The sequence below is a fragment of the Peromyscus maniculatus genome, chromosome 4 (assembly GCF_049852395.1).
Source record: "Peromyscus maniculatus bairdii isolate BWxNUB_F1_BW_parent chromosome 4, HU_Pman_BW_mat_3.1, whole genome shotgun sequence".
NCBI lineage: Eukaryota > Metazoa > Chordata > Mammalia > Rodentia > Cricetidae > Peromyscus > Peromyscus maniculatus.
In genome coordinates, this window is record NC_134855.1 from 89216066 (window position 1) to 89288154 (window position 72089).

The following is a 72089-nucleotide window of genomic DNA, read 5'->3' on the forward strand; positions in this document are numbered from 1 at the left end:
CTACAACAAAATGTCTGGCCCTAGAATAAAAAGGATGAACCCCGTTTGTCTCTCTATATTATATTTATGTTTGTATTTTTCATTTACTTATCCTTTTGCTATCTGACTCAGAGTTTTTTCTCTTGATTTAAAATTCAGAGAATAAAGGAGCCCCATAAGTGGAAAATATGCAATTGTAGCATTGGCTGCAATTTTTCATCATTTCCTAACATCTAGTGATTTGAAAGTGCTCACACCAATGGATCGACTAAATGACTCCATGGTTTCTGAATTTGTGCTTCTAGGACTCTCTAGTTCTTGGGAAACTAAAGTTTTTCTCATGCTGACATTCTCTATGCTCTACTTAGGAATCATTCTTGGAAATCTCTTCATTGTCATTTTAGTAATTGCTGACTCTCACTTACATTCTCCTATGTACTTCCTATTGGCCAACCTGTCTTTGAATGATGTGTGGGTTTCCTCCACCACTGTTCCCAAGATGATCTCAGATCTTCTGACAGAACGCAAAGTAATTTCTTTCCACAGTTGCATGACTCAGATCTGTTTTATTCACATTATGGGAGGAGTGGAGATGGTGCTGCTCATAGCCATGGCATTTGACAGGTACACAGCCATCTGTAAGCCTCTGCACTACTTGAGTATCATGAACCCTAAAATATGCATTTCATTTGTAATTACTGGCTGGGTCACTGGTGTGATCCATGCTATGTCCCAGTTCTCTTTTGTGATAAACCTGCCTTTTTGTGGACCTAACAAAGTAGACAGCTTTTACTGTGACTTCCCTCGGATCATACAACTTGCATGCACTGATGGAGACAAGTTTGAGTTTGTTGTTGCAGCCAACAGTGGCTTCATGAGCATGGGAACCTTCTTCCTGCTTCTCCTCTCCTATGTCTTCATTTTAGTCACAGTCTGGAAGAGGTCTTCAGGGGACTTGTCAAAGGCACTTGTCACTCTGTCTGCACACATCACTGTGGTTGTACTTTTTTTCACTCCGTGCATGTTTCTCTATGTGTGGCCCTTCCCCACATCCTCTGTTGACAAATACCTCTTTATTGCTGACTTTGCTATCACCCCTGCCCTGAATCCTGTCATCTATACATTGAGGAATAAAGATATAAGGGTAGCAATCAAAAGATTGTGCAAAAGAGTTAGTTTTGATAGATATTGTTGACTAAATCTGGTGTGGGAGCTCTAAAAGTGTACATCCAACTGTATATTGAAAGGTCCCCCTGAGGAACATGCTACTTAACCTTGCCAACTGCACATGTTACCTACCTCACAACATATATCTATTCCCACACACCATTAATGCCTTGCTTCGAATACATCACTATGTACTACTTTTTTTTTTTTAAAAAAAAAAGCACTATGGATAAATAAATGTGGTTTTTACCTGACTTTGTGATAATCTAACACAACAAAGACACAATGGCAGTCTATAATGTTAAAAAATGGGTAAATAAATGAATCATCACAATGAGTGCTTCTATATTTGAGACTAGTGTCTCTAGTTATTTGGGTTGTGATCTCTCAAAAAGGACACAGAGTTTAGATTAGAATGGTAATAACTTATTCAGAAGAGTTTTCAGAGTCATCATTGGGGATGTAACACATTAGTAGATTCTGCTGTTCTGCACTAAAGGTTGCCATATAAATGATGTAATAGATAATTGTTTCAGTTGTAAGATAAGGTGTCCAGAGTGGTTCTTCAGTTTGTAAATGCACATTATTTCTTTGACATGTCCAATTTGTCTCCTAGAAAATTTTCTATGGGCACTTTAGAAATCTGGATAAGTGGTCAAGCAGAGTTAGTGGTAAATACACTAAAGTAAGCTAAGCATCAAGTAATTTGAAGGTAGTCATCTAAAGGCTATATAACTTACAGAATTACATGTTAAGTTTTTCCACTGTAATCTTGTGGCACTAACTGATATACAGGCATGGAAAATTCTATCCTCTAAAAAATGGCTGTTTCTATACTTTGTATGAGTCCCTAAAAACTACTACTGACTGATGGTGGCCTTTCATTCATGAGCATGGCCCAGATAGGAAAAAGCCAATAAGGACCAGAGTTAGATACCATCCCCTATAAACTAAAATCATCTGACTCCTACTGGGTCAATAATTGACATCTGAGTTTGAATTAAAGTTCTAGATACAGCCCAAAATAATGTCTTTATACACATATGCACCAATAAAATGATCCACAGAGTAAAAAGAGGAACAAGGGAGAAGAGGCGTATTTCAGAAAAGGGCACCAAGATTAATGTCTTCATTTGAAAGAATGATATATGCTATTAACACTGCGAACAATTCAGCAGGAGTCTGAAAGAAGAGGTTTCTTCTTACTGGGGAAAACAGGATATCTGGTTTGGGGGTGTTCTGTTGTTGTTTTGGGTTTTTTTTTATTTTATTGAAAATAGATTTTTTTTTCTTACAATATACTCAATTATAGTTTCCCTTCCTTCTACTTCTCCAAGTTCCTCTCCACCTCCCCTCCCATCAGGCTCCACTCCCTTTCTGTTTCACATTAGAAAATGAACAGGCACCTAAGGGATAATAATAAAATAAAATAAGATAAAACAAACACATACAAATTGGAATAGGGCAAAACCAACAGAAGGAAAAGACCCCAAGAAAAGACACAAGAAACAGTTATAGATGCAGAGAACACTGATCAGGATTCCCATAAAAGCACAACCCTGGAAGTCATATATATATATATAAAACCTACAGGATAAAAATAAATGAATGGATAAAAAAAATATGCCAGAGATGACATTGTGAGACAAAAGACATCCAGTGGTTCAGATGAGTTTATTTTCTGTTGTCCATTGACTGATGGGCATTTGGCATACCCTTAAGAATAGTGCGTTTCCCCAGTGAGACACCCTTGGAAAAAGCTAATTTTTCACTTACAAGAGTGAAGGTCTCTTTAGGGTTAAGGATGGTGGCTGTATCTACTTGGACGCCCTGTGTAGGCTGCAGATTTCTGAGGGGGAGAGACGGTCTGAACCACAAAACAAGTCTTGGTAAATATGTGCTCTATGCTTTGTGCCTACAGCCTGTATCTTCCAACATCTTAAATGGTCTTTCTTCATTTTCAGGTTTCAAACACACCACCTGCCAGCTCTGCTGTGTTTGAAATGCTACTATTCTGTACTAAAGTGCCCAGAAAAAGAAAAAAAAAACATGCACATTAAAGACTCTTTAAGACTATGAGGCACAGAGATGACATTGTGGTTAAGAAAACCTCAGCACCAAGAATCCACATTGAGTTCCTCACAGAACTCTTTAACTCCAGAACTTGGACACCTGCATGCACACACACACACACACACACACACACACACACACACACACACACACACACATTAAAATCAAATGAATCTGAAAATCATATTCTTCAAAGATGATTGATTGACTAGAACTCCCATGAGTCTGGAGAGCTTGAATGTTACCAGTCCAGAGACTACTGTGCTATCATTAATCCACTTAGGAGCTTTTCATTGACTACCTCAGTTATTGACCTAAAATTCAGCCATGTGACTATTATGCAAATATTTTTTGAAATGTACAAAAAGTCCTTTAACATTCTCTAACACAAAATTAAAAGACACATCATCAGACAAAGTATTAGATACTTAGAAGAAATATTACTTAGACCCAGGTTGCTCCTTGGTTACAGACCCAGATGGCCCAGACATTGCCCTGTGCAGCAGCCTGGGCCCAGACAACACCATAGACTTGTGGGGCAGCACAGGCCACCCAAATAAGCATGGTCCCAGTGGCAAAATGGACCTCAGACACCAACAGGTTGTGGTCTAGACCCCAGGCATCTGTGTGGCCTTTGTGTTACCATGAGCCATAGACATCAACACAGGCCTCACCTCTGTTAGGCCCAAGGTCTCAGACATAGTTCCTGGTAACAGCCTGTGCCTGGATGTCACCACAGCCCCAGGCAGCAGCACAGGCCACTCAGATTGTCATGGCCTCCATGGCAACATTGCCCTTGGACACTTACATGGTTCCAGGTGGCAGCCCAGACCCCTGGTATCAGCATGGCCTTTGATGGTGTCAGGAGCCATGTACATCAGCAAAGACCATGGTTACAGCAGGGTCACAGACCCAAACATGTCCCTCAGCAGTAGCCCTTGTCTAGACAACACTCTGGCTCCAGGTAACAGTGCAGGCTGCCCAGATTTAACATGGTCCCAACAGCAGCATAGCCTTTGAACACCAACATTGCCAGAGGATGTGGCCTAGATCCCAATCATCCATGGAGCCTTTGGTGGCATCATAGGCCACAGACATCAAATCAGACCCTGGCTGTGGTAAGGCCATAGACACAGACATGACTCTCAGAAGCATCCCTGGCCCTAAAATCACCATAGCACCTTGAGACAGTGCAGGCTACTTATATCTTTATGGCCCCAGCTGCAGCATGTCCTTGAGATACTCACATGGTCTCATGTGATAGCCCAGAACCTGGGCATTTACATGGCTTTCCATGGTATCAGGAACCATGGATATCAGCCCAGATCCTAGCTACAGCAGGTCCACAGACCCAGATATGGCCCCAGACCAGGACATCACCATAGCCCTGGGTGGCAGCACAGGCCATTCAGATTACCATGGCCCCAGGGGCAGAGTAGACTTCAAATACCAACATGGACTCAGGTGTTTGTCCAGACCCCAGGCATCAGCGTGGCCTTAAATGATTACTGAAAACATGGATATCAACACAGACCCTGACTGCTATAGCCATGTACCTAGACATGGCCACTGGCAACAGCTCTGGCAGGATGTCATCATGCCCCCTAGTGGCAGCACAGGCCACTCAAATCAGCATGTCCCCAGTGGTGGCAAGGGTCTGGACAGCATAGTGACCACAGGTAGGTGGCAGCCCAAACCCAGGGCACCCCCATGGTTTTGGTGACAACACAGGTCATGAACATCAACTGCAGTAGGACCACACACCCAGACATGGCCCCAGGCAATGGCTCAGTACCAGATATCACCCTGGTCCTGGGTGACAAGCAGGCCACCCACATCAACCCATTCCTTAACACCCTCACTTCTTCAGATCTGCCTCTTACCACAATGGACAAACTATTCTGCCTCTATTTCTCTCCCATTTCTCCACCATATACTTGTTTATCATAAGGCTGCCCCATGGGTGTCTCTCAACAGCCTGAGATGTTTGGTATCAGGCAGGCCTCTGTCTCTAAACATAATCTTAAAAAAGGACTAATAACATTAAGTACATAATAAGTCATTTTACACAGCAAGCTCATTACCTGAATAAAATAAAGCTGTGCATATGACAAGCACAAGAGCATTTATAATGTTGTATTCCTAATAGCTATAGATTGGGTATAACTCTAATGTACTAAAGTAGGGAGCAGATAAATAGAAATGCATACAATAGAATAAAAGCAGTAAAATAAAATTACTAATACAATAGCATGGTTTAATAACAAGTGCAGAGAGAAGAAACCTTGAATCAAAAGGGAACATACTATGTCATCATAAAAAACAAAACCATGATTGCATAATACTTTATAACTTCTCAGGTATTTATAACTTCTCAGATATGTATCAAAAATGATACACCATTTCATGGTAAATATTCAGAGAAAGGAATTCTAAAATTGTTGATACAAATACAAACTTGTTTTATTTTATTAAGAATTTTTTTTCATTCATTTTACACACCAATCAAAGACCCCCCTCTTCCCTCCTCCTGCCTCCACAGCCTCTTCTCCCATCCCTCCCCCACAAGAAGGCAAGGTCTCTCATGAGGAGGCATATTCAGTAGAGGCAAGTCTAAGCCCTTTCCCCTGCCTCAAGGCTGCTCAAGTTGTCCCATCATAGGTAGTGGGCTCCAAAAAGCCTGCTCATGCACCAGGGATGTATTCTGATCCTACTGCCAGGGGGGCCTCCCAAGCAGATCAAGCTATACAACTGTCTTGCCATGGAGAGGGCCCAGCCCAGTCCCATGCAGACTCCACAGCCATTGATCCAGCTTTCATGAGTTCCCACTAGTTTGATTTGATCATCTCTGCAGGTTTCCAAATCATGATGTTAATGCACTTGCTCATAGAATCCTTCTTTTCTCTCCTCAACTGGACTCCTGGAGATCTGCCTGGTGTTTGGCTGTGGATCTCTGCATCTGCTTCCATCAGTCACTGGAGAAAAGCTCTGTGACAACAGTTAGGGTATTCACCGATGTGATCAGTGGGGTAAGCTAGTTCAATTCAGGCACCCTCTCCACTATTTTTACTAGTCAAAGATGGGGTCATCCTTGGGGATTCCTGGCAACTTCCCTAGAACTGGGTTTCTCTCTATCCCCATGATGTCTTCTATCATGGTATCTCTTTCATTGCTTTCTCACTCCATCCCTGTTCCAGCTCAACCATCTAATTCCCTTCATGTTCTCATTCCCCGTCCCCTACCCTCCATTGCCCACCCCACATCCCCAGTTTACTCATGGAGATCACATCTATTTTCCATTGCCAGGGTGATCCATATATCCCTCTTTGGGTCTCCTTTGTTGGCTAGCTTCTATAGAGTTGTGAGTTGTTGTCTGGTTATCTGTTGCTTTATATCTAGTATCCACTTATGAGTAGGTACATACCATGTTTGTCCTTCTGAGTCTGAGTTATCTCACTCAGGATGATATTTTCTAGTTCCATCCATTTGGCTGCAAAGTTCATGATGTCATTGGTTTTCTCTGCTGAGTAGTACTCCATTTTGTATATGTACCACACAAATACAAACTTGTAAAGCCACTGTTGATAGTAATATGGAATATTTAAGAAAGAAGACCATGTATTTCAAGAAACCTTGTGCTAGATAGCTTTATTAACTTTGAGTGACATGCAATGGAAATTTCTGTGTCAATATTTTTTAAATGTTTACTAGGTAAAAGCAATATATGTAATACACATGTTATGGATGAAATACTACCATTACATATAAAACAAACATGTGGAGCACATTGTGTATATGGAATAAGTTCTATGCCATGCTGTGAAGGCTTTTAAAAGAGGGATATAATGCCATTGGTGAATGTGGAGGGCATTATGCTAAATGAAATGCCAGGCACAAAGAAAAATATAAGGTGTGCTCTTACTTATATGCAAAGATTTAAAAAGTTGAATAAACAAAAAATAGTAGAACTGTGGTCATCAATAGTAGATCAGAAAGAATAGAAGATATATAAGTTCATAGTTGTATGTGGCTAACAATTGTAGGAAATTAATGTACAGAATAAAACTACAGCTAGTAGATTGGTATGTAATGATGGTAAGTCAAAGAGATTTTTAGATGTTTTCAGTGCACATGTAGTGTCTACATAAAGTACAGGTATGCAAATTTACAATATGTATGTATATCAAAATGTAATAGGGCTCACCTTAAGCATATACAATAAATGGATTTAAAAATAAAAGCAAAATTATACAAACTAAAATAAGATTGTTTTCCCTAGTCATAGGTGTGGTATGGTTGATCATACAGTACCAAAAGAGAGTTGGAAGAAAATAAATGGCTACATTGGCATTTTCAGATGTCATGACAGTTGTCTAAATGTGTATATACAGCTATAAAACTACAGACAAAATGGATTTTTTATTTTTCAAAAATTATTACATTTATGTGTGTGTGCAGATGCACATGAATGTAGGTATGTGTCTATGTTTACATGCATTCATGCAACAACACATGTGTGGAGATTAGAAGACAACTAGATAGAGACATTTTTCTCCCTTTCATATTTGGGACCCAGTTACCCTAGTAACTTACCTTATGTTATCTGGTTTGGCAACAAGTGATGTTACCTGCTTAGACAATTCACTGGCCCATATTATTCAGCATATATAATATATGTTGTCATAAAACATACAGAAATGATAACCCAATTACTATATGTGTGTGTGTGTAATGAAAAGAATTATTTTTCTGTAGTATTTTCTTTGTTGTATTCATCTGTATTAATAAGTTATTTATATAATGAACTGTAGATGTAACCAACTGTCTTATTAAATAAGAAACACAGAACCAATGTAAAGAAGAAAGCCAAGAGGTCAGAGCTCAGAGCTAAAACCATACCCTTCCTCCTGTGGTAGTCCTACCTCTCTGAAAGAGACCTCCTTCCTGTGTGTTTGTCTTTATATAGTCTTTCTGTTCTGCCTTCTCATTGGTTGTAAACCCAAACACTTGACTGCCTCGTCACTGCCTGTAAGTACAGCCCTCCAGGTCTTAAAGGCATGTGTCTCCAATGCTGGCTGTATCCCTGAACACACAGAGACTTAACTAGCTCTGCCTAACAAATGCTGGAATTATAAGCATACGCCACCACTGCCCTGCTTTCCTATGGCTTGCTAATAGCTCGGTCCCCCAAGCAACTTTATATTAACATACAATTAAAATCACATTTCAGTACAAATAAAATACCACCATAATTGTACATTAGAAAGTGCTCTCTGATCACTTAGAGAAAGAACAAGAGTATGCTTTTCCATCAAACTTGAATTTCTGAATGTGAGAAACCAGCTTCCACATTTACAACAGGGTAATCTTGAGGAGATAAAAGACATTAGGTAGAAGGATAGAAGGGAAAGAAACAGAAACACAGGATAGCCTCAGAAGGGCCTGGATAAATATCCACTGGCTACTCCTCTATCTTTTAAAGGGTTTTTTATAGGAATGTCAAGGGGTGAAGCAAAAGACCCTCCCATACCTCAGCCAAGTGCAGACCTTTCCAATCACCTGGTAACTACACATGTGGTCAAGTAATACTCGACTGCAGCCCTGCTGGGTAAGCAAGCCCAGGTCTCACTAGGAAACTTTTGCGGGCCTCCACAACTCCCACTTCTTGATACAATAAAGGGCTCCCCAGCCCCCTCAGATAGATTGTACCTGTCTTAGGTTGTCCTTCTTGAATAATCTTCCTTACCCATCATAGATACATTTTTCATTAAGCATATTCTGACTTAGGTAGGAAGCTATTAAGAAAAAGTTGCCCACCTTTGGCTACCAGCCTCTGGCAGGTAGAGTTTAACTGAGTTTAACTCTGAGCTTAACTCAGAGTTTAACTGAGCTCTGACCTAGGTCCCTACTAAGAGCTTCCAAATATCTATAGTGATCTCCAAAGCTGCCACACATCTCAGTAAAGAAGTAGAGAAAAATAAAGATGGAATAGCCTTTGTGGAATGAATCTAAGGTGACTAAAGCAGTCTTAGCTTCACCAAGCCCTTTTCTAAATCAAAACTCTCTCCTAACATATATTCAATAGAATTTTCAAGAGACTATTTTGATTCCCAGGAGAAAATAGTCATTTCAAAAGACTTCAAAGTATCCACTCAAGTAAACAAAAACCCATGCTAATTATAAAGATACTTTTAGCTGTTTAAGTAGCTCATATATACATGTGTTCCTACCACAGCAGTAGAATTTCTGTACAAACTAGATTGTGGGAGGCCTACCCATTTGTGAACAGAAACAGATGATGAGTGGAAACTTTTAGGATGAAGACAGAAAAGCACCCCTAATTATGGCACCTTCGCTTAAGTTTTCCAGGGGGCAGTGAGACCATAAAATTTTATTTTATGCTAACATAAAAAGTGTTCAAATATATCTGAAGGGAAAGATTAATAAAAACAATTCTAGTATGAACATCACTATATACTTTTTATAAACTTATATTCAACATTTATGCTTTCTACACACCTACAGTCAACATTTACACATTTTACATTCAACATATTTACAAGTACCATGACTATCACTATACATATTTACAATTTTTACAAACTTACATTCAAAAGGAAACTCTATAGAACTATTTTACAAACTCTAGCATACATCTAGGGAAAAAAAATCTCTAAATAGAACTAACTTGCATTCAAAAGCAAACTCTACAGGACTACTTTAGCAAACATCTAGAAGAGATTTCTTAACTGAACTATTACATTTTCTTCTCACAAGACAAAGCATGCAAATAATTTCTAAAGATCAGAGTTTATATCATTCTAAGCTTTATTTGGCAACTGAGGGTAAAATTCACTCTTCTTAATTTTTTAAAGCTGCTTTTAAAGATTGCTATGGACTCTTTCCACTATGCTTTGTCCTTGAGGATTATAAGGAATATCTGTTTATGCTCAATCTGCCATCTCACTTTTCCATAGCAAATAACCCCCACCTGACAGGCAGGCTGTTTGCTTGTCCCCCTTTCCTGCAAGGCAAGATAAAAAAGCACATGGAAAAAATGGCATTTGGGGCTTTTTGGGGGTGTTATACTGGAAGCATTTCCCTTGAATATTTTGCTGCTGTATTATGGGAAACATTTGAAAGCTTTTATCCAGGTCTATCTTCATTTTCTCCAGGCCTACTTGCCTATGCCTCCTTGCTTTTATGAACTACATTTCCCAAGCTGTCTTTCTCTATTCTGTCACACTGTTACAAGCTACATTTCCCAAGATGCCTTTCTGGGTTCAAGAGAAAACTTCAATTCACAAGGTCTGTATTCAAGCTGAAGTCAAAATCAAGCTTCTGCTTTTACCATGGGAGGTTTTTGTCTTCCGTAAACTTGCATTAGGATGCCTGCATTATTGTTTAACAGGTGTACCTCTCTAGTCAGATTCTTCACCTGACACTGTCCCCAGAGTGGGTTACATCCATCAGCAAGTGCTCAGACAGACACTTGTTGCCAGAAGCAACTTTGCTCCCCCACCTCACTGGGTCAGTAAAATTAAATGAGAATACTTGAAAAAGGAGCTTTTTCAGAAAGATATTTTCCCCTGATATTAAAAAAAGAGCTTTTTCAAATAGCTTCTTTCATGGCTGCGGGTGGTGCATAGCCCCACCTACTGAGTCTGGGCTCCTGGCAAGGTGGGTGGTTCCCACACTGCTTCTGCCACAGCTCCACCCTTGAGGAAAGAGCTTGGCAACTGCAAAGACCCTTTTATCCCTGGAACACATTCAAACTCGTAGGTGCTTGCTCCGTAGCCCTCCACTAATTGCTTTCTGATTGCTGGTTACAAGTGGAGATAAAACGCTATCAGCAAGGATTTGCAATGGTCCAGGTGATGTTTTTCTATGTTGGGGCAGTTATGAGAGACTCTTCCATTCTGATAAATGTTTCTTCCAGGTGAATTTAATTTTTACCCTTAGAGAAAGAGAAAAAAAATCTGAGAAGAAAAGACCTGAAAAGTTTTTAGTTTTTTAGAGAAAAAATAATAAGTTTATTTATCCCTTCAGGACCTTTTTACTCTCATCCCAAGACTTCTGTTCCCTTAAATCAGCTTCATGATCAAATGAAAACTGACTTTGATTGTATGGTATTGTAATAGTGACTGCAGGCTGAGTAGAGGCTTTGTTTCATTTATATCCACCTCAGGGAAAATTCCCCTCTGTGTCCCAGGGCTTGATTCTAAGCTGTCTCGAATTAAAGCCCACAAGCCAAAAACTTCTACAGGAATCTTTTCTGGCCTGTTTTCCTCAGAATTTTTTCATTTCTGCTCCTATTCTCTTCCAATATTCTATGTTCAGAGTCCCATAATCATAGAACCAAGGATACAGTCCCTCTATAAATTCCAAAAATCTCCATACTTGTTTCTACCTTAACCCCTCTATTTTTCAATTTTCCTACAAGTGAATCTTTGAAGATTTGCTAACAATTTTTGTTACAATTTAGAGTACAATTTTTCAATGCTAAGAAAATTGTACTCTAAATTCCTTCTTACCCAATATTTCTATACTTTACCTTAAACTATATTCCTATATTCTACCTTATATATTTCTTTATTTTTGTAGACAGATATTAAGAGAAAGAGAAAGAAATCTAGAGATAGAGATAGACTTTCTGCAGCCTCATGCTGCCTAGCAATTGGAATGCTGCTCCATTACTGGTGGGAGTACAAACATGAACAGCCACTATGGAAAACAATATGGTGCTCTTCACAAATTTGAGAGTCAATCTACCTCAGCACCCAGCTATACCACATTGGGACACATACCCAAAGATGCTCAATCATATCACAAGGACACTTGCTTAATTATGTTCATAGCAGGTTTATTTGTAATATGCAGAATCTGAAAACAATCTAGATGTTCTCTATCAAAGAATTGATAAAGAAAATGTGATATATTTATACAATGAGTATTAATCAGCTATTAAAAAACTGACATCATAAAATTAAAAAACAAATGGGTGGAACTAGAAAAAAATCATCCTGAGTGAGGTAACCCAGACCCAGAAAGATAAACATGGTGTGTACTCACTTATAAGTGGATATAGCTGTAAAGTAAAGGATAATCATGATACAATCCACAGACCCAGAGGCTAGGTAAAAAGGAGGGCACAAGGGATACATTCAGATATCTCTGAGAAGGAGAAATTGCTGCAGGATGTTTTTCTGTACATTGTTAAGATGTTTTGTTACTATTTGTTAATAAAGAAGCTGCTTTGGCCTATAGCAAGGCAGAAAAGAGACAGAAAGAAAATCCAAACACCAGGACAGGAAGAAGGGAGGAGTCAGGAACATATTCCAGCCTGCCACCAGAGAAGCAAGATGTATTAGAACACAGTTAAAACCACAAGACACCTGGAAAAACAGATTAATAGACATGGGTTAATTTAAGTTGTAAGAGCTAGTTAATAATAAGTCTGAGCAATAGACCACACAGTTTGTAATTAATATTAAGCTGCTGAGTGATTATTTTAAAAGAAGCTGCAGGACCTGGTGGGACAGAAAAGCCTCTGTCTACAAGAAATAGAAGAGATTTCATGAGTGGACTGGGGATAGGGAACATGAGGGATCAGGTGGAGTGGGATTGGGAAGAAAACTGGAAGAGGCAACTGGAAATGGGGTCATTTCAGCATCAGGTAGGAACCTGTTGCAAGGGAAATTCCAGGAATCTACAAGGATAACCCCAGCTAATATTTCTCAGTTTCCTATTTTGTTAATATTATTTATATAAAAATCAATTAGAAAACTTAGTGATTCATATTTTAAATATATTTCCTTTAATCACTGTAGATATTGGCCTTGAAATAGCCTATTTGTTATTTCATCAAAGTTTTTTACAATATGCTGAAGAACTTCAAAAGGTTTATTGTTGCACCCAAAGATAAGGAAGGAAAATTACATTGACAGCCTTGATCTTTAGATAGACAGATCCATAAGCATCATATAAAATGACAATGACTTAAACATGAAAAAAAAGGAGACAGTAATAGCATTCACACATGTCAATTAAGGAAACATGGAAAAGAGAATCAAAAATTAACTATGGATATGCAGATGAAGGAATAGGTTAAAGAATTACTTGAAAGTAAACACATGAAATTAATAGCTACTTGTTTGGAACAACAGTATCTGACCCATACAAAAATGCTGTTTCTGCCAAGATCCATAGCCAAGCACTGGACCGAACTCCAGGAGTCCAATTGACGAGAAAGAGGAGGGACTATATGAACAAGTTGTGGGGGGAGGTCAAGATCATGATGGAGAAACCCACAGAGACAACTGACCTGAACTTGTGGGAGCTCATAGACTCTAGACCAACAGTTAGGGAGCCTTCGTAGGACCAAACTAGGCCCTCTGTATGTGGTGACACTTGTGTAGCTTGGTCTGGTTGTGGGGACCCTAGTAGTGTGAATTGGATCTGTTCCTACATAGAACCTAATTTTTTAACCTAATTTCTATGGTGGGATGCCTCACTCAGCCTTGATGCAGGGAGGAAGACCTAGGTCCAGCCTCAACTTGATATACCATAATTTGTTGACGCCCCATGGAAGGCCTTTCCCTTTCTGAGGGGTAGATGGAAGGGCATTAGAAACGGGGATAACATGAGGAGAGGAAGGAGAGGACACTGTGGTTGGTATGTAGAATAAACTAAATATAAGGTTTTGCTAATAAATATTAAGGTTGACTCACTAAAAATTAGCATAATTCTGCCCACAATTAGGAAATAAAATTTCTGTTAGTGACAGAAAAGAGACACAAAACTTAAAAATATCAAGAAGGAAAATGTCATAAAGTTGGTAATAAAGCAATGATAAATAATAACAAATTTTGCAATAATGTCAATAAAAATAAGATTGAAAGTGATTATTACATAGGATATTGAGAAATACACATATTTTTCTTTAAAAAAATCTGTAGAAAGAAAATACACTTGAATGAACAGAAGGTGATGACTGTCTTACCAGCAAGAAGTTGGAAAGAAAGAACTAATACGAATGCACAGAGAAACCAAGGGACTAAAATATTTGTTTGTTTGCTTGCTTGTTTTTCTTCTTTTTATTCAGTATTTATGATGCAATTTGTTCTAATCCTGATTTTTTTCCTACAAAAACAACTCCCATAGCCTACTCACATACCCACCAATCCACTACCACCTCCGTACTTTTTCTCTCAGAAAAACAAACAACAGACCAATAAAGAGAAAAAAAAGATAGAAAAAAGGAAAATGCAAAAGAAACACATAAACATGTATAAAAACACAAAATCAGAAACTAGAGTTTATAAGCAAAAGACCAGTAAGACAAAAATATCCAAACAAAGCAAAATGAGACAAAAAGTCTACAAAACTATCCTTGAGTTCATTTTGTGCTGGTCATCTAATACTGGAAATTGGGCCTACACTTATGTATGGTTAATATACTCAGTGAGACTCCTTTGGAGTAAACTAAATTTTCATTTGCAAGCTGATGCCAATAGGAGATAGATTTTTGGTTAGGGTTAGGAACATGTCTCTCCTTACCCCTTCAGCATTGGAAGCCTATCCGACTTTAACTTATGTGGGCCTGTACATGTAGACCAAGTGTCTATAAGTTCATAAGCATATTGCCTTCTGTTTTTCCTTGAAGACACTGACTGTTTCCTTGGTAGCATCTATCTTCTCTGGCTCTTAAAATCTATCTGCCTCCTTTTTTACATAGATCTCTGAGACCTAATGGGTGGGGTTTAATAAAAACATCCCATTTAGAACAAGTGTTCCAAAGTCTTACACTGTCTGTACATTGTCCAGCTGTGGTTCTCTTTGTTATTTGTCATCTATTGCAAGAAGCTTTCTTGATTATGGCTGAACAATGCACTTATAAGTGTAGCAGAATGTCATTAGGTATCATTTGATGGCCACATTCCTTTAGATGAGCAGTAGTACTTTGTTTTCCCCCCTCAAACTCTGGTCTATGTGGTCTCAAATTCTTGGCCACCTGAGCAGTGTTGGTGATGGGTTCCAACTGATGGAGTGGACCTTAACTCCAATCAGATATTGGTTGGCTAAACTCGCAAGTGTTGTGCCACTTTTGCATTAGTACATCTCACTAGCAGATCGAAAAGTTTGTAGCTGGGTGGTGTTTCCATTCTCATTTAGGAGTAAGAGGAGTATCTTCCAACACCTTGAACACTAGTCTGTAGGAGTGAAGACTCTAGGAAGATAACAGCTGGATTTCTCTATGTTTAATGGGTTGTGTAGGTGTTGTCTTCAACAATAGTACCATTTCTTCAACTTGAGGACAGATACCAATAACCTTAGAAATAGTCTGGTTTGAACCTGCCATTCCTGTCCCTCCCTTTATTTATTTATAACTATCTATTATATTTCCTCCTCCTAGAGAGATACCACCACAACCACCACTATCCTTCTACTCTATACATAACATATGTGGCTATACAGATTATAGCTTGCTTATCAAAGACTTAACATCTAACATATGTGTATAAGTGAATACATACTATATCTTCTTGGGCCTGTGTTAGCTCATTCTGGATAATTCTTCTAGTTCCATCCATGTACCTGAAAATTCAAGTTTTCAATTTTTAAAGAATTGAATAGTATTCCATTGTATAAATGTACTAAAATTTTATTATCCACATCCATTGATGCAATCTAGGTTGTCTCTAGTTTCTGACTGTTATGAATAGAGTAGCAATGAAAAGGGTTGAGCAAGTATCTTCGTACCATGATGAAGTATATGCCCAAAAGTATTAAAGTTGTATCTTGTGGTAGATCCATTCCTAGCTTTCTGAGGAACCACCACACTGTTATTCATAGTGGCTGTACGAGTTTGCGTTGCTACTAACAATGGATTAGTGTTTTACTAAGCCCACATCTTCCTCAGCATGAGATGTCATTTGTTTTATTAACTATTTAACTGCTGTAAGATGAAGTCTCAAAGTAGTTTTTATTTACATTTCCATGATTGTTAATGGTAGTATTGTTCTTAAGAGCTTCTCAGCCATTTATGTTTCATTTTTGGCGAACTCAATGTCCAGTTTCACTTAATTCTCTATATATTTTGCAAATTAATTATCTGTCTGATGTGTAGTTGAGAAAAATATTTTCCCATTCTATAGCTTTCTGCTTTATTAAAATGATGACATCCTTATCCATACAGAAGATTTTTAGTTTCACAAAGTCCAATTTACTAATTGTTGTTCTTACTGACCAAGTTATTAGTGTTCTACTCAAAAAGTCTTTTCCTGTTCCAACAAGTTCAAAGCTATTTCTCACTTTCTCCTTGGTCAGGTTTAGTGAATCTGGTCTTTTGTTGTGGTCTTTGATCTATTTGGAGTTGAGATTTGTGTGAATCTATTTGCATTCTTCTCCATGCAACTATCCAGTCTGCCAGTTTTTTTCTAGTGTGTATATCTTCCTTCTTTATCAAAACGCGAGTGTTCACAGGTATGTGGATTTATGTCTGTGTCTTAAATCTGTTTCCATTGATTAACATATCTGTTGTTGTACCAACACTATGCTGTTTTAACTGTTACAGCTCTATAATAAAATTTGAGGTAAGGTATGTTGAAACCTCAAGGAGCTTAGGAGGTCTTTCCACTTTCTGATATTTTTTTCAAACTTCTTTCTTCAATAGCTTAAATCTTTATCATACACACATCTTTCACTTGATTGGTTAGAATTAGCCCAAAATATTTTTGAGGCTATTGTGAAAGGGATTATTTCCCTGATTTCTTTCTCAGGCCATTTGCATTTGTATAGAGGAAAACTACATTTTGTTTTGTTTTGTTTTGTTTGGAGTTTGTATTAATTTTGTATCCTGTTACTTTAATGAAAGTGTTTACCAGATGAAGGAGTTTCATGGCAGAATTTTTAGTTTCACTTATGTGTACCATCATATCATCTGCAAATAAAGATACTTTGATATCTTTCTATTTAACTCCTTTGACCTCTTTTGTTCTAGCTAAAACTTAAAGTACTATATTGAATAGTTATGGAGAGATGAACAATTCTGTCATGTTACAAAATTTAGTATAAATGCTTTGAATTTCTTTCCATTTATATTGATACGGGGTGTGGGCTTGCTGTAAATCACCTTAATTATGTTGCAATATATCCCTTTTATGCCTTGTCACTTCAGGGTATTTATCATAAAGGGGGGATAGATTTTTGCCAAAGGCCTCTTTCTGCATCTAATGAGATTATTATGTGGTTTATGTCTTCAGTTTGTATAGCTAGTAGATTAGATTTATTTGTAATATGATTTTAATCATTCCTGCATAACTGGGATGAACCCTACTTGATCATGGTAGATGAGCTTTTTGATGTATCTCAGATTTAGTTTAGGAGTATTTTATGGAAAATTTTTGTATCTATATTCATAAGGATATAGGTCTGTAATTCTTTTTTATTTGGCTTTTATGTGGTTTAGACATAAGAGTAACTGTGGCCTCATAAGAAGAATTGGTTGGTGATGGTGCAAACCTTTAATCCTAACAACTGGGAGGCAAAGAAGGACTGATCTCTGAGATTAAGGCCAGCCTGGTTTACAAAGTGAGTTCCAGGACATCCAGGACTACACAGAGAAACCTGAACCAAAAAAAATTTTAAAAAAACCAAAACAAACAAAAAAGAATTGGTAATGTTCCTTCTGTTTCAATTTCGTAGAATAATTTGAGGAGTATTGGCATTAATTTGTATGTTAACCAGACTTCAAGGTTATGAACTGTACTCACAGGCTTTATGAGACTGGAATGTTTAACTCCTCTGTCCTACATCTGAGAGTGAGCCTATGGGACAGAGACCTCTACATTTTCTCATGCCAGATCCATACCCCATTTACTTTCCTTTGATTTCATACTATCCTCATCATTCTCCCTTCTTCATTCTTTTCCTATTCTTTCTTCTTCTTCCAATTTTATGACTTACACCTACCCAAACACAGTGTTCCACTGGTGTTATTTAAATCTGCAAACTGAAATCTTCATTATGATTCAATTTTAAAACGAGATTCAATACTCTTTCAGGTACAAACTAGTATTCTTTTATGTTAAAATAAATATGAAGAGTTGGACTATACTTTCAATGAGCTAATGCTGCAATACACTGTAGGTATAGGAGCAAATTATGGCCTGACATCAAAGCAACAAAAGAATGTAAATGTGCCTCACAGAAATGGCTGATGATCCAAGAAGAAGAAAATTTTACATAAGAGTGGGACATCTGAATTGGGTTTCAAAAGTAGAATAGGAGCACACCAAATTCCCCAGGTGTAGAAAGCCCAGGGAACAACCCCAAAGCATAGAACTTTCATGTGAAGGAGACCATAACAGATGTTCTCTCTTACCATCAGTCCTGTCTTTGTCCCAAAAGACTCTTAATGGCAGGGGTCTTTCCTTATTTCCTTTGTTCAACAGATGGGCTGAGAAGAATTTAGAAAAATCTAAAAAACAAGGCATGTCCCTCATTCTATTCCAGACTTTTCCATCTATTCATATCCATACATGCTGCACATTCTTCACAGAGTTCGAGCATGAGAATACATAGTTTTCTGCATGTCATCAGATCTTCTTTACTAAAGGCTTCCAGGGCCATATACAATTTGATTAAATGAATGTTCTCTGTTGGTGAAATTATTTTGGCCACTCCATGTAGTTAAAAAGATATTTATTTAATGGTGTAACTCACAAATTAAGTGATAGGTAGGTCGTAGGGTCTTAGAAAGGTGTATCGCAATCCAGCGATGTTCTCTGGAGCTCTGCTCTGTCCACCTCAAAAGTTCAAAGTCCCGGCACAGAGAGCACACAGAGAGAGCACTGGCTCTTCCAGCTCTCAGGTCTCCAGGCACCTCCCCTGGCCCCGCCTCATAAGCATGACAGTTGCCAGCTTCTCAATCGGTGTTGAAACTTCCAGATCCAAGCTGGAATGGCCACCCACTACATCTTCCCCTTTTTGTCTAACTAAGAAGGTTCTAAACTAATACAAGACTATATACAAAGGAATGGTTATCAAATATTGTTCAGGAATAATGAGGGATAATGACCTAGATAAGATGGAACTACAACCAATGCAAACAATATCAAGCAAGAAGCACATACTAAAATCCAGAGAAGTATAGAGCATAGGTAAATGGCATGTTATAAAGATAATTCAAAGGTGTCCCATCCTAAAGAACCTAAATCTAATACTTAATATGTTCTATCTAAGATATTATATATACTAAGTTGTAACTATAACTACTAGTCTTCTATCCCATCAAAGACCTGAGAAGGAACATAGTGTAACCTGAGAAATGGTAGATGGATGCAAGCAAATTTTGGGAACCTTGCAAGAGTAGACCAAGACAGCTGGCAGCCTGGACAGTCATCTAATGTTTCTCAACATTGTTGGTGCATTCAAATTGGCTACAGGCCTAGAGTATCTGACAGACCATTTTCAGAAGCAGGAATTCTGAAAGACCATCTTACCCTGTCTTGGCAGAGTACAGTGGTCGCTTTCCTTGTGTCACACTTGTCCAGAAAGGACAGCATTGCATTTGTACTGTCAGCCATCAAGGCAAGGGCAGTTCTTTGCCCAGTAGGCCATTTTGTGCCAAAAAGACAAACTTCCAAATGGAAATGTCTTAGAAGCCCAACATTCTCTCAGGATCAATTGGTGCAGCCAGGAGCAATTGTGTCTCACATCAACAGAATTCTAAATTATTTAAATGCCAATTTCTCTAGGTCTATGAAGTGTTTGAAGATTACCTGTCCATCTGACATATATATCTGTAAATCCAGATAACCTAACTAAGGTAACTATAGAGATGACTGGCATAGGTGATTATAAATCTATAAGTCTTATCTCCAAAATAACCTAAGGACTAAGGCTTCACATAAACAAGGTAAACAGTCTATAAGGAAATATATCGTGAAGAACGATGACTTCAAAATTGTGACAATGCACAAGATATTTATGACAGAGGTAGGAATATCTAGTACAATATGCAATATGAGAGTAATCTTATATATATATATAAGATTATATATTATAATCTTATATATATATAAGATATATATTATATATATCAATATACCGAATACCCTAAGAGAAATAGAACATACCTAAATTATAACAGATATAAATTTACATTTGTATCAATATAAAAATATTTCAAATAAGAGTAGAAATATATGTACATTATAACAAATATAGTTCTGTATTTGTATCAATATACAGATTATCTTAAACAAGAGTATAAATATAGTTTACATTTGTATCAACATATAAGAATCCATAACAGTACAAATTACAGTGCAAATTATCTAAGGTTGCTATTTTACTTAATTTGTTTACTAGTATATACAATGATTTACTGTCATATCTTATATCTATACATTCCATTTCTTCTCCTCCCCCCCTTTTTTACAATACTGAGTCTAATATTTTCTTCCACGCCCAACCCTATAGCCATCATCCATAACCTTGAGAATTATGAAACGTAAGGGAGAAGGGGCATAGTTTTCTTAGAATTGCTTCCTGCCATTTAGGGGGTGATTTATCTCTGTTGGGTACTATGAGAAAGCTCAGATAGTTAAATCTCAGTTAGACTAACTGTAGGTTCTGCAGCAAGATTTAGAGTAATGGGTAAGATTGTCTGAAATTCTGGTAAGAAGAGTAGTATGATGATGATTACCATGGCATCATTCTGGATTGGGTAGAGTTGTTGTTGTTGGGGCCCCATCTTCCCTCTGGAGACTTCTGAGATTGCTATTGGAAAAAACTTATGTTATCAAAAAATGGTAGGTTTGGATTTAAAGAGGACATAGCATGTAAGAAAGGATTCTGAGAAATCAAGAGTAAGCATGGAGAGAATTAGAATTTAGAAGACAATGGTCCCTTTTTATTGGTTTCCTTCTGTCTCACACCAGAGGGCTCTTCTGATACGGGACTGAAGAATCTCTCAAACTTTTCTTTTAGCAATATGCTTGGGTTTAGAGAAAGAGTGAGCCAATTCCGTCTCCAATGGCAGCTTGGCTTATAATTGAATTGGAACCACAACTTTTCTAGATTGATAGAGAGATAGATGTTAGACAGTGAGATTTTACCATGTGTAGATTGGTACCAATAGATTCTTCCTTTCTGCTCTAAACATCCGGACATCCAAGGCCTTATGAGTTTTGGAAGATGGGTATTTCCATTATCCTGGAAAGACAAAAACAGAACCCTACCCAAACTTTGATTGTTAAATTTTTCTTACAATTTGTAGAGATGTCACATTGGTGGATTATTGATGTATCCAACCGTCTTATTAAATAAGAAACACAGAAACAATGTAAAAAAGAAAGCCGAGAAGTCAGAGCTCAGAGCTAAAATCTCACCCTTCCTCCTGCTGTCCCAGCTTCTCGAAAAGAGACCTACTTCCTGTCGGTTCGTTTTTTTATAGTATGTTGTTATGCCTTCTCATTGGTTGTAAACCCAAACACATGACTGCCTCGTCACTGTCTGAATGTACAGCCCCCTAGGTCTTAAAGGCATATGTCTCCAATGCTGACTGTATCCCTGAACACACAGAGATCTTATGGGATTAAAGGCGTGTGCCACCACCGCCACACTCTTGCTATGGCTCTAATAGCTCTGACCCTGAACACACAGATATCTATGGGATTAAAGGCGTGTGCCACCACCGCCACACTCTTGCTATGGCTCTAATAGCTCTGACCCCCAGACAACTTTATTTATTAACATACAATCAAAATAATATTTCAGTACAATTAGATTACCACCACATTTCCCCTTTTCTATTTTAATAAAAAGAAAAAAAGCAAAAGGTTATAACTAACAATAGAAAAACTATATACAAAAGTACAATAACTATATACAATATATACAAGTAATAAATACCTAAACAGGTATTTGACAAATCAGAGAAAATAATTCCATTATCTATCCTATTTTGGTAAATCCAAGATGTATCTAATGCACTTTCTATCCTAATTAATTTTCAACTATAACTAACTAATCTTCAACCATAACTAACTAATCTTCAACTCCCTCAGAGACCCAAGAAGGGAATAATATTAGCTAACAAAAATAAAAACAGGAAGTGCATGCAAGCAACTTCCAAAAAATTTTGTGAGTTGACAGAAACAGCCAGCTGCCTGGGCAGTCACCTGAGGTTTCTCCGCAGTGTTGGGGCATCATCTTCAGCCTATAGGCTTAGTGTATCTGACAGACTCATTTGTGAAGTAGGATGTACACAAGTCAACAGTTCAACCTCACATTGGGTGAGAGCAGTCCACGTACCAGAAACACCTGAATTCCACTAGTGTCCTGACATGATTCAGGATTTTAAATTCTGGAAATTGTTGACAGTTTTTTAATTCAGCTGTCCATTCTTCTTGGCTGTGTATATATGGCTTCATCTCAGCATCCCGTTCTTCTCCACATCCCTCTATTAAATGCCAGTCTACTTTTGAGAGGCATGAGCTTTCAGCTGCTGTTCCATTGTACAACAGAATCCATCGGCCCTCTGCCTGTTAAGCTGCCTTCGAAGAAAAGGGCACTGTACCTTTTCCGGATGCGAAGGCCACTTCAGGGATGGGGCCATATTGTCCTGGCCTCAGAAGATGCCTTTTGATAAACCCATAACCACACTTGTTTTGGCAAGAATCAGTAGTCCCTTGTTTCGTGATCTGTCTGTCCATTTTGTCCTGTTGATTCGAGGACACTTTGTTGTCCAGTGGCTAACTTTTGCCAGAATGAAAGTTGACTCCATATGCAGTTTCTTCAATGCCCATATTTTCTCTAAAGTAGATTGGTACTGCCAGGAGCCGACATGTCTCAAAAAAGAAAAATTTTCTAAGTTATTAAAACATTTTAAATGCCATATTCTGTAGATCTCTGAAGGGTTTGAAGATGACCTGTCTAAAACATCTCTGCTCAATTTTTAAAACATATCTAATATGACTACAAGTTCTATGATAATGTCTAACTACTAGCTTTCATTTCTTTATATCCTAATAGTTGATAATAATAACATTCAAGGATCAGAAATTTGCATTACATTGCTAAATGAATGGTATAAATATAATTAGAAATATACATATAGCATTTTCTAACAATATCAATTTCAAATTTGTTTACAATATAAAACAATCCAATGTAAAGTATTTAAAACTAGTAATTGTCTTTTTCTTTTCTTTCTTTCTCTTTTTTTTTAAACAAGAACCTTAAATCTAATCTCCTTTGCTTAGCCTTTTTCCTAACCCTTGACAATAACTTGTAACCAACCCCCTTGTACTGAAAATTATCCCAGACCCAAAACCCATTAAAAAGACCAAAAAACCACCTGCCCCACACCACCTCTTTGGGAATGTGGGCGTCATATTCTTAAAATTGCTTCCTGCTGGGTATGGGCGAAGTTTTCTTTATCCTGAAAGAAAAATTTTAGGTTAATTGTCAAATTCTAGGAGAGGTAACTATATCCTTCATTATCCAGTCTGTGTATAATGCCAAAGTTCAGGGTTTATCTCAAGTCCTTATTCAAGTAGTCTTTGAGACTGGATCATCTCAGCTAGTCATCTCAAAATTGCTCTGAGCACCTTGTAGTTCAAAGCTGATCTGTGGATTATGTTTGTCAGCTTAATGATATTATTATTGTCCACGTGGAATTGTTGTTGTTGTGGGCCCCATCTTCTTTCTGGAGACTTCAGTTGATGTTAGGCCTGGCCATGATTTCCTGCAGAAAACTGATAAGAGACTCGAACACAAAAACATATATATGCAGCTAGCCTTTTTTCTAGAATTAGTTAGTACTCTATGTGACCATACATATCTTAACAAAGTTTAAAATGTATATATATATTAATCTTTTAAATTTTGATATAAAATTTATACTTTGAGAAAAGTTTAAAGAATCAGAATAGAATCAAAGAGTTGAGATTAGTAATAGAATAGTCCCTTAATTAATTTTGCTTTTGTCCTGTACCATAGCAGAAGATGGCTCTTATTCTGGCATGATACAGGGAGTTTGCATTTTCCTTTTAACAACATGCTTGAGTTTAAAGAAGGAGAGAGCCATTCTCCAACTCCAAAGTCAGCTTTAAATTTTAATTGAACTGGGACTATTAGAAAACCAATAGTGTTAAATCTTTAGAGAAAAGCAGAAACAAACATTTAGGAAGACATAAAAATTTTTTAGATAATATATACCCATACACCGTTTCACTCTGTTTCTTGGGATAGATGATTTGTCACTCTTCTTCAGTTGTCTCATTTGTCCAGTGTTCTTCAGATTCCTTAACCTTCATTCTCCTAAAAGACAAAAACAAAAACCTTTCCCCAAGACTAATTTTGGGGATGTTTCCTTTTGACAAGTTATTTATCTGATTAAATGAAAAGGCATGTGTTATTGATACAAGTTAGTTTAAATTGGATGTTCATGCTGGTTGATGAACTATCACCTCCTCAATTAAGAGGTCTCTCTTGTTCAAATCGAACCTTTATCAATTTTGATGGTACCCACAGCTTATCTTCTCCTGTAGAAACAAAAGCAAAACCTCGTCCCCAATGTAATACATACCCTGGTTTCCATTCTGAGGTCAGCACATCCTTAAAGTATATAGGCTGATTTAATTCTGTAGTTTTTTCTATTATCCAATGTCTCTCTGCAGCTGTTGTTCCTTTCTCATTGGCATTCAGAAAATTCAAAGTTAGAAGAGCATTATGCAGTCTATTTCTGGGGGTTTTTGTTACCCATTTCTGTTTATTTAGCATATCCTTTAGAGTTCTGTTTGATCTTTCTATAACTGCTTGACCTGTAGGATTATGTGGTATGCCTGTAATATGCTTTATATTGTAATAAGCAAAAAACTGTTTCATTTTAACAGAGACATATGATGGAGCATTGTCAGTTTTTATTTGTGCAGGTATACCCATGATGGCCATAACTTCTAGCAAATGAGTGATTACAGAATCAGCTTTTTCAGAACTCAAAGCAGTTGCCCATTGAAATCCTGAATAAGTATCGATAGTGTGGTGTACATATTTCAATTTTCCAAATTCTGCAAAGTGAAACACGTCCATCTGCCAGATCTCATTTCTCTGAGTACCCTTTGGGTTACATCCTGCTGGTAATGGCGTCTGATTGTAGAAGGAACAAGTAGGACATTTCTTTACTCTTTCTTTGGCTTGTTGCCAGGTTATGGAAAAATCCTTTTTTAAACCTTTACTATTGATGTGATGTTTTTTATGAAATTCTGAGGCCTCCAGCACATTTCCTATCAATAATTTATCAATCTCATCATTGCCTTGTGCTAGAGGGCCTGGCAGACCAGTATGGGATCGAATGTGAGTTATATATAAAGGATGATTCCTTTTCCTGATTGTATCTTGTAATTGAATAAATAGTGAAGTTAATTCTGAAGCATCAGGGATAAATTCTGCAGTCTCAATATGTAACACCACTCTTTCAGCATACTGAGAGTCAGTTACTATGTTGAGAGGTTCTGAAAAATCCATTAATACCAACAGAATAGCATACAATTCTGATTTTTGAACTGAATTATACGGACTTTGAACCACTTTACTTAAATTTTCTGATTTGTAACCTGCCTTTCCTTCTTTGTTGGCATCTGTATAAAATGTATGAACTCCAGATATGGGGTTTTGCCGTACAATTCGAGGCAAGATCCAATCAGCTCTCTTTATAAGATCAATTCTATTGCTTTTGGGATATTTGCTGTTAATTTCTCCCAAAAAATTACTGCAAGCTCTTTGCCAAGGTTCACTTTCTGTCCATAATTTTTCAATGTCCTCCTTAGTTAATGGTACGACAATTTCTGCTGGGTCTATGCCTGCTAATTGACGAAGTCTCAGTTTTCCTTTGTAAATCAAGTCAGAGATTTTTTTCCACATAAGTTTTTAATTTTTTATTTGGTTTATTTGGTAAAAATATCCATTCCAATATAATAGCTTCCCTCTGCATTAATATTCCAGTAGGAGAACGCCTAGAAGGTAAGATAACCAAAATGCAATCCAGCTTTGGATCAATACGATTCACGTGTCCTTCATGCACTTTCTTTTCTACCAAGGCTAATTCTTTCTCAGCTTCAGGTGATAATTCTCTTGGACTATTTAAGTCCTTGTCACCTTCTAAGGTTTTGAACAAATTAGTCAGTTCATCATTTTTTACCCCAACAATAGTTCGTAGATGAGAAATATCTCCAAATAATCTTTGAAAGTCATTAAGAGTCTGTAGTCTATCTCTCCGAATTTGCACCTTTTGGGGTCTAATTTTTTGTAGCTCTATTTTATATCCTAAATAATTAATAGAATCTCCTCTTTGTATCTTTTCAGGAGCAATTTGTAATCCCCAGCAAGGCAAAATTTTCTTTACTTCTTCAAATATTATTTCTAAAGTATCTGCATTTGAATCAGCTAGTAAAATATCATCCATATAATGATAAATTATAGATTTAGGAAATTTTTTACGTATCACTTCCAATGGCTGTTGTACAAAATATTGGCACAGAGTTGGGCTATTCAACATTCCCTGAGGGAGGACCCTCCATTGAAATCTTTTAACCGGTTGAGAATTATTATAAGTAGGCACTGTAAAAGCAAATCTTTCTTTGTCTTTTTCTTGTAAGGGTATTGAAAAGAAACAGTCTTTTAAATCAATAACTATGAGAGGCCATCCTTTTGGTAACAGAGTAGGCAAAGGCATCCCAGATTGTAGAGAACCCATTGGCTGAATTACTTTGTTAATTGCCCTAAGGTCTGTTACCATTCTCCATTTACCAGATTTCTTTTTAATAACAAATACAGGAGAATTCCAAGGGCTGGTTGATTCTTCAATATGCTGAGCATTTAACTGTTCTTCTACCAGCTCTTCTAAAGCCTGGAGTTTCTCTGTTGTTAAAGGCCATTGCTGGACCCATACAGGCTTGTCTGTTAACCATTTTAAAGGTAGAGCTGTTGGTGTCTTTGGAAGATCATCAGTTATTGTGCCCTGTTCTTGTATAATATGGATGGCTGGTGACCACTCATTAGAACAATATCTTCTAATATTTCTCTCAGTAACATGTGCTAGTTTATGATTTGTTTCTGAGATTGGAGGGATGTTAATCTGAGTATTCCATTGTTGCAACAAGTCTCGACCCCACAGGTTCATAGTTATGTTAGCCACATATGGTTTTAATTTTCCTCTCTGTCCTTCTGGACCTATACATTCGAGCCATCTTGCACTCTGCTTCACCTGAGATAATGTCCCAATTCCTAACAGTTGAACGTTTACCTCCTGAAGAGGCCAAGTTGGATGCCAAAATTCTGGTGCAATTATGGTAACGTCCGCACCTGTGTCTACCAGACCAGACAACAAAACACCATTTATTTTTATTGTTAATTTTGGTCTTTGTTCATTAATAGAAGTTTGCCAAAAAATTTTCTTTATGTTTTCTCCTGAATTTTCTATTCTCTCTGTTTCATCATCCTGACCAGCATGATTTATTCCAATAGGCATTTGTTTATTTAATCTCTCTCCAGAGCAGGCATTTCCTCTATGGCTGCAGGAAAGGTTTGAACTGGATTTGCACTGGGGGCCTGCGCGAGGCCCCTCTGGGAGTTTCCCGAAGACTGAGGCAAAGGATTACCCTGTCTGTCCTTTGTTGATCTACATTCGTTGGTCCAGTGTTTTCCCTTACCACACCTTCTGCATACTCCAGAAGGAAGGGGCATTCTGTTGCCATTGTTCCTTGAAGAAACATTGTTTCTGGGAATGACCTGTCTACAGTCCCTTTTCAAATGTCCTTGCTTTCCACATCCAAAACATCTAACACTCCTCAAACCTTTTGAAATTACTTCTCCTACCCATGTATCATCATGCTCATCAGCTTCAACATTAATTGTTTCTCTAATCCAATCTTCCATAGGTGCAGATCTTGCCCTTAATGGCCTGATTATTCTTTTGCATGCTGCATTCGCATTCTCAAAGGCCAAAGATTCAATTATTGCCTTACCAGCTTCTGAATCCGAGACCATTCTCTTTACTGCTGAAGCCAGTCTTTGTAAAAAATCTGTAAAAGACTCTTTTGGGTCTTGCATCACCTTTGTAAATGACTCAGATTTTTTTCCTGGTTCCTCAACTCTGTCCCATGCATTCAAGGCTGCCGTTCGACATAAAATTAGGGTTTGGACATCATATAAACATTGTGTTTGTGCTGAAGCATATTGGCCTTCGCCCATAAGCTGATCCTGGCAAACTTGTATTCCTTTATCCCTCCATTGTTTTTCTATGTTTTTAGCCTCCTCCTTAAACCAAGTTAGAAATTGAAGTCTCTGGCTGGGTTCCAGAACACCTTGTGCAAGGTCCTGCCAGTCCTGTGGTACTATCCTATTATATGTTGACCAAGAGTTTAACATTTGCTTTACATATGGGGAATGCATGCCATAAGATATTATTGCCTCCTTAAACCTTTTTAAATCCAACATTTCAATTGGAGCCCAAGTATTTTGTGTAGCCATTTGATCAGGCATCTGCTGTACGGTTACAGTATAAATTAAGGGTGACTGTGTGAAAACAGGCTTTCTTTCTGCGACCTTATGATCCCGACTTGAAACAACTTCACTGTTAATTTCTTCTGTCTGAATTTTTACAGGTTTAACAAGTTCTTCTAAAGCTGTTATCCTGGCACTTAAATTGACTATCTTTTTAAATATTAAAATGTGGATTATTATAGTGATAAGGTGCATAATTCCACCAATACTAATATTATATAGTTGTTCCATTGCCAGACTGCCTAAAATTTCGAACAAAAACCAATTTTCTTCCAATGTACACATAAAACCCATTTGTTTTTTAATGTGGAAAAAATTCTCTTTTAGATAGTTTCCTTTAAAATATCTGATATGTTATGACTTACCAAATCTGCGTAGAACAGTAGAAATCCGAGGGTATTTTCAAAGCAGCCACCTAGTGTCCCAGGTGTAAATCCAAAGAGAAAGAGAGAAAGAAAGAGAGGGAGAGAGAGAGAGAGAGAGAGAGAGAGAGAGAGAGAGAGAACATGAAAGCGTAGCTGGCTAAAGTTTAAATGCAGCCACATGTTCCCTCTTGTGCCGAGTCAAGGCTTGGGTCTGGCTTCCTTAAGCTCTGACCACGTGCGTTGGCTTTACAGGCAGGGCCCTGTTCGGCAGGGCAACTCTGAGTTGTTTGTAGCACCGGCTTTAAGCAAGCAGGATTTAAGCAAGCAGCTCACCGATAGTCCAGCCTGAGGTCAAGCAGAACTAGACCCAGGCTAAGAAGCCGCTGCTCGGACTAAGAAGCTGATCGCTGCCGGCCGCCTCGGGCCGCCGTCGCCGCCGCGGGCCGCCTGCCGCCCTTGCGGAAAAGCGGACCTGCAGCCAAGCCAAGCAGTTTTTAATGGATTCTTGTCACGTTGGGCGCCAGATATTGATGTATCCAACCGTCTTATTAAATAAGAAACACAGAAACAATGTAAAAGAGAAAGCCGAGAAGTCAGAGCTCAGAGCTAAAATCTCACCCTTCCTCCTGCTGTCCCAGCTTCTCGAAAAGAGACCTACTTCCTGTCGGTTCGTTTTTTTATAGTATGTTGTTATGCCTTCTCATTGGTTGTAAACCCAAACACATGACTGCCTCATCACTGTCTGAATGTACAGCCCCCTAGGTCTTAAAGGCATATGTCTCCAATGCTGACTATATCCCTGAACACACAGAGATCTTATGGGATTAAAGGCGTGTGCCACCACCGCCACACTCTTGCTATGGCTCTAATAGCTCTGACCCTGAACACACAGATATCTATGGGATTAAAGGCGTGTGCCACCACCGCCACACTCTTGCTATGGCTCTAATAGCTCTGACCCCCAGACAACTTTATTTATTAACATACAATCAAAATAATATTTCAGTACAATTAGATTACCACCACAGTGGATGATCTTTTACTTCTCTTCATCAAGGGGTTTTTCCTGTTCGAATCGAATTTTTATTAATTTTGTTGGTATCCATAGCTTTTCTTCTCCTGCAGAAACAAAGGCAAAACCCCTTTCCCAACATAAAACATATCCAGTTTTCCATTCTGAGGTCAGCACATACTTGAAATAAACTGGTTGGTTAAGCTGAGGAGTTTTGTCTGTTGTCCAATGTCTCTCTGCAGCTGTTGTTCCTTTCTCATCAGCATTGAGAAAATTCAAGGTTAATAAAGCACTATGCAGTCTATTTCTAGGAGTCATTGCTACCTGTTGCTGTTTATTTAGCATATCCTTTAAAGTTAGATTAGATCTTGCTATGACTGCTTGGCCTGTGGGATTGTGTGGTATACCTGTAATATGCTTTAAATTGTAATAAGCAAAGAATTGCCTCATTTTATTAGAGAAATATGTTCGGGCATTGTCTGTCATAATTTGTACAGGTATTCCCATGATGGCCATTACTTTTAATAGGTGTGTAATCACAGAATCAGCCTTTTCAGAACTCATAGGGGTTGCCCATTGAAATCCTGAATAGGTGTCAATAGTATGATGTACATACTTTAATCTTCCAAATTTTGCAAAATGAAACACATCCATCTGCCAAATTTCATTTAGTTGTATACCTTTGGATTACTCCCTGCAGGTAACAGAGTTTGGTTATAGATGGCAAGTAGGACATTTTTTCATAATAACCTTAGCCTGTTGCCAAGTGATGGAGAAATCCTTCTTCAAACCTTTGCTATTTACATGGTATTTCTTATGACATTCCGAGGCTTCTAGCACATTACCTATTAGTAACTGATCAATCTCATCATTATCTTGTGCTAGAGGTCCTGGCAGACCTGTATGGGATCTGATAGCTTTCCCTATTTGCAGATGACATGATAGTATACTTGAGTGACCCCAAAGATTCCACCCAGGAATTGATAAAGCTTATAAACACCTTCAGCAACATAGCAGGATACAAGATCAACTCAAAAAAATCAGTAGCCCTCCTATATACAATGGACAAAGAAGCTGAGAAGACAATTATAGATACATCACCCTTTACAATAGCCAAAAATGACATAAAATACCTTGGGGTAACACTAACCAAGCAAGTGAAGGACCTATATGACAAGAACTTTAAGTCCCTGAAAAAAGAAATTGAAGAAGATGTCAGAAAATGGAAAGATCTCCCATGCTCATGGATAGGCAGGGTTAACATAGTAAAAATGGCAATCTTACCAAAAGCAATCTACAGATTCAATGCAATTGAATCCCCATCAAAATACCAACACAATTCTTCACAGATCTGGAAAGAATAATACTCAACTTCATATGGAAAAACAAAAAACCCAGGATAGCTAAAAGAAACCTGTACAATAAAACAACTTCTGGAGGCATCACAATCCCTGACTTCAAGCTCTACTATAGAGCTACAGTAATAAAAACAGCTTGGTATTGGCATAAAAACCGACTTGTGGACCAATGGAATCGAATTGAAGACCCTGACATTAACCCACACACCCATGGACATATAATTTTTGACAAAGAACCCAAAAGTGTACAATGGAAAAAAGAAAGCATCTTCAACAAATGGTGCTGGCATAACTGGATATCAACGTGTAGAAGGCTGCAAATAGAACCATATCTGTCACCGTGCACAAAACTTAAGTCCAAGTGGATCAAAGACCTCAACATAAATCCAGCTACTCTGAACCTGCTAGAAGAGAAAGTAGGAAGTAGTCTTGAACGCATCGGCATAGGAGATCACTTCCTAAATATAACACCAGTAGCACAGGCACTGAGACAAACAATCAATCAATGGGACCTCTTGAAACTGAGAAGCTTTTGTAGAGCAAAGGATACGGTCAACAAGGCAAAGCGACAGCCTACAGAATGGGAAAAGATCTTCACCAACCCCACATCTGACAGAGGACTGATATCCAGAATATATAAGGAACTCAAGAAATTAGACATCAAAACGACCAACAGTCCAATTGAGAAATGGGCTTTAGAACTAAACAGAGAATTCTCAACAGAGGAATCCCAAATGGCTGAAAGACATTTAAGGAATTGCTCAACATCCCTAATCATCAGGGAAATGCAAATCAAAACAACTCTGAGATACCACCTTACACCTGTCAGAATGGCTAGGATCAAAAACACTGAAGACACTTTATGCTGGAGAGGATGTGGAACTAGGGGAACTCTCCTCCACTGCTGGTGGGAATACAAGCTTGTACAACCACTTTGTAATCAATATGGTGCTTTCTTAGAAAATTGGGAATCAATCTCTCCCAAGATCCAACTATACCACTCCTGGGCATATACCCAAGAAATGCTCAATCATAGCACAAGAGCACTTGCTCAGCTATGTTCATATCAGCATTGTTTGTAAAAGCCAAAACCTGGAAACAACCTAGATGCCCTTCAACTGAAGAATGGATAAATAAATTGTGGCACATATACACAATGGAATACTACTCAGCAGAGAAAAACAATGACATCATATGGTTTGCAGACAAATGGATTGATCTAGAAAAAATCATCCTGAGTGAGGTGACCCAGACTCAGAAAGACAAATATGGTATGTACTCACTCATAGGAAGATGATAGATGTGGAACAAGGATGACTGGACTGCTACTCACATCACCAGTGAGGTTACCTGGAAAACGAGACCCCAAAAAAGACACGGAGAAATGGATGAGATCTACATGAACAGCCTGGTCATGAGTGGGAACAATGAAGGGCAACGGTTGAGGGAAAGAGAGTGGGTGTTCCTAGCTGGATCAAGAAAAGAGAGGGAGAACAAGGAATAGGAGACCATGGTAAATGAAGACCACATGAGAAGGGGAGGAAGCAGAGAGCTAGGGAGGCCCACGGAGATCCACAAAGGTACCCCCACAAAAGACTGCTAGCAATGGTCAAGAGACGGCAGGAACTGACCTACTCTGGTGATGGGATGGCCAGACACCCTGATAGTTGTGCCATAAACCCCATCCAAGGAAGGTCTGAGGAATCTGGATGCAGACATCCACGGCTGGGCCCCTGGTGGAGCACTGGGAGTCTAATTAGTGAGAAAGAAGAGGGTTTATATGAGCGAGAATTGTTGAAGCCAAGGTTGGATAAAGCACAGGGACAAATAACCAAATGAATGGAAGCACAGGATCTATGAACCAAAGGCTGAGGGGCCCCCAACTGGATCAGGCCCCCTGAACGGGTGAGACAATCATTTGGCTTGATCTGTATGGGAGGCAGCTGTGTGTTGGTGCCGGGTCCTGGGCTCGTTGCATGAGTTGGCTGTTTGAATCCTGGGACCTATGCAGGGACGCTTGGCTCGGTCTGGGAGGGGGGGACTGGACCTGGCTAGACTGAGTCTACCAGGTCGATCCCGGTCCTCGCGGGAGACCTTGATCTGGAGGAGGTGGGAATGGGGGATGGGGTGGGGGGAGGGGGAGGGGGGCGAGAGTGGGAGAACAGGGGAATCTGTGGCTATTATGTTGAACTAAATGATGTTGTAAAATAAATTTACTAAAAAAAATAAAAATAAATAAATAAATAAATAAAAAAAAAGCAATCATTTCATATGGTATGCACTCACCCGATGTGAATCAGATGTTAAATCCATGGACAACTCAAGACAGAATTATCCCCCAAGACTGGCAGATTTGGCAGCATCATTATTGGTGGAAAGAGGAAGCTAGGCCCATAGGACAATGAAATGGGGCTACAAGTGTAAGTATTTCCCAAGACCAGTTCTAGGCAAAGGTCAATATGCTGAGTTAAAAAGGCAACTTGAATTTGATGGTCAAATCATAAAGCAATGTTTTTTAGAAGCTTAAAATGCTTGGCACAAAGAAGAAGAATCAGGAAAGAGGTCTGTGTCATTTACTACAATTACAAAAATCCCAAAGGAAGCCTTCACTGATTTTTTGCAAAGGCTCACATCAGTTATAAAGAGAATAGTATCAGATTCAGAAGTCAGAAAATTAATAATCAAATCTTTGACTTTTAAAAATGATAATGCAAAAGTGTTATTAGGACTTTAAAGGAAAGATTGGCACAAATAGATGAATGGATTAAAAATACAGTTGATATTGGATCTGACATTTATGATGCTACTCTGATAGGAAAAATAATTTCTAAAAGTTTTAAGGAAAATCAAAATGTCAGATATTTTATTTGTGGTAAACAAGGTCTTTTGAAAATGGGTTGTAGGCAAAGTGTTCCTAGAAACGGTTTTTTCAGAGACAACCTAGACACAAGTCTCCAGCCTTCTGTAGTGTGCAGAAGGCACAGCAACTCCAGTATTAGACTAAGGAATTCAGATCAAAAGGGATAGGTAAGGTAACTTTCTTGCTGTCAAGAAAAACTCTAAGGGGACTTCTGCAGGCTTCAATATCAAATTTGATTCAATCATTCTGTGCCAGCATTGGAGAAACTCATCTACAGAACAATTAAAGATTTAATACCTGTTATTAAAAACAACACTGCTCTGAATGTAATCAAGGACAGAACAAACTTTAGTAGATAAAACAAAAAATTAAGGATATAACAGAAAACAAATATTTTGGCAAACTGCTATAAATGATCAGACACCAAAGATAAAAATACAAATCAGTGACATTGAAATTGGAGGCTTAGTAGATACTGGAGCAGATGTATCAATAACTTTGTCAAAATCTAGGCATTCAGGTGGCCTCTTTAAAAGATAAACATTCAACTTCTAGGGATTGAAACTTTACCTCAGGTAAAACTAAGTGCAAAATAGGTCTAGTGTATAGCGCCAGAAGGACAAATCAGAAAATGAAAGACATTTGTTGTAATATAGCCATGAATTTATGGGGATATGATTTGTTGTAGCAATGAAAAACACAGATTAACATTCCTCCAATCTCAGAAATAAATCATAAAGAATGCTTCTGAAAAAATATTAAAAGATATTATCAAGAACAGTCACATTTCATTCATTGTATATAAGCAGAATACAAAAGTTGTTGGTCTTTCAAAGTTACAAACCACCCTGCCTTTAAAATGGTTAACTGACAACCCATTGAGTGGAACAATGGCTTTTGACATCAGAAAAGGTACAGACACAGAACAGCTAGTATAGGAACAGCTAAATCTCAATACAATATATTGTAGAATAAACAACTCCTTGGAATTCTCCTTTAATTTTACTAGAAAAAATCTGGAAAATGGAGAGTGTTAACAGATGGAGAGTTAAGAGCCATAAATAAGGTTATTCAGCCAATGCACTTACAGCACTTACAACCTGGAATTCCCTTGCCTTTTTTACTACCTAAAAATGGTCTACCATTGTAACTGATTTAAAAGTCTGTTTTTATACTGTACATTTACAAGAACAGGAGAAAGAAAATTTTGACTTCATAGTACCTACTTATAACAATATTCAACCTGTTAAAGGTATAAGTAGAAAGTTCTTCGACAGGGAATGTTAAACAGTCCCACTTTGTGTCAATTTTTTATACATCAGCCATTAAAAATAATTCATAAACAGTTTCCTCATTCTATAATTTATCACTATATGGATGGTATCTTACTGGCTGATTCAGGGTCAGTTTCCTTAGGAAAAAATATTTGGTAAAATAAAGAGAAATTTTCCTTGTTGGGGACTACAAATTGCTCTTGAAATTATACAGAGAGGAGATTCTATCAATATTCTAGGATATAAGATAGGTTTACAGAAAACTCGACCACAGAAAGTACAAATCAGGAGAGATCAATTGAATTGCAAACTCTTTTTATTTATTTTTATTTCGCATCCCAATCACAGTTTCCTCTCCCTCCTCTTCTCACATTCCCTCCTCCACCTCCCCTCTGAATCCACTCCTCCTCTGTTTCTGTTCAGATAGGATCAGGCTTCCCTTTGGTATCACCAAAGTGTGGCATGTCAAATTGCCGTAAGACTAAGCAACTCTCCTTTTATTTAGGCTGGGTAAGGTAATCCAGTAAGAAAAATAGGTTCACAAGATCCATTGAAAGCATTAGGGGCAGCTCTTGCTCCCATTGATAGGACTTCCATAAATAGACCAATATATACAACTGTCACATATCTGTAAAAGACTTAAGTAGGTCCCAACAAAGGCTCCTTGATTGTTGGTCCAAACTCTATGAATTCCTAAGAGTCAGGTTAGTTGTTTCTGTGGGTTTGATTGTGATATTCTTGATCCCTCTGGCTCCTATGATCCTTTATCCCTCTCTTCAGCAGAATTCTCTGAGCTTGGCCTTATGTTTGGCTGTAGGTCTCTGTATCTGTTTCCATCGCTTGCTGGATAAAGGCTCTCTGATGAGAGAGTTACCCAATCTGATAACAGGAGATGGCAAGTTCAGGCTACATATCCACTATTGCTAGGAATCTTAGCTGGGGTTACCCTTGTAGATTCATGGGAGTTTCCCTTGCATCAGGTTTCTACCTGTCCCTAAAAATCTATTTCCAGTCATCTCTTTCAAGTACTCTCGCCTCTACCCCCTCCTCAACCAGATCCCTCAAGTTCCTGTCTCCATCTGCCCACAGTCTATCCAGGATAACTGTTCTATTTCCCCTTTCCTGAGAGATTAATTCATTCCCTCTTTTGGACCCTCCTAGTTACCTAGCCTCTCTGGGTCTGTGAATTGTCACATGGTTATCCTTTCCTTCACAGTTAGTATGCAGTTGTAAAGGAATTCATACCATGTTTATCTTTCTGTGTCAAGGTTACCTCAATTGTGATGATATTTTTCTAATTCCATCCATTTGTCTTCAAATTTCAGGAAGTCATTAATTTTAATATCTGAATAATATTTCATTGTGAAATGTACAACATTTCCTTATCCATTCTTTAAGTGTAAGGACATCTTAGTGATTTCTACATTCTGGCTTAATAGTAATCCAAGAAAATGATTAGCTGAGGCTCAGAGAAATTTGGTTCTGGTAGAAAAGAAATTATAGAATGCAATATGGATTGCTTAGATCCAAAGCTTGATTGTATTTTAGTTATTTTGCTTTCTACTCATTTTCTCACATGAAATCTTAAGCAGGGAGAAGTAAATATCTTAAAATGGATATTTATTGTTAGCATACAAGCAGAGTAAAAAATTAAAGACCTATGGAGAAAAGATTTCTGAATTGATTCTAAAAGGAAGGTGTCAATTAGCAGGAGTAGACAGAGCAGAAATTGTGGTCCTTTGCTAATACTGAAATTGCCTCATTATGGCCAGAATGAACACTGGCAAAAGCTTGCATTAATTTTTTGAGAGAGATTATCAACAAATATCCCCAAACCAAGAGAGTTCAGTACATAAAAAGTACTAATTGGATTCTACCTCATATAGTAAAAAGGAACATCAATTTCTGGGATATATGCATTTTATACTAATGCAAATAAATTGGGAAATTCAGCTTAGAAGTAAGGAAAAATAAGTAAAGTGACTCAAAGCCCTTATTATTCAGTTAAAACATTAGAGCTGTATACCATTCTTACAGCATTATTACTTTTTCCTGGATCTCTTAATATAATTAGTGACTCTCAATACTCAGAAAGGGTTGTTTAAACATATTTAAACCACTTAACTTATTCTGGATGATGTAGAATTAACTATTTATTCTACTACAACAAATAATAAGGAAAAGAAAATACAAACAACAAACACACACAAAAATATACAGACACACATACATAACACAAGTACATACACACTCATATACAAACACACACACAAAAGATACAAGCTTTCTCTAAGATACAGACTTTTAAAAAGTTGGATAAACAGAAGACTGATAGAAATGTGACCCTAAATAGAAGCTTGGAGGGAAAAAAATGCATAATAGAACAGAGTTTATAATTTTTCAATAATGTGTGGCTAATAATTCTAAAGAATTAATGTAATAATGTGAACCAGTCTTGATAGCAAAATGTCCATGACATGCCTTCTAACATGTGCTGCCCATGCCAATTGGGCTAAATATGGCTATGCTCTAAGTTTGTCTATTTTTTTTAGCATTAGCCCTTTAGTAAAGTATATTATGAGAAATAGTACCTGTTAGTTAGCTTAATTCTTAAATTACTGCATTACCATAAAATAACATTAGATATATCAATGCAAATAAAAATATTCCTCAAAGAACAACAATATATATTTGGGGATAACACTACAAAGGGAACTGTGGGCCTATTTATAGAATTAAGGCCAGGATAAATTGCCTGTGTTATTGTTTGTTTGGTTGGTTGGTTTTGGTTTTTTTGTTTTGTTTTGTTTTGTTTTTGTATAAAGCCTCATATAGCCCATGGTGACCTCAAGCTCAACATGTAGCTGGGATGACCTTGAAATTCTCATCCTTCTTCCTCTGCTTCTCAAGTGCTGGGATTCTGGTTGTATCTCTACATCCAATCTGGTTCCTACAGTGCTGGTGAAAAAACTCAGGAGTTCATGCATTCTAGGTCAAGCATTCTACCAACAAAGGTATCTACAGTATGAATGAAAATTTTAAAAGACAAAACTGAGGAAGACCCATCAGTTATTATGAAAAAGTAACTCTCATCAAAGGGGTTAACTGCAGGATCACTTCAGAAAAAAGTGGAGCTAAGAGTTCCTGGACAGGTGTCCCTGAATAAGTATTTTAAGTAAAAGACTGTGGTGGATTTTCTGTGTGTTGTGGTCTTGGTAGAGTCTTTCCTAATGGTTTCCATTAGTCAAATATGGGTAAGAAATCTTCCCTTACAACCTCACCGGTTCATTCTCTTTGTGCTGTTCAGGTTGGCACAAGCATCTAGGCTTTGATTCTCACAACTTTCACATTGCTTATGTAAAAAAGGTGAGGAGCACCTTCTAATGCTCATCAGTCATGCTATATGAGCAGTGCCAAGCACTTCACGTAAAAAACAAGAGCCCAGTCCCAATGGATACCTGACAAAGCACTCCCACATCTAAGGCTCAGGAAACATTACAAAAGAGGACACATTAATATTGTGAATTCAGGGAATCATGGACTTTGCTATGAGATTGTGTTTCCTACTAATATCAAAATCTACATCTTTAAAGTCTTTCCACCATGACTGCCCAGAGATAAAATGAACAAAGGCTACAATAATAGTGGCCAAAGTAAATGGGGAAAAGCATATGAGACTTCAACCCTACACACACACACATAATATATATATATATATATATATATATATATATATATATATATGCATATATGTATATGTATATATATATGCATATATGTATATGTATATGCAACTGAATAAAGCTGGGATTGAGAGACACTTAACCTCATCCCAGAGAAGAGAACATCAATTGGTTGCACAGTGACCAAAAGTCAGAAAATATAAATACAGGTAGCATTATACAGACTGAGAAAATTATATTTGGGATTAAAAATGTATATAGGAGTGTATATATGTATAACATATATGCATGCACTAAAAATTAATGAGAAAAAAATGTCATGGAATTGAAGGAGAACATGAAGGATTATATGTAAGGGTTTGGAGGTTATTATGACTATAACAAATATATAACAGAATGTAGTTAATATGCTTTGGGAAAATACTTATAATAAGAGATTTGTTATATAAAAGATTAGGAGCACATTTGGGGTATATAATTACTTTGTAAATAAAACTACTTTTCATATATAATAATGTTTCTCTACAAAACTACATGCCGAGTTGAATGTGAATTAGTTTTAAAACTGTATGAAACGAAAACTATATTAATGAAATAGAATTATGGAATGAAAAGTTGAAAGGAGATTTTTAAATGATTTTGGAATACACAGTTTCTATATAAAGCAGTTTCACTATATATGTGTCTATGAAAACACAACGATGTCACTCTAAGTAAATATAATGAAATGAATTTGCAAAAAGTTAAATTGCACAATCTAAAATAAGATTGTTTGCCTGATTCAAGGTGTTGTAGGGGTTGATAATAAACTCTCAAAAGAGAGTGCAATAGAAATACATGTCTTTATTGGTATTTCCAGATGTGGAGACAATTGTCCAAATGGACATGTGAACTATAAAACTACAAACATATTTCCTCTCTTTTTGAAATAATTATTATATTTATTCACATGGGTGTATGTATATGAATGTAGCCATGTCTACTTATGTACTTGCACCCATGAAACAGCACATGTGTGGAGTTCACAAGCTGAGTGAATAGGTTCTATCCCTCCACACTGTGGATCCCAAAGATTAACTCAGGTCATCAGGCTTAGCACAAAGTGACTTTAACAATAATGGCATCTCACTGTCCCATGTGCTTCATCTTTTAACTTGTGAGCTGTCATAATACACACAGAATAATTTTTCTTTTTTATTGAGCTCTTGGATCCAATTCAAGAGAAGTCAAAGTCTAGGGATCCCCAAGGACTATGAAAGCAAAATGCTTTCCAACTACATGATCCTATTTAATGTGCAGAATGGGAAACATTCCAAGGCAGACATGACTTTTCTCAGTGTATATAAGCCACACTAAGGAGAATCATCTCAGCAAAACTAATCATAGCAGAAGAAACAATGTGAGAGTTTCAGATTCCAGGGGAAGTTGGAGGAAACATCATCTAAAAAGGAAGTGCTGTTTTATAAGGTGATTCTTGTAGAGTGAGTACATCATAAACTCATTGTTGTACTTTCATTTTTCATCACAACTACTCATTTAAAGTTCGTTTGTTTTAATAGCACATTTTAGAAAATCCTTCATGAGTTTACAATTAGTATTGCATTTATATTTTTTAATTGTTGTGTTTGACCAAAGTATTGTAGTTTTCCCTTCCAACTAGTTCTTGATACCTTTAGAAACATAGAGCTCACATATAATGATCTCTTAGGGTAATCTTATAAGTTCCAAATCTCCCAACACAGAAATACATTTTACTCACATGCCACTGAACTTACTCTAATGCTATCTGGTCATCTTTTGATTTATTTTGGACCTTCTATTTTCTCAAGATACAAACAATACATTAGGGAAGTAGATACCAGAAATTAGAGAGCGATAACAATGACACACATTAGAATAAACATAATTCACTAAGACTTCACCAAATTTAATGAAAGATGTGTGAAAAATGCCATTAATATATGAACAGTTATGTATGTTCAATTTTGACCACAATAAAATTAATTTTATGTAAACCTGACTATTTTTACTACTTAAATTGGTCATTTTTACTTATTTGTACTTATATTTAAATAGCAAAGTAACTTATTTTACAAATGCCATTAATTTTCTTGGAATTCTCAAATCTAAATTCCTATCATTTATTTCATTATCTGGAAGTGATATTGGGGATTCAGAATAGCAAGACCTCATTTTGCACTACAATTTTATTACTTCATAGTGCTTATTGACAAGGAAATCAATAAACATTATTATTACTAATATATAATGTTCCAAATACTTAACAAGGAAATCCTAAAATATCACTCAGATTATTGACATTTTAATCTTTCAATTTCAAACCTAAAAATAGTAAGAAAAAGTACAGATATTACAATTAGGAAAGAAAACAAATGAGAAATAAATAAAGAGAGAGATTCAAGAAAGGGAGAAAAGAAGAAATGAAACAAAGGTAGAGAGGCAGAGAAAGCAGCTTTCATGAATACATTATTCAAATTATTATATGAAATCTCATCATTTAGATTTGAAAATCTCTAAGTATATGGCAATTAGTAACATCATTCAGGTCTAGTAATACATGGTTGTTTAGAGATACACTCCAATGGACAAGTACAAATTTTAAAGAATGACAATGCTAAAAACATATCTTCGGCACATGGATTCTCAATTTATTTGATTTTTTTCATTTTTATCATTCCTTTTAATAGAATTGATACAAAATAGATTTGTGCCTGGAAACGTTGTGTTTATGTTTAAAATATGTCAATGGATTGTCATTCTGGTATTATGACAGTCAAGTGGAGAGGCTATAAATATAACTCTAATATTCATTAAAGAAAATTACCTTTGAATCCATGCCAAAAAGTTAGATTTAAGGCTGGTAAATATAAACAATATTTTCTACTGACAATAAATTTTGCCTATATTTAAAAAAATTCCTAATTAGAAAGAATATACAAACTAAAGGAAGTTCTTTTACATTTGACTGGATACAATGCTAAGATGTAATTTGTATTCTTTTTGCTTACTTGACTCTGCACATTAAGTTACTATTTCTATTTCAGGAATTCTTAGTTAGGCTCTGTCTCTCTCAACCCATTGGAGCACAGTGTGCTAAATGGAAGAAGCAAACCAGTCTGTGGTGTCAGACTTTATTTTTCAAGGACTTTGTACCTCAAGAGAACTACAGATCTTCTTCTTACTATTATTTTCTACCCTCTACCTGATGACTGTGATAGGCAACCTCTTTGTTGTGATATTGATCATCACTGATCATCATCTCCATTCTCCCATGTACTTTCTGTTAGCTAACCTCTCATTTATTGACTTCTGCCTTTCCTCAGTTACTACTCCCAAACTGATCACAGACCTCCTAACAGATACTAAAACAATTTCTTTTGGGGGGTGCATGAGCCAGATCCTCGGTGTGCATTTATTTGCAGGGGGTGAGATGATACTTCTTGCATTGATGGCGTATGACCGATATGTGGCCATATGCAGGCCACTCCACTACACCAGCATCATGGACAGACAGAAGTGCATCTGGCTTATTTTGATGTCATGGATCATTGGATTTGTGCATTCCATTAGTCAGCTGATCCTGATTTTGGAACTACCTTTCTGTGGACCTAGAGTAATAGACAGCTTTTTCTGTGATATTCCTTTGGTGATGAAATTAGCCTGCACAGATACTAGTACTCTGGGAATCGTGGTAAATGCTGAGAGTGGTGTTTTAGCAACAGCTTGTTTCATTCTCTTGCTGATATCTTACACTTACATTCTGTTAACTGTTCAACTCCACTCTAAAGACGGCTCATCAAAGGCACTCTCTACCTGTACATCCCACATCATAGTGGTTGTGCTGTTCTTTGGGCCTGTCATTTTCATTTATCTGTGGCCAGTCTACATCACTTGGGTCAACAAGTTTCTTGCTGTGTTTTGTACAATCATCACACCTCTCCTGAATCCAGCCATCTATACACTGAGAAATAGAGATATTAAAAATGCCATAAAGAAGCTGATAAATCACATGTGAGTTCCGGAATAATTTTAGACATCTTAATGTTATCGGCAAATTCATTGTGTGAACAACATTTTATACAATTTTTTAGTGGAAATTGAAAAGTATAATTACTTGTTTCTGGAATCAGAGTTGTAATTAGCACATAATTTTGAAAATAACCATTAGAAAAATATATTCAAAATTATAATGTTAATAGTTTTCCCACTTTGAGTAATAGCTATTCAAATACATATATAGAGAGAAGAGTAGAAGATGATAATAATGTTACAAAAATAATTATCACGTTACTACACATCATCTGAATTCCCAAAATTATGCATGTCACTTTAATTACATTGTTATTAACAAAATCCTATTTGGATTACTTTTCAATTTTACCATCTTTTGAAATATGAAATTATACATCAATCATAATTCTATCTTTGTAACAGAGCACATTTAAGATATTTGTGAAGACTGAAGCTACTTAGAAATCAAAATGCTAAAATAATCATATTATAATGCTAGTTGCCTCATATTGATATAATCTCTGTCAGTTTTCAAGTCGTAACTACTCATATGAATTCAGAATTTTCCTATATTTTATTGCTTAACTGAAAGGACAACCTGTTTATAATATTTGAATATATTTTCCTCAATTCACAAATTATTTGCATGATCATGATTTTATATTATATAATGGAATAACATAACTGCTAAGGCCAGTTAGCTAAACATTATATGCTCTTGATAATATGGTATATATAATGATTCATGTTATATACCATTTAATGTAGTGAGTCATTTACTGGATAAAACTATATGGTATAACTTTTTACAATACAAAACTATATGGTACAAACTTTTTACAATAGCTTGATGTCTAATTTATTTCTAAACAGATATGAAAGTGAGAGCTTCTTGAATATCTTGCTGATATTTCATGAGCTAATGGTTAAAATCAACTTGTATTTATATTCTAATAAGTTAAACAGGTTGTCAAACATAAATTATCTAACAACACCACACAAATATCTGTATCATGTTTTCCCAAAATTATATTTTCCCAAAATTATAAGTTAGATAACCATGACTCATGTCTGGCCACAGACTTTGATGTGTACATATTGTAGGTTCTGGTATCTTTTTCAGAAAAAAAAATTTCTCCAATGTGTTTACAGATTTACCTCTCAACTATTTTGTCACCATATTACTTATTAAATATGTTCTTGGACAATATTACATCTGATACAGTTCATGAACTCTTATTCCTCTCCCACTCTTATTATCCCCTTCCCCAGGCACAAAAACACACACAAGTCCCTTTCTACATTTATGTATTTTTGTTTTGCTTTGGGATCCACTGAAATGACCCATAGCCATCTGTGTGTCCATTGTTTCCAACTATCCCTGAGGCACTATGACCTCATCAGTGGGTCTCAACTGAAGAAAATGCCTTGCTCTGTCCCAGAATCATCAGTAACTCACAGTTCAGCAAGGAGATATAGTAGTACATAGCTACTCTATGATCTTTGACTGTTGATGATTTTCTTGTGTGATCATTTGCTTGGGATCATGAATGCATTGGCTGTACCATACCCACAAGATTACATTTCACAGTTTTTGCATTCTTTCTAACCTCTTCCGCATTCTTTCTCAGCATTATTTTATAAGTGATTTTAAGCCTATAGACAGCTTGCCCTCACCTGGCCATAGTCATACTGTAACAATAGAACACCTTAAGGACTCCTTGCTGAACTGTGTAATTAACCGACTCCTATGACTTTTTCAATTTTAATGCAGGATGCATCAATTTCTTTTGCAAATTCTCGAACTGCCTGGTTGGGGTCTTCATAGGTAAAGGGATCCACATTAGTTCTAACACCTTGATTCAAATGTTTCTCTTCATCTGCTTCTTGTTTCGCTTTGCTGTACTTACTCCATCTACGACTAATGAGGAAAGCCGCGATATGAATGATCACAAGCACCACACTGCCAGAGATGGACACTAGTAGGACGATGGAGTTGGCTCCGTCTCCAATGATCCGGGAAGGCACTGTGTTGGTAGTGACCTCCAAGGGCTCGCTGAAGTCTCCATAGCCAGCGGCAGTCCTGGCTCGCACGTGGAACACATAGGAAGTCAGAGGGTTCAGGCCTTTGATATCTGTGTTCCGAGCAGCCATCCGCACAATGCAATAGCTTCGTTCATTCTGGTCCTTTTCATAATACTTGACTTCATACTCTAAGATTACTCCATTTGGTCGATCTGGTTCCAACTAAGCCAGAGCTACACTGTATCTGGTGACTTCTTTAACCTAGACCAAGGCAATGGGTGATGGCGCTGCTTGGTTGGTTGTCACGGTGACAGACACTGACTGGTCCGGACTAGGGTTATATTTAGACACTCCATTCACTGCCCAGATCTCAAACGTGTAATTGGTTTGTGGATCAAAGACTTATCACAAACACACTTACACATAAAACTAAATGTTATTTTTTCCTTTTATTTTATTTTACAATACCATTCAGTTCTACATATCAGCCACAGATTCCCTTGTTCTCCCCCTTCTCGCCCTCCTCCTCTTCCACCCAGCCCACCGCCCATCCCCACCTCCTACAGGGCAAAGTCTCCCCCAAAGACTGAGATCAACCTGATAGACTCAGTCCAGGCAGGTCCAGTCCCCTCCTCCCAGATTGAGCCAAGCGTCCCTGCATAAGTTCAAGGTTTCAAACAGCCAACACATGCAATGAGCACAGGACCTGGTAACACTGCCTAGATGCCTCCCAAACAGATCAAGCCAATCAACTGTCTCACATATTCAGAGGGCCTGATCCAGCTGGGGGCCCCCAGCCTTTGGTTCATAGTTCATGTGTTTCCATTTGTTTGGCTATTTGTCCCTGTGCTTTATCCAACCTGGGTCTCAACAACTCTCCCTCAAATAAACCCTCCTCTTTCTCGCTAATTAGACTCCCAGAGCTCCACCCGGGGCCTAGCTGTGGATGTCTGCATCCAGATTCCTCAGTCCTTGGATGGGGCTTCTGGCACAATTACTAGGGTGTTTGGCCATCACATCACCAGAGTAGGTCAGTCCCGGCTGTCTCTCGACCATTGCCAACAGTCTTTTGTGGGGGTATCTTTGTGGATTTCTGTGGGCCTCTTTAGCACTTTGTTTCTTCCTTTTCTCATGTGGTCTTCATCTACCATGGTCTCCCATTCCTTGTTCTCCCTCTCTGTTCTTGATCCAGCTGGGATCTCCCACTCTCTTTCCCTCGAACCTCGCCCTTCACTGCTCCCATTCATGTCCAGGTTGTTCATGTAGATCTCAGCCATTTCTCTGTCCTTGGGAGATCCTCGTGTGTTTCTTGGGATCCTGTTTTCCAGGTAACCTCACAAGTGATGTGAGTAGCAGTCCAGTCATCCTTGTTCCACATCTAGTATCTTCCTATGAGTGAGCACATACCATATTTGTCTTTCTGAGTCTGGGTTACCTCACTCAGGATGATTATTTCTAGATCCATCCATTTGCCTGCAAACCTCATGATGTCATTGTTTTTCTCTGCTGAGTAGTATTCCATTGTGTATATGTGCCACAATTTATTTATCCATTCTTCAGTTGAAGGCCATCTAGGTTGTTTCCAGGTTTTGGGTATTACAAACAATGCTGGTATGAACTTAGCTGAGCAAGTGCTCTTGTGGTATGATTGAGCATTTCTTGGGTATATGCCCAAGAGTGGTATAGCTGGATCCTTTGCTCTACAAAAGCTTCTCAGTTTCAAGAGGTCCCATTGATTGATTGTTTCTCTCAGTGTCTGTGCTACTAGTATTATATTTAGGAAGTGATCTTCTATGCCAATGTGTTCAAGACTGCTTCCTACTTTCTCTTCTAGCAGGTTCAGTGTAGCTGGATTTATGTTGAGGTCCTTGATACACTGGGACTTACGTTTTGTGGACGGTGACAGATATGGATCTCTGTGTTAATCTCCATCTACTGCCAATAGATACCTCTTAGAAAAAGATTGAGATATACACAAATATATAGGTATAATTAAAAAGTTTAAATCTGTGACCATATACTGGAATATATATTAATAGATTTTTCTTAGGACCTATGACCTATTTGGTCATAAGTAGCCACTGGACGTTTTAGAGGATAGCCACACATTCAAGAATTTTTGAGCAACACAAATAGATTTCATAAAATTAAAGAAAAAAAGGACACAAAGGTGAATGTGTAAAGAAAAGGGATGCATCTGGGAAGAGTTGATGGGATCAATACCATCAAATATATTGTGCAACATTATCAAAGACCATGTAAAAAAAATAAAGAGTTGGGAAGTTTAATGAATAAAAAGTTCACACACACACACACACACACACACACACACACACACACACACACACTGACTGAGCCATATAAATGTAAAGTTAAGCAAATATCTGTAGTGGGTAGCCATTCCAGCTTGGATCTGGAAGTTCCAACCCCCATTGAGACTCTGGCAACTGTCACGCCTACGAGGAGGGGCCAAGGGAGGAGCCGGGAGATCCGAGATCTGGATGGGTGAGTGGTGTCTGTGTTCTGGGACCATGAACAGTGGAGGTGGACCAGGCAGAGCTCCAGAGAACACCGCTGGATTGTGATACACCTTCCCCAGACCCTGCGACCTATCTTTCCCTTTTTGTAAGTTACCAACTAAATAAATCTTCCTTTTAACTAAGTGGAGTGGCCTTAATAATTTCACCAATATCTGGCACTCATGTGGGGCAAATTCCAAAGGCCTTGGTAGCTCCCGATCTCTCCTCCCTGGCTGTCAGGTACCTAAACCCACCTGCAAAGTTTCATATAACCAGGGAACACCTACATGGTTCCATTCCCGAAAAAGGGAGCAGCTAGTCAGGTCTCAATTCCCTAGCTTAGCCCCTAGGCCAGGGAAAGAGGCACACCCCTGCTCCCTGGCCTGCTTCCTGCATGCTGGCTCTGGTTTCTACCATCTCCGACTCCAGCCAAGATCACCAGTAGGCCCTGTATTGGAGCTGTACCAATGACACCTGCTGGCTGAAAAGTGCTACTACATGCCCCAAAACCACAAAAGGTAAGCATATTGTTTCAAGTAAAGGTACTTGATAATTTTACACCTTAAAAATGAATAACAAATTTTTAGTAATTCTTGTAATATGGCCGACAACATTACCTCACAAGAATTTAAAAACCTTTTTGCCTGTAGGATGAATGACATCTTCCTGGAAATATACGACATTTCTAAGGCATAACTGGCCTATACCATTTTGGCATTCATCATAATAATTCACACAGTGTTCAAACACTGGTTTAAGATGAAAGATGAGTCATTATTGGGACTGATACAGGCTTTAAAAGATAGCAATGAAGGCTTACAGAAAAAGATTCTCTCTCTGAAATCTGCTAACCAGGATTTACAGGCTTTCAAAGATAGCAGTGAAGACTTACAGAAAAAGATTCTTTCTCTAGAATCTGCTAATCAGAATTTACAAAACAGGCTTGTACCCAAAATTGATTTTATTGATAATAAATATGAGTATTTAATGGATAGAACACTAATTCTCCAGAGTGAAGTTGTGGCTACTCAGACAGTATATAAGAAAGAAAGATTAGCCGGGCGTTGGTGGCGCACGCCTTTAATCCCAGCACTCGGGAGGCAGAGCCAGGCGGATCTCTGTGAGTTCGAGGCCAGCCTGGGCTACCAAGTGAGCTCCAGGAAAGGCGCAAAGCTACGCAGAGAAACCCTGTCTCGGAAAACCAAAAAAAAAAAAAAAAAAAAAAAAAGAAAGAAAGAAAGATTATCATTAATTGATAAGATAAGGTCCGTGGAATCATGAGTTTCTGAGGAACACAAAAACTTCTATGATTCCATGTGAAATCTGGAGTCCCTTGCAAGAGAGGAGGTTCACTCCCTAGAACAGACCCTAGGTGCTCATTTGCAAGCCCTAGAAGAAACTCTCAGTAAACATGACAAGGGAACTAATAAACAGAAGGTCAAGACCATAGAGGTTGTAACATCTCCAAAAGGCTCTCATACAATGGCTTATCCTGTTATCATCCATGAGAGCCAGCAGATGACACACATCCCGAGCAATATACAACATATACATTACAACCAATTTCAAACAAGGGACTTTAAAAATATAAAGGAAGCAGTAGTTACGCATGGGATACACTCCACATACGTAAAACAGATGTTAAATTCGTGGTCTACCTCACATAGAATCATTCCAGATGACTGTCATCAGTTAATTTCAGCTGTTCTAGAATATAGCCAGCAGTTACAGTGGGAAAGCTGGTTGAGAGAAGAGGCAAAAAATTTAGAACAACAAGGTTAACTCAGAGGTTTTGTGATCTCCCAAGATCAAATAATTGGTGAGGGATGTTTCACTGACAGGAATGTACAAGCCACTTATGATGAGCATAAAATATCCATATGCTGTACAGCAGCTGTAAATGCTTGGGAAAATTTTCCAGAAACTGGACGACCAACTGAGGACCTTTGTACCCAAACATATACACAAAATATATACAAAAAAAGATATACAAAATATACACAAAGATATTTCAGGGACCACACGAACCCTTCACTGATTTTTTACAAAGATTGAACACAGCTATAACAAGAGCTATGTCAGATAAAGAATTAAGAAAAATATTAACTGAGTCTTTGGCGTTCAACAATGCTAATGCAGAATGCAAAAGAATACTTACACCATTAAAGATCAGATCAGCTACTTTGGAAGAATGGGTTAAATATACTAATGGTGTTCAGTCTCTTAACTACAGTAATGAGGCTTGGTTAGGAGAAACAAATCCCAGAGGTGAAAGAAGTCCCCATAGTACCAAATGTTTTAAATGTGGTACACCAGGTCATATAAATAAAAACTGTATATGGGGTACGCATAGAAGTAATACTCCTTCTAGGAATAGCCTAAACAGGAGACCCCAACCACCTCCTGGATTATGTAGAAGATGTGGCAAAGGCCGACATTGGACCAGTGAGTGCAGATCAAAAATAGATATACAAAGCAACCCTTTACTTGCAGGAAACGCCTCAGGGGGCCTCTTGTAGGCCCCAAAATCAAATGTAGTAAAAACATTCCCAGCCACTGTGGAAGAAATTCCTCTCCAGGACAACTGAATAAACCAATGCCTAATGTAAAAACCGATACTGCAATGGATGATAAAACAGCTTTGATAGATGGATCACAGGTCACAAAGAACATTATAAAACAAATATTTTGGCAGACTTCCATAAATGAACAAAGACCAAAGCTTAGAATTCGAATTAATGGCCTGGTTCTGGAGGGCCTGGTAGACATAGGTGCAGATGTGACTGTATTTACACCAAAATCATGGCGTCCGAATTGGCCTCTTTAAGAGGTAGATGTCCAACTTTTAGGGATTGGCACCCTATATCAGATAAAACAGAGTTCAAGATGGGTTGAATGCATTGGGCCAGAAGGACAAAGAGGAAGTCTGAAGCCATATGTAGCAAATGTAGCAGTAAATCTTTGGGCCCGAGGACTGTTAGAACAGTGGAATACCCAGATTAAAATTCCTACACTTTCAGAAAAGGAATACAGAACAATGCATGTTTCTAGGAATAATATCATGACATGCTATAAAAATCAGTCACTAACCATTCAGGTTGTTCACAAACAGAACATGACTGTTGTTGAACTCTCAGAAGTACCAACTGCCTTACCTTTAAAATGGCTAACTAACAAACCTGCCTGGGTTGGAAAATGGCCTTTGACAAAAGAGAAGCTACAAGCTTTAGAACAGCTGGTTCAAGAGCAGTTAAATGCTCAGCACATTGAAGAATCTACCAGCCCTTGGAATTCTCCGGTATTTGTCATTTTAAGAAAATCTGGTAATTGGAGAATGCTGTCAGATTTGAGAGCTATTAATAAAGTATTTCAGCCAATGGGCTCTCTACAGACTGGGATGCCCTTGCCCTCTCTGCTAACCAAGAATGGCCTATAGTAGTTATTGACTTAAAAGACTGTTGCTTTACCATACCCTTACAAGAAAATGATAGAGAAAATTTTGCCTTCACAGTACCTAATTATAAAAATATTCAGCCAGTCAAGAGATTTCAATGCAAGGTCCTCCCACAGGGAATGTTAAACAGCCCTACTTTGTGCCAATACTTTGTGCAGAAACCATTGGAGATAATTCGTGTAAAGTTTACACAATCCATAATTTATCACTATATGGATGATATCCTATTAGCTGATCCAAAGTTAGATACATTAGAAAGCATGTTTGAAGAAGTAAAAAAAGTTTTGCCTCCCTGGGGACTGCAAATTGCTCCTGAAAAAATACAAAGAGGAGATTCTTTTAATTACTTAGGATATAAGATAGAGCTATAAAAAAATTAGACCCCAAAAGGTACAACTAAGGAGAGATAGATTGAAGAATCTTAATGATTTTCAAAAGTTATTAGGAAGCATTTCCAACTTACTAGGTATCATGGGAATACCCAAAGATGGACTAAAAAATTTGGCTAATACTCTAGAAGGGGACAAAGAATTAAATAGTTCAAGAGAATGATCAGCTGAAGCTGAGAAGGAATTGGCTCTAGTAGAAGAGACAATTTGAGTAGCACATGTGGATCGTGTGGATCCAGAACTTAAATGCATTCTTGTCATATTCCCCTCCAGACATTCTCCAACAGGTATTTTGATGCAGAGGAAAGATATTATATTGGAATGGATATTCCTACCACGTAAACCAAAAAAGAAATTAAAGACTTATATAGAAAATATCTCCGATGATTCAAAAGGGTAAATTAAGACTCCACCAGTTGACAGGAATGGACCCATCAGAAATTGTAGTACCGTTAACTAATGAGGAAATTTCATCACTATGGAAAGATAATGAATACTGGCAGAGAGCCTGCAGTAACTTTTTGGGAGAGATTAACAACCACTATCCCAAAAGCAAGAGAATAGAATTCATAAAGAAGACTGAATGGGTCCTTCCTCACATTGTACAACAAAAGCCAATTGCTGGAGTCCTCACATTCTATACTGATGCAAATAAATCAGGGAAAGCAGGATATAAATCAGGAGACTTAAGTAAAGTGGTACAAATTCCATACAGCTCTGTAAAAAAAGGCAGAACTGTATGCCATTCTTATGGTACTGATGGACTTCACAGAGCCCCTCAATATTGTCACTGACTCTCAATATGCAGAGAGTTGTTTTACATATTGAAACTGCTGAATTTATTCCTGATAATACAAAATTAACTTCATTATTCATACAATTGCAGGAAATCTCAGAAAAAGGGAACATCATATATATATATGATGTTATATATATATAACACATTCAGGTCTGCCAGGACCTCTAGCACAAGGTAATGATGAGATTGATCAGTTACTAATAGGTAATGTGCTATAACCAAACTCCATTACCTGCAGGGAGCAATCCAAAGGGTATACAAAGAAATGAAATTTGGCAAATGGATGTGTTTCATTTTGCAGTATTTGGAAGATTAAAGTATGTACATCATACCATTGACACCTATTCATTTTAAATTCCTTACTTATATAGAAACTATACAACATTTATTCTTCTATGACAGAATGTCCTGAACATTCATCCACATTGCCACAAATAACAGCATTGTGTTATTAACACAATATTAATAATAATTCATAGTAATATACGTATGTGTGTGCATACACATGTGCACATGAACATGCATATATGTATATACCATATATATTTATGATACAGACATCTAACTTTCTCTATTAGTTCATCTGTCCCTCAGCACTTCAGTAAATAATATATGTTATAAATAATATATCAAAGACCATGGGAATGCAGCATTCCTTGATAAATAGCTTAGTTTTATTTTTACGTTTTGTTAAACCTTTTGTCATTTTTAGGTGCTATATTACTGTATACTGTCAACAGCTTTATACAAGAGTTCTGTTTTCCCACACCTAAGGCAACATATTTTATATTTTGTTTAAACTTTTTTATTGCATTTTACAATCTTAACTTGAACTTAGTATTGAAAATGGGGAATTGCTGAAAGATGTCTTCAATTCGGGATCCCCAAGGACTTGGACCCATTTAATGTACAGAACAGGAAAATTTCCAAAGCACACATGACTTTGTGTATATAAGCCACACTGAGATGAAATTCTTGCCAACATTCAACACAGCAGAAATCACATTATTACAACGTGGCACAGTTTCAGATTCAAGCAGCATTTAGAGGAAGCATTAACAACTTGGTAAGACCTGGTTGGCAAGGTAATTCCTGTAGTGTAAATATATACCAAAGTGATTGCTGTACTGTCATATTTCATCACAAATTATCATTTAAAGTTTTTTCTGCATTAGAAGCACAGTTTTTATTACTAGGAATTTTCAGAGAATCCTGCATCTGCATTTTTCATTGTTCTATTTTCCAAAATCATCATATAAATTTACCTATCCATAAAGCATTTGAGACTTCTGGAAATTTTAAGTAGTTTTATATGTTCACATAAATAAACTCTTTATGTAACAAAACAAGTTACAAGACATTCTGTTGAAAAAGCATGCTGCTAAAAACCACTTACTTTACTCTAAAATTAGCTTATCATCTTAGAACATTTTAAATATTTTTGTTTTCTACAGACAATAGAGTAGAGAATCAGGTAAAAAGAATGGGAAGGAGATGAGAATGTTAGAGGTTTAATTAATAATAGTTCACTGCAAATTTTCAATTCAATATAAGTTATATGAAAATGACATTTTATATAAGGAAAGAAGGAAGGAGAAAAAAGGTAGAGAGGCAGGGAAAGTTTCTTTCACTTATCAATTATTCAGAATAGCATATGAAATCTCACCATTTAGAAATGAAAGCCAGTCAATATAGGACAATAAGCAATATTCTCTTGGTCTATGAATATATGATTGTTCACAGATACACTCTAATGGATAAGTCAGAAATCAAGGAAAGACATAATATTGGCAATATGTCTTAGGCACCTGGTTTCACAATTAATTTGATGAATATTTTTTTCTTACATTTTTTAGTAAACTTGGTTTCATTCTATATGTTCAGAGTCCATGGTAGATTTGTGAATGAGAATTTTCTGTTTATGGTGGAAATATGTCAATAGATTGTCATTTTGGAATTATGATGGTCAAGTAAATGGGCTGTAGCTTTATCGCTATATTCATTAAAGAAAATTATTCCTGATTCCATTCAGAAAGAGCAGAAAGAAGCTGGGAAAATACAAATAAAATATGTACTACTAATATTAATAAACAATATACTCATATCCATACCTATAAATGTTATCTTTTGGATATGCAAAGATTGTAACCCATCATTCTACATTTAGAATCCTTTTCTGATTATAAAATATGCACAAATACAAGAAAGATTTATTTAAAATTTAAGTTGGATATAATGCTAAGATTTCAATTTGAATATTTTTCTGCTTACTTGACCCTAAACATTAAGTTATTGTTTCTATTTCAGGAATTCTTAGTTAGGCTCTGTCTCTCTCAACCCATTGGAGCACAGTGTACTAAATGAAAGAAGCAAACCAGTCTGTTGTGTCTGAGTTTATTTCTCAGGGACTTTGTACTTCGAAAGAAATACAGATCTTCCTCCTGCTGCCATTTGCCACCCTCTACCTGATGACTGTGATAGGCAACCTCTTTGTAGTAATATTAATTATCTTTGATCATCATCTCCATTCTCCCATGTACTTTCTGTTAGCAAACCTCTCATTTATTGACTTCTGCCTTTCTTTATTTACTATCCCCAAACTGACCACAGACCTTGTAAAGGAAAATAAAACCATTTCCTTTGGGGGCTGCATGAGCCAGATCCTCTGTGTGCATTTCTTTGGAGGGGGTGAGATGGTACTTCTTGTAACAATGGCTTATGACCGATATGTGGCCATCTGCAGGCCACTCCACTACACCAGCATCATGGACAGACAGAAGTGCATCTGGCTTGTTTTAATATCATGGATCATTGGATTTGTGCATGCCATGAGTCAGCTGATCCTGATTTTGGAACTACCTTTCTGTGGACCTAGAGTGGTAGACAGTTTTTTTCTGTGATATTCCTTTGGTGATGAAATTAGCCTTCACAGAATCTGATACTCTGGGAATCGAGATAAATGCTGACAGTGGTGTTTTAGCAACAACTTGTTTCATTCTCTTGCTGATATCTTACACTTACATTCTGTTAACTGTTCAGCTCCACTCTAAAGATGGCTCATCAAAGGCACTCTCTACCTGTACATCCCACATCATAGTGGTTGTGCTGTTTTTTGGGCCCTGCATTTTCATCTATCTGTGGCCAGTCAATATCACTTGGGTCAACAAGTTTCTTGCTGTGTTTTATACAGTCATCACACCTCTCCTGAATCCAGCCATCTATACACTGAGAAATAAGGATATTAAAAATGCCATAAAAAAGCTGAGAAATCATGGGTAAATTTGGAGATAAATTTTAGACACCTAATCAGAAAATTCATTGTGTGTATACTATTTTAACTGTATTTTTACAATAACAAAGATCACATATATGACTCACTTCATGATATTATTTGCATGAATATATTATTATGAAAACAACTATTATGAAAGTAATTTGAAAGTCTAATACTTAGATATTTTTTACCACTTCCAGTAATAACTGCATCATATACCTATTTGTATCTGAAGAGTAGAGGATGAAGATAATGTTATAAAATAATAATCACTAAAATTTACTAATCATTACCCATGGTCACAACACTGTGTAAGTCGTTTTAACAGGATTATTATTTGCAAAGTTTTCAATGAATTACTCGTCAAAATTATCATTTAAAAACGTATCATTATATTCCAACCCTGATTATAACTTCACTACCGGAGATACTGAAGATATTTTTGAAGTCTACATTCTCTTACAGAACAAAATGACTTACAAATCAAATGATAATACTAGTTGCCTCATATTGACATATTCTGTGTCATGTACCAATTTGTACCTATTCAAATGAAATCCTTTTCACCTTTTTCACTCTATAACTAAAATGGCATCTTTCATAATATTTATTATAATACACTTCTCTCAGTCCACAAATTATTTTTATGATCTTAATTTTACTTTATATTATGAAAGTAGGACAGTGTTTTAAAAATTTTTATGCTTTTGAAAACATTACATATATAATAGGTATATTAATATACATATATTTACATCGAGAGAGTGAGATTGTTCATGTTAGTTACCATTGATAATGTATGCCATTTGCTGGATAAAACTATATGTATACACATTTACAATAGTTCGATATCCAGTGTATCCCTGAAAAGATATATACATCATAATTTTGTGAATAACCTGTCCTAATAGTTCATGAAGTATAGTTGCAATCAATCTGTATGTGTATTCTAATAAAGATGTTCTTATAACATAAACTAATAAAAACCATGCAGATACCTGTATCATGTTTTCCTGAAATCAAATTAGGTATAAGCAAGGCTCACTATACACCTTGAGCATATGCCAAATATATTAGGATGTTTTGGTACCTTTTTCCTAAAATATTTTCTCAGATAGATTTCACTATCCAAAATTTAAAGTCACCATTTTTCCTTTTCTGAAATTTGTTCTTTGACAATATCTGCAATAAGCTGATTGCATTTGACTAATGTCCCTGACCATTATTTCCCTCCCACTCCTATTTTCCACTACCCCAACCACATGCACACTAGTCCCTTTCTACATTTAGTTCTTTTTGTATGGTTTTGTTTTGTTTTTACTTTGTGGCCCACTTGGATTACAAGAGTCATGTGTGTGTCCATTGGTCTGGAATCATCCTTGGGGAATGGTGAGCTCTTCAGTGGGTTACAAAGGAAGAAAATGTCTGGCCCTGCCTCAGAATCATCAGGAGCTTACAGTTCTGTAAGAAGGTGAGCACAGCATACATCACACTCTGATCTATGACTGACTATTGTCAGTTATCTATAAGGGGCCCACAGTAGGCAGCCTTGGAATCATGACTGCATTGACTCTGCCAGGCCCACTAGATTACATTTCACAATGCTTTTCACTGTTACATAAATCTTGCATGACTTTACTCTGCCCCTCTTCCTTACTTATAAAGTAACACTGATTTCAAACCTACAAACAAGTTACTTTCACCTGCACACAGGAATATTATAAAAATAGAACACCATTAGGACTTTTTGATAAACTATAATTAGAGTGGAAAATGAGTTTTTATTGCCCAAGTGATTTCTAAGAAGATGATTTTAATTAACTTTTAGCAATTCAGTGAAATTGTTTCCATACAATTGGTGTATCAAGAAGAAGTACAGTGGAGGCCGGTGGAACAACTTATCAGGTAAAGGAGCTTGCTGCCAAGCCTAATGACCCCAATTCAATGCACAAAATCTACATGTTAGGGGAAGAAAATCAATTCCCTCAAGATTATTTTTTTCTTTTATTATTGTTGTATTTTTTATTTTTCTCACATATACTACATCCTGACTGCAATTTCCCCACCCTCCCTTCCCCTAGTCTCTCTTCCTACCTCCTCTTTACCTCAGATCCACCCCCTCTATCTCCCCTCAGAAAAGAGCATGTGTCCCAGGGACATTAATTAAACATGACATATTGGCTACAACAATACCAGACATATACCATCAATCAAAGCTGCACAAGGTAGGCCCTGTAGGAAGAAAAGGATCCCACAAACAGGCAAAACAGTCAGATACAGCCCCCACTCCCACTTTAGGATTCCCTAGCTACCTCAGCCATAACATATATGTAGAAGACCTAGGTCAGACTGCTATAGGCCCCCTGATCTCCCAGAGCCCTCATGAGTTCCAGTCACATGATTCTGTAGGTGGTGTTCTTGTGGTGTCCCTGTGCCCTCTAGTTGCTCTTATCTTCCCCCCCCCAACCATATGCAGGACTCTTCAAGCTTTGCCGAATATTTGTTTGTGGGACTCTGCACCTGCTCCCATCAGTTGCTGTATGAAGTTTCTCTAGTCTCTTTGATGGCAATTCTGTTAGACTTCCATCACAGAACACTCATGTCTGTCTTTTTGGGTCTGGGTTACCTCACTCAGGATGAGTTTTTTCAAGTTTCATTCATTCGCTTGTACATTAAATGATGTCATTGTTTTTAGTAGCTGTATATATGAACCAAATTTTCTTTAATCATTCTTAGGTTGAGGAACATCTAGGTTGTTTACAGTGTTGGCTCTTTTGAATAAGGATGATGTGAGCAGAGTTGAGGAAGCATCCTTGTAATGGAATAGAACATCCTTTGGGTATGTGCCCAGAAGTGGTAGAGCTGGGTCTTCTAGAATCCAACAAAACAAATAATACTATTTAAAAATGGGATGCAGATCTAAACAGTGAATTCTCAACAGAGAAAACCAAAAGGGCTAAGAAACACTTAAAGAAATGTTCAACATACTTAGCCATCAAGAAAATGCAAATCAAAATGACTTTGAGATTCCATCTTACACCTGTCAGAAAGCCTGTGATCAAAAACACAAGTGGAAGCTCATGCTGGAGATAATATGGAGCAAGTGGGACATTCTACTCTTGGTGGGAGTACAAACTTAAAAAAGCAACTTTGGAAATCAATAGGATGGTTTCTCAGGAAATTGGGAATAGATCTACCACCAGCTTTAATTGTGACCCTTTTAGAGAGGGTTACAGTCAAAACACTGCCTTGAGTGCAGAAGCGACTGTGTTTTTCAACTGTGCTGAGACTGTGAAAGAAAACAGGGACTTTTGAGGTTGGACTCAATGCATTGGAATTATGATATGGCTACAACCTATGGGAGTCTGGGGGTGGAATGTGTTTGTTTAATAAGAATAGTTCCCACAAGCTCATGTATTTAAATAGTTGTCCTGCAGTTGGTTGAATTGTTTGAAGAGTATTTGGTGTGGCTTTGTTATAGAAGGTGTGTCAATTTGAGGTGGGCTTTGAACTTTCAAAAGTCCATACACTCCCAGTTATCACATCTCTCTCTCTCTCTCTCTCTCTCTCTCTCTCTCTCTCTCTCTCTCTCTCTCTCTCCTCCCTCTCTCTCTCCTTCTCCCCCCCTCTCTCTTCCTCCCTCCCTTACTCATGTTGGTGGATAAGATATGAGCTCTTGGTTACTGCTAAAATGTCATGCCTGCCTGCTGCCTGCTGCTCTGCTCCTTGCCATGATGACCATGGACTATAGGCCTCTTGAAACATGAGCCCCCATTAAATGCTTTCTTTTATAAGTTGCTTTCATCATGATGTGTTGTCATAGCAATAGAAAAGTAACTAAACAATCAGACTCAAATTTGAAGGATTTGTGTTAACTATGTATACTGAATATTAGCTACAAACACATATTTGAAATATTCCAAATCTGGGCATTAGAAAACATAGATCTAAATCAGATGAAAAAAATCCAATCTCTTATCGGTCATAAATTTTATTTTCCATTCAAGACAACTTGAGGAAATAATTTCTCAATATTTCCTGTTCTTTAATATTAATATTATTAATCTAGAACTCAATTAGAGAATTTATTAATTCATGTACTATATACATTTCCTATGATCAAAATAGTAATAGACTTTTAATAGTATACTGTTTTATCAAAATTTTATACAATATGCTTCACATTTCCAAAAGTTGATAGATGCATCCAAGGATTAGCTAACAAAGTCATATTGACAGCCTGTACTATAAGTATCAAATAAAATGAATTAAACAGGAGAAAAAAGGAGATAATGGTATCATTCATATAGGTCAGTTAAGAAAATATGACATGGAGAAAGAAAAATTGAGAGTGGAATGCATATACTTAGCTTAGAAAAAATAATACCTGATCCAGATATAAAATTAATGTTGTTTCACTGAAAATATAGCATGCTTCTTTTTGTAATTTGAGGAAATAGAATTTCTGTGATAATGAAAGAGAGACACCCAATAATAGATGCCAAAAACTGATAGGTAGATAAGTATAGGAACAAGGCAATGATAAAGAACATCAATTCTGGGTTGGGGATTTAGCTCAGCAGAAGAGAGCTTGCATAGCAAGCACAAGGCCCTGGGTTCAATCCTCAGCTCAAAAAAAAAAAAAAAAAGAACCTCAATTCTGTCTGCAATGATGTCAATAAAAATAAGATTGAAAGTGATTATTTCATAGTATACCTAGAATTATTGTCGAGGTCAGCAAGAATACACAATAGATAACAGCTAATATTCATAAGGTTGACCCAGCAGACAAATAACAATGTGATGGAGGAATTTCGATAAGCAAGACTTATAAGACCATTGCCTATGAATAACTGTCTGCTTCTGTCTGTAATTCTCATGTGAGTTATCATAATTCTCTCTAAAATAGCTGTGGGACCCTCCCCACAGCTCTGGGCCATGTGTTCTCTACTTATCAGGCATAGTTAACTCCTGTGAATTAACAGAAGGATGACTTTCTTTTCCAAAATGTTTCACAGTATTTTAATTTAAAAGTCAAAGACCATCTCTTATTTTTGTTAGGGGGTGGGCCATGTTTTATTAGACATGTTTTTTTTTATTAAGAAAAATTTTTTTATTCATTTTGCATACCAAACAAAGATCCCCCTCTTCCCTCCTCCTGCCCCTCCATCCTCCCCCTCCCACGCCACCCCCCATTCTCTCCTACAAGAAAGTAAGGCCTCCAATGGGGAAGTACATTTAGTACAGGCAGGTTTAATCTCCCTCAGGGCTGTGCAAAGTGTCCCACCATAGGTAGTGGGCTCCAAAAAGCCAGCTCATGCACCAGGGATGGATTCTGATCCTACTGCCAGGGCGTCCCTTAAGCAGATCAAGCTACACAACTGTCTCACTATGAAGAGGGCCTCGTCCAGTCCCATGCCGACTCCACAGCTGTTGATCTAAATATCATGAGTTCCCACTAGTTTGGTTTGGTTTTCTCTGTAGGTTTCCCCATCATGATCTTGAGGCCCCTTGCTCATAGAATCCCTCTTCTCTCTCTTCAACTGGACTCATGGAGCTCAGCCTGATTGGTTGTGGATCTATACATCTGCTTCTGTCAGTTACTTGAGAAAGGCTCTATAATGAGTTAGGGTATTCACCGATCTGACTACTGGAGTAAGCCAGTTCATGTACCCTCTCTACTATTGCTAGTAGTCTAAGCTCCTTGGGGATTCCTGGGAACTTCCCTAGCACCCAGTTTCTCCCTTTCCCCATTATCTCTCCCTCTACATCATGGTATCTCTTTCATTGCTCTCCCACTCCATAAATGTTCCAGCTTGAACATCCTGGTTTTTATACTGTGTAATTTTGGTGAATAAAATACACTTTCATAGCCAAGCTTTTATTCCAAAGCTAACACTGTCAATAGGCAAAACAGTAGCCTGCAGAATAGAGAAAGATCTTCACCGTGCCCATATTTGACAGAGGGCTGATTGTCAAAATACATAAAGAACTCAAGAAACTAGACATCAAAATAAATAAAAATCCAAATAAAAACTGAGATAGAGATCAAAACAGAGAATTCTCAACAGATGAATCTCAAATGGCCAAGAAACATTTAAAGAAATACTCAACATTTTAGCCATCAGAGAAATGCAAATTAAAACCCCTTTCAGATTTCATCTTAAAACTGTCAGAATGGCTAAGATAAATAATGCAAATGACAGCTCATGCTGCCTAGCAATTGGAAAGCTGCTCCATTACTGGTGGGAGTACAAACATGAACAGCCACTATGGAAAACAATATGGTGCTCCTCACAAAATTGAGAATCAATCTACCTCAGCACCCAGCTATATCACATTGGGACACATACCCAAAGATGCTCAATCATATCACAAGGACACTTGCTCAATTATGTTTATAGCAGGTTTATTTGTAATATGCAGAATCTGAAAACAACCTAGATGTTCTCTATCAAAGAATGGATAAAGAAAATGTGATATATTTACACAATGAGTATTAATCAGCTGTTAAAAAACTGACATCATAAAATTAAAAAACAAATTGATGGAACTAGAAAAAAATCATCCTGAGTGAAGTAACCCAAACCCAGAATGATAAACATGGTGTGTACTCACTTATAAGTGGATATAGCTGTAAAGTAAAGGATAATCATGATACAATCCACAGACCCAGAGGCTAGGTAAAAAGTAAGGCTCAAGGGATACATTCAGATCTCTCTGAGAAGGAGAAATTGCTACAGGATGTTTTTCCGTGCATTGTTAAGATGTTTTATTACTATTTGTTAATAAAGAAGCTGCTTTGGCCTATAGCAAGGCAGAATAGAGGCAGGAAGAAAATCCAAGCACCAGGACAGGAAGAAGGGAGGAGTCAGGAACATATTCCAGCCTGCCGCCAGAGAAGCAAGATGTATTAGAACACAGGTAAAACCACAAGACACCTGGAAAAACAGATTAATAGACATGGGTTAATTTAAGTTGTAAGAGCTAGTTAATAATAAGCCTGAGCAATAGGCCACACAGTTTGTAATTATTATTAAGCTTCTGAGTGATTATTTTAAAAGAAGCTGCAGGACCTGGTGGGACAGAAAAGTCTCTGTCTACAAGAAATAAAAGAGATTTCATGAGTGGACTGGGGCCAGGTGGGGATAGGGAACATGAGGGATCAGGTGGAGTGGGATTGGGAAGAATACTGGAAGAGACAACTGGAAATGGGGTCATTTCAGGATCAGGTAGGAACCTGTTGCAAGGGAAATTCCAGGAATCTACAAAAATAACCCCAGCTAATGTTTCTCAGTTTCCTATTTTGTTAATATTATTTATGTAAAAATCAATTAGAAAATTTAGTGATTCATATTTTATATACATTTCCTTTAATCACTGTAGAAATAGGCCTTGAAATAGCCTATTTGTTATTTCATCAAAGTTTTTTTACAATATGCTGAAGAACTTCAAAAGGTTTATTGTTGCACCCAAAGATTAGGTAGGAAAATTACATTGACAGCCTTGATCTTTAGATAGACAGATCCATAAGCATCATATAAAATGACAATGACTTAAACATGAGAAAAGAAGGAGACAGTAATATCATTCACACATGTCAATTAAGGAAACATGGAAAAGAGAATCAAAAATTAACTCTGGAAATCCAGAGGAAGGAATAGGTTAAACAATTACTTGAAAGCAAACACATGAAATTAATAGCTACTTGTTTGGAAAAACAGTATCTGACCCAAATAAAAATGCTGTTTCTGCCAAGATCCATAGCCAAGCACTGGACTGAACTCCAGGAGTCCAACTGAAGAGATAAAGGAGGGACTATATGAACAAGTTGGGGGGGAGGTCAAGTTCATGATGGAGAAACCCACAGAGACAACTGACCCGAACTTCTGGGAGCTCATGGACTCTAAACCAACAGTTAGGGAGCCTTCATAGGACCAACCTAGGCCCTCTGTATGCGGTGACACTTGTGTAGCGTGGTCTGTTTGTGGAGCCCCTAGTAGTGTGAATAGGATCTGTTCCTACATGGAACCTAATTTTTGAACTTAATTTCCATGGTGGGATGCCTCACTCAGCCTTGATGCAGGGAAGACCTTGGTCCTGCCTCAACTTGATATACCATAATTTGTTGACTCCCCATGGAAAGCCTTTCCCTTTCGGAGGGGTAGATGGAGGGGCATTAGAAATGGGGGTAACATGATGAGAGGAGGGAGAGGACACTGTGGTTGGTATGTAGAATAAATAAAAAATGAGGTTTTGCTAATAAATATTAAGGTTGACTCACTAAAAATTAACATAATTCTGCTCACAATCAGAGGAAATATAATTTCTGTTAGTGACATAAGAGAGACAAAAAACAAAAATAACAAGAAGGAAAATGTCAGAAAGGTGGTAATAAAGCAATAATAAATAATAACATTTTGCAATAATGTCAATAAAAATAAGATTGAAAGTGATTATTACATAGGATATTGAGAAATACAGATATTTTTCTTTAAAAAAAAATCTGTAGAAAGAAAATACACTTGAAGGAACAGAAGGTGATGACTGTCTTACCAGCAAGAAGTTGGAAAGAAAGAACTAATAGGAATGCACAGAGAAACCAAGGGTAAAATATTTGTTTGTTTGCTTGCTTGTTTTTCTTCTTTTTATTCAATATTTATCATGCAATTTGTTCTAATCATGATTTTTCCTACAAAAACAACTGCCATAGCCTACTCACATACCCACCAATCCATTACTACCTCCGTTGTTTTTCTCTCAGAAAAACAAACAGACAAAAAAGAGAAAGAAAAAAATAAAAGATAGAAAAAAAGGAAGATGCAAAAGAAACACATAAACACGTATAAAAACACAAAATCAGAAACTACAGTTTACAAGCAAAAGACCAGTAAGACAAAAATATCCAAACAAAGCAAAATGAGACAAAAAGTCTACAAAACTATCCTGAGTTCATTTTGTGTTGGTCATCTACTACTAGACATTGGGCCTACCCTTATGTATGGTTAATATACCCAGTAAGACTCCTTTGGAGTAAACTAAATTTTCATTTGCAAGCTGATGCAATAGGAGATAGATTTTTGGTTAGGGTTAGGAACATATCTCTCCTTACCCCTTCAGCATTGGAACCCCATCTGACTTTAACTTGTGTAGGCGTGTACATGTAGACCAAGTCTCTATGAGTTAATATTACCCTTCTGTTTTTCCTAGAAGAAACTGTTTCCTTGGTAGCATCTATCTTCTCTGGCTCTTAAAATCCATCTGTCTCCTCTTTTACATAGATCTCTGAGAACTAAGGGGTGGGGTTTGATAAAAAACATCCCATTTAGAACTAGTGTTTCAAAGTCTTACACTGTCTGCACATTGTCTAGCTGTGGTTCTCTGTGTTATTTGTCATCTATTGCAAGAAGCTTCCTTGATTATGCCTGAACAATGCACTTATGAGTGTAGCAGAATGTCATTAGGTATCATTTGATGGCCACATTCCTTTAGAAGAGCAGTAGTACTTTGTTTTCCTCCTCAAACTCTGTTCTATGTGGTCTCAAATTCTTGGCCACCTGAGCAGTGTTGGTGCTGGGTTCCATCTCATGGAGTGGACCTTAACTCCAATCAGATATTGGTTGGCTAAACCCGCAAGTTTTGTGCCACTTTTGCATTAGTACATCTCACTAGTAGATCGAAATTTGTAGCTGGGTGGTGTTTCCATTCTCATTTAGAAGAGGAGTATCTCCCAACACCTTGAACACTAGTCTGTAGGAGTGAAGACTCTAGGAAGATAACAGCTGGATTTCTCTATGTTTAATGGGTTGTGTAGGTGTTGTCTTCAACAATAGTACCATTTATTCAATTTGAGGATAGTTACTAATAACCTTAGAAATAGTCTGCGTTGAACCCGCCATTCCTGTCCTTCCCTTTATGTATTTATAAATATTTATTATATTTCCTCCTCCTAGAGAGATACCACCACCAGCAGCACTATCCTTCTACTCTATACATAAAATATGTGGTTATAGGGATTATAGCTTTCTTATCAAAGACTTAACAGCTGACATATGTGTATAAGTGAATACATACTATATTTATCTTCTTGGGTCTGGGTTAGCTCATTCTGGATAATTCTTCTAGTTCCATCCATGTACATGAAAATTTTAAGATTTCAATTTTTAAAAAACTGAATAGTATTCCATTGTGTAAATGTACTAAATTTTTATTATCCATTCATCCACTGATGCAATAGGTTGTCTCTAGTTTCTGACTGTTATGAATAGAGTAGCAATGAAGAGGGTTGAGCAAGTATCTTCGTACCATGATGAAGTATATGCCCAAAAGTATTAAAGTTGTATCTTGTGGTAGATCCATTTCTAGCTTTCTGAGGAACCACCACACTGTTATTCATAGTGGCTGTACGAGTTTGCGTTGCCACTAACAATGGATTAGTGTTTTACTAACCCCACATCTTCCTTAGCATGAGATGTCATTTGTTTTATTAACTATTTAACTGCTGTAACATGAAGTCTCAAAGTTGTTTTTATTTACATTTCCCCAATTAGTAATGGTTGTATTGTTTTTAAGAGCTTCTCAGCCATTTATGTTTCATTTTTGGGGAACTCTCTGTTTAGATCTGTGCCTCTCTTCCATTTTTTTTGTTTGTGTTCTCAATGTCCAGTTTCATTTAATTCTCTATATATTTTGCAAATTAATTATCTGTCTGATGTATAGTTGAGAAAATTATTTTCCCATTCTATAGCTTTCTGCTTTATTAAAATGATGACGTCCTTAGCCATACAGAAGATTTTTAGTTTCACAAAGTCCAATTTACTAATTGTTGTTCTTACTGACCAAGTTATTGGTGTTCTATTCAGAAAGTCTTTTCCTGTTCCAACGAGTTCAAAGCTATTTCTCACTTTCTCCTTGGTCAGGTTTAGTGAATCTGGTCTTTTGTTGTGGTCTTTGATCTATTTGGAGTTGAGATTTGTGTGAATCTATTTGCATTCTTCTCCATGCAACTATCCAGTCTGCCAGTTTTTTCCTAGTGTGTATATCTTCCTTTGTTATCAAAACTCAAGTGTTCACAGGTATGTGGATTTATGTCTGTGTCTTAAATCTGTTTCCATTGATTAACATATCTGTTGTTGTACCAACACTATGCTGTTCTAACTGTTACAGCTCTATAATAAAATTTGAGGTAAGGTATGTTGAAACCTCGAGGAGCTTAGGAGGTCTTTCCATTTTCTGATATTTTTTTCAAACTTCTTTCTTCAATAGCTTAAATCTTTATCATACACACATCTTTCACTTGCTTGGTTAGAATTAGCCCAAAATATTTTTGAGGCTATTGTGAAAGGGATTATTTCCCTGATTTCTTTCTCAGGCCATTTGCATTTGTATAGAGGAAAACTACATTTTGTTTTGTTTTGTTTTGTTTGGAGTTTGTATTAATTTTGTATCCTGTTACTTTAATGAAAGTGTTTACCAGATGTAGGAGTTTCATGGCAGAAGTTTTAGTTTCACTTATGTATGAAACTAAACATCATATCATCTAAAAATAAAGATACTTTGATCCCTTTCTATTTAACTCCTTTGACCTCTTTTGTTCTAGCTAAGACATAAAGAACTATATTGAATAGATATGGAGAGATGAACAACTCTGTCATGTTCCTAAATTTAGTATAAATTCTTTGAATTTCTTTCCATTTATATTGATGTAAGGTGTGGGCTTGCTGTAAATCACCTTAATTATGTTGCAATATGTCCCTTTTATGCCTTGTAACCTCAGGGTATTTATAATAAAGGGGTGTTAGATTTTTCCAAAGGCCTCTTTCTGCATGTAATGAGATGATCATGTGGTTTATATCTTCAGTTTGTATAGATAGTAGATTAGATTTATTTGTCATATGGTTTTAATCATCATCCCGGCATAATTGGGATAAACCCTACTTTATCATGGTAAATGAGCTTTTTGATGTATCTTAGATTTAGTTTAGGAGTATTTTATGGAAAATTTTTGTATCTATATTCATAAGGATATAGGTCTGTAATTCTTTTTTTATTTGGCTTTTATGTGGTTTAGATATTAGAGTAACTGTGGCCTCATAAGAAGAATTGGTTGGTGGTGGTGCAAACCTTTAATCCTAGCAACTGGGAGGCAAAGAAGGACTGATCTCTGAGATTAAGGCCAGCCTGGTTTACGAAGTGAGTTCCAGGACTACACAGAGAAACCTGAATCAAAAAAAAATTTAAAAAACCCTAAAACAAACAAAAAAGAATTGGTAATGTTCCTTCTGTTTCTATTTCGTAGAATAATTTGAGAAGTATTGGCGTTAATTTGTATGTTAACCAGACTTCAAGGTTATGAACTGTACTCACAGGCTTTATGAGACTGGAATGTTTAACTCTTCTGTCCTACATCTGAGAGTGAGCCTATGGGACAAAGACCTCTACATTTTCTCATGCCTGATCCATACCCCATTTAATTTCCTTTGATTTCATACTATCCTCATCATTCTCCCTAATGCATTCTTTTCCTATTCTTCTTCCAATATTATGACTTACACCTACCCAAACACAGTGTTTCACTGGTGTTATTTAAATCTACAAACTGAAATCGTCATTATGATTCAATTTTAAAACAAGATTCAATACTCTTTCACGTACAAACTAGTATTCTTTTATGTTAAAATAAATATGAAAAGTTGGACCATATTTTCAATGAGCTAATGCTGCAATACACCGCAGGTATAGGAGCAAATTATGGCCTGGCATCAAAGCAACAGAAGAATGTAAATGTGCTTCACAGAAATGGCTGATGATCCATGAAGAAGAGAATTTTACATAAGAGTGGGACATCTGAATTGGGTTTCAAAAGTAGAATAGGAGCACAACAAATTCCCCAGGTGTAGAAAGCCCAGGGAACAAACCCCAAAGCATAGAACTTTCATGTGAAGGAGACCATAACAGATGGTCTCTCTTACCATCAGTCCTGTCTTTGTCCCAAAAGACTCTTGATGGCAGGGGTCTTTCCTTATTGCCTTTATTCAATAGATGGGCTCAGAAGAATTTAGGAAAATCTAACAAACAAGGCATGTCCCTCATCCTATTCCAGACTTTTCCATCTAGTCACATCCATACATGCTGTACATTCTTTACTGAGTTCGAGCATGAGAATACATAGTCTTCTGCATGTCTTCAGATGTTCTTTACTAAAGGCTTCCAGGGCCATATAAAATTTGATTAAATGAATGTTCTCTCTCTCTCAATCTCAATCTCTCTCTCTCTCTCTCTCTCTCTCTCTCTCTCTCTCTCTCCCTCAGCTTTTTGAGACAGGTTTTCTTTGTGTAGCTTTGGAGTCTGTACTGGAACTTGCTCTGTAGACCAACCAGGTTTACCTCAAACTCATAGAGATCCACATGCTTCTGCCTCCCAAGTGCTGGGATTAAAGGCGTGTGCCACCACTGCCTGGCCTCTTTACTCTCTTTAAGAAAAATGCAATGTCATGACAGAATTCAAGAACTTTATGCTAAATGAAGAAAACCAGGTGAACACACACACACACACACACACACACACACACACACACACACGTTGCAGGATATTTGATCATACTGTGGACCCCAATTTTTCATTATGTACTGGAAAAAACTGTTTCTAATTGTGGTGTGGCTTATCCCTAGCACACACCTTTAATCCAAGAACTTTCTGCTTGAATATTGTAAAGAGGATTTAATAAGATAAACCATAGGTCAAAAGACAGCAAGCAACCAGTTGACAGGAAAAAAACCATAGAGTAAGATGGAGTCATGAGAACAGATAGAAAGAGATGCACAGGAAGGAGAAGTGAGGGACATTCAGTTTGAAAAGTTTTGTTTGAGACAGCATTATACAAAGCTCTCTTTCTGGGATGTAGGCATAGGAGGATGTCAGCCAGGTGCTTTCTCTGCCTCTATGAGCTAGCAAGTTTTCACCCCAGCATCTGGCTCTTGAGTCTTTATTGGTAAAAGCAAATGATTGAGGTATAGATAAAAATGACATGGCATGACAACATGGACAAAGATATTGTGTCAGAAGCAGACAAACTGGGAAGACATCATGTCTGTGAAAATACAAGGAAGTCCTCAAGGAGAGAGTTGAGTAATATTAAAAGGAAAAGTCTTTCCCACTTTAAGGATGGTAAATATTGTAATGTATGGTATTGGGATCCTACATAATGGTACTTTAGATGGCTTAAAAATAGAAACAGAAAATGAAAAAATAACTAAGATTTACATAATACTGATTATAATTACTATCAGTCTGGTAATTCATATTTTATCCTTAATAGCTCTTGTGGATTTTTGCACCAAATATGAAAAGTGAATAAAAGACATACAAAACTTAGGAAGACTTATAAATGAAAATATGTAAAATATATTTTCTGACACAGACAAAGGAATTTAGACAAGAGACTAAAGCACCACTCACTACATTTTGAAACTGAAGAATGATGACTAAGGGCTGTTAGAAAACCAGCCTTAGTTTATCCAGTTACTATATAAAAACTACCAGGAGATGATAGGCATCCACAAAGTTATCAATAAGTTAAATGGAATGCCAGGTGGTGGTGGAGCATGCCTTTATTCCCAGCACTTGGGAGGCAGAGGTAGACAGATCTCTGTTTGTTCAAGGCCAGCCTGGTCCACAAAGCAAGTTCGAGGACAGGCTCCAAATCTACACAGAGAAATCCGGTCTCAAAAACAAAACAAAACAACAACAAAAAAAAGAAGTTAAATGGAATCCTACAGAAATATTAAATTTGAGGATATTTAAGAAAGTGTCATTTCATATGGTATGCACACACCCTATATGAAGCAGATGTTAAATCCATGGACAACTCAAGATAGAATTATCCCCCAAGACTGGCAGATTTGACAACATCAATATTGGAAGCTTCTCCTTAATTATATTGCCAAAATGGTGAAAAGGAAGGTAGGCCCATAGAACAAGGAAAGAGGGCTACAAGTATAAGTATTTCCCAAGACCAGTTCTAGGCAAAGGTCAATATGCTGAGTTAAAAAGGCAACTTGAATTTGATGGTCAAATCATACAGCAATGTTGTTTAGAAGCTTAAAATGCTTGGCACAAAGAAGAAGAATCAGGAAAGAGGTCTGTGTCATTTACTACAATTACAAAAATCTCAAAAGAAGCCTTCACTGATTTTTTGCAAAGGCTCACATCAGTTATAAAGAGAATAGTATCAGATTCAGAAGTCAGAAAATTAATAATCAAATCTTTGGCTTTTAAAAATGATAATGCAAAAGTGTTATTAGGACTTTAAAGGGAAGATTGGCACAAATAGATGAATGGATTAAAAATATAGTTGATATTGGATCTGACATTTATGTTGCTACTCTGATAGGAAAAGTAATTTCTAAAAGTTTTAAGGAAAATCAAAATGTCAGATATTTTATTTGTGGTAAACAAGGTCATTTGAAAACGGGTTGTAGGCAAAGTGTTCCTAGAAACAAGTTTTTTTCAGAGACAATCTAGACACAAGTCTCCAGCCTTCTGTAGTGTGCAGAAGGCACAGCAACTCCAGTATTAGAATAAGGAATTTAGATCAAAAGGGATAGGTAAGGTAACTTTTTTGCTGTCAAGAAAAACCCTAAGGGGGCTTCTGCAGGCTTCAATATCAAATTTGATTCAATCATTCTGTGCCAGCATTGGAGAAACTCATCTACAGAACAATTAAAGATTTAATACCTGTTATTAAAAACAACACTGCTCTGAATGTAATCAAGGACAGAACAAACTTTAGTAAATAAAACAAAAAATTAAGGAGATAACAGAAAACAAATATTTTGGCAAACTGCTATAAATGATCAGACACCAAAGATAAAAATACAAATCAGTGACATTGAAATTGGAGGCTTAGTAGATACTGGAGCAGATGTATCAATAACTTTGTCAAAATCTAGGCATTCAGGTGGCCTCTTCAGGAGATAAACATTCAACTTCTAGGGATTGAAACTTTACCTCAAGTAAAACAAAGTACAAAACAGGTCTAGTGTATAGGGCCAGAAGGACAAATAAGAAAGTAAAAGACATTTGTTGCTAATATAGCCATGAAATTATGGGGACATAATTTGTTGTAGCAATGAAAAACACAGATTAACATTCCTCCAATCTCAGAAATAAATCATAAGGAATGCTTCTGAAAAATATTAAAAGATATTATCAAGAACAGTCACATTTCATTCAGATTGTATATAAGCAGAA

At 37.1% G+C, this 72089-nt stretch overlaps 2 protein-coding genes and 1 pseudogene across 2 annotated transcripts; all 3 read left to right on the forward strand.

Moving 5' to 3' along the window:
* Positions 1–238: 238 nt before the first annotated feature.
* Positions 239–1174, forward strand: LOC102922233 (olfactory receptor 4F21-like). Its single transcript, XM_076568415.1, has one exon. It carries the CDS (start codon positions 239–241, stop codon positions 1172–1174), a length of 936 nt encoding a protein of 311 aa, XP_076424530.1.
* Positions 1175–42464: 41290 nt separating this feature from the next.
* On the forward strand, positions 42465–43382 carry LOC143272746 (olfactory receptor 4K3-like). Its single transcript, XM_076568723.1, has one exon. The coding sequence runs from the start codon at positions 42465–42467 to the stop codon at positions 43380–43382; it is 918 nt and encodes a 305-aa protein (XP_076424838.1).
* An 11542-nt stretch (positions 43383–54924) lies between these two features.
* LOC143272644 (olfactory receptor 4K3-like) lies at positions 54925–55843 on the forward strand (annotated as a pseudogene).
* Positions 55844–72089: the final 16246 nt, after the last annotated feature.

Excerpts from the sequence above, each read along its gene's own strand:
- LOC102922233 (XM_076568415.1), top strand. The coding sequence starts at position 239 with ATGGATCGACTAAATGACTCCATGGTTTCTGAATTTGTGCTTCTAGGA.
- LOC143272746 (XM_076568723.1), top strand. The coding sequence starts at position 42,465 with ATGGAAGAAGCAAACCAGTCTGTGGTGTCAGACTTTATTTTTCAAGGA.